A 72,089-nucleotide genomic window follows, 5' to 3' on the forward strand; every position below is an offset into this window, starting at 1 on the left:
CACCAACAGTGTAAACACATTTTTTTCCATATCTATAGATTCTTGACTCTTTGTAATCTTTGAGATTATTGACTAAACTATTCTAAAAGCTCTGCTCATTAAACAAGAGTCCACATTTTGACTTGTGCACTAAATCCCTGATAGAAAAATTGGAGAGTTCAGTTACTCAAGTAGCCACAGAGAGTGTGCTCTAATTATTTTCTGGGAATTATCAGACATGTGCTTTTTAATCCCTTTTTTGAACTACTGCTCATGAGTGTAGCAGCCCATGGAGACATTTGCACACAAAAGGAAAACCACTGAATTGTGATCCTGAGGACATTTGCAAATGCTTAATAAACTTTATTCCCAGAGCTTGAGGGTTTAGAACATTTTCTGTTTTTGTTTTGTTTTGTTTTTGGTATTGGGTATTGAACTCAAGGGCACATGGCTACTGAACCACATATACAGCAAAAGTTTGTATTTTTTTAGTTGTAGTTGGACACAGTACCTTTATTTTATGTATTTATTTTTATGTGGTGCTGAGGATCTAACAAAGTGCCTGACATGTGCTAAGTGAGCACTCTACAGCTGAGATACTGCCCCATCCCCTAATTTTGTATATTATTTATAGACAGAATGTCAGTGAATTGCTCAGCACCTCACTTTTACTGAGGATATCTTTTAACTCATGATCCTCCTTTCTGAGCCTCAGATTTACTGGGATTACAGGCGGGTGCAACTACACTTGGCTTAGAAGAATTTTGAACTTGGGTTCCTCCTCTTAAGCCTTCTTTCTTTATATTTCTAAATATTTTGCTATATGTGAGTCAATTATTTTCTTCCACTGAATGAAACATATTTGCGATGAGACACATAGTAGAGAAAAATTTTTGTTCCAGGGAAAATTGGCAGTTGTGTAATTTTTATGAGGGAGGCTAGAGATTGAACCTCACTGTGCTAAACACCAATAAAGAGTATAATTTGTCCTATATATTTTTATCATTTGTAACTCTGATGCAGGCTATGGAGTACCTCAACTGTCACCAACATTAGTTAGAAGAATACCCTAGCAAATCTTTTTAGGCATATTTCATGCCAGCTGAGCTTTAGCTTATCTCTCCCTATCTGAGGGGTTGAAGCCATGGATGAACTTGCATGAACATAAACAACCATCACTTTTTTGTGTGTACTTGTTACTTATGAATGTGTAGATTTTTCTTCAGCACAGACTAAGATATAATCTATATAAATATTTTTAGAGTTAGGATGATATATATATTTCAATCTTCCTTTTCTCAGGAAGACACTGGTGATTGGGCATTTTTCCCAATTATGTGGCACATTGCCTAATGCTGGAATAAGACCCAAGTCTACCCTAGGGTTTCTTAATCATCTTTTGGCAGGCATTTTCCCAGTTCTGAGTATTATACATATCTCTCAACTCATTATTTTTTACTTTTTCTAAGAAAAATATATCAATATATTCAATACATTGGAGGGATAGTCAAGAGCCTCCTATTTTCCTATATTCCTAATATCACCCTCAGGTAAGATATGCCTTTTATTGTTGTGCTGAGATTTGACCCAGTGCCTTGCAGATTTTATAAACACATTATGCAAGTGAATTGTGCCTCCAAGTCAATTTTCCTTTAGATTTGGCTCTATCATCCATTCACACGAAATGTTGTTTGTGATGTGCTTATTTATGTAGGCCTTTCAATTGCTATGAAAAAGCATAAAATTTTTACATGAATATTAATGCACCTATACATGTACTTTGAGTTATAATTTCTTGGTTTTTATTATTGCAAAATAATTTTATTTTTTTTAATTAATTTTTATTGTAGGTTATTCAAAACATTACATAGTTCTTGATATATCATATTTCACACTTTGATTCAAGTGGGATATGCGCTCCCATTTTTACCCCACATACAGATTGCAGAATCACATCAGTTGCACAACCATTGATTTACATATTGCCATTCTGGTGTCTGTTGTATTCTGCTGCCTTTCCTATCCTCTACTATCCCCCCTCCCCCCTCCCCTCCCCTCTTCTCTCTCTACCCCCTCTACTGTAATTCATTTCTCCCCCTTATATTTTTCCTCCTTTCCCCTCACTTCCTCTTGTATGTAATTTTGTATACCCCTGAGGGTCTCCTTCCATTTACATGCAATTTCCCTTCTCTCTCCCTTTCCCTCCCACCTCTCATCCCTGTTTAATGTTAATCTTCTTCTCATGCTCTTTGTCCCTACTCTGTTCTTAGTTACTCTCCTTATATCAAAGAAGACATTTGGCATTTGTTTTTAAGGGATTGGCTAGCTTCACTTAGCATAATCTGCTCTAATACCATCCATTTCCCTCCAAATTCTATGATTTTGTCATTTCTTAATGCAGAGTAATACTCCATTGTGTATAAATGCCACATTTTTTTTTATCCATTCGTCTATTGAAGGGCATCTAGGTTGGTTCCACAGTCTTGCTATTGTGAATTGTGCTGCTATGAACATGGATGTAGCAGTGTCCCTATAGTGTGCTCTTTTTAGGTCTTTAGGGAATAGACCGAGTAGGGGAATAGCTGGATCAAATGGTGGTTCCATTCCGAGCTTTCCAAGAAATCTCCATACTGCTTTCCAAATTGGCCACACCAATTTGCAGTCCCACCAGCAATGTACAAGAGTACCCTTTTCCCCACATCCTCGCCAGCACTTGTTGCTGTCTGACTTCCTAATTGCTGCCAATCTTACTGGAGTGAGATGGTATCTTAGGGTGGTTTTGATTTGCATTTCTCTGACTGCTAGAGATGGTGAGCATTTTTTCATATACTTGTTGATTGATTGTATGTCCTCCTCTGAGAAATTTCTGTTCAGGTCCTTGGCCCATTTGTTGATTGGGTTATTCATTATCTCATTGTCTAATTTTTTTTAGTTCTTTGTATATTCTGGATATTAGGGCTCTGTCTGAAGTGTGAGGAGTAAAGATTTGTTCCCAGGACGTAGGCTCCCTATTTACCTCTCTTATTGTTTCTTTTGCTGAGAAAAAACTTTTTAGTTTGAGTAAGTCCCATTTGTTGATTCTAGTTATTAACTGTTGTGCTATGGGTGTCCTATTGAGGAATTTGGAGCCTGACCCCACAGTATGTAGATCATAGCCAACTTTTTCTTCTATCAGACGCCATGTCTCTGATTTGATATCAAGTTCCTTGATCCACTTTGAGTTAACTTTTGTGCATGGCGAGAGAAAGGGATTCAGTTTCATTTTGTTGCAAATGGATTTCCAGTTTTCCCAACACCATTTGTTGAAGATGCTATCCTTCTTCCATTGCATGCTTTTAGCCCCTTTATCGAATATAAGATAGTTGTAGTTTTGTGGATTGGTTTCTGTGTCCTCTATTCTGTACCATTGGTCCACCCGCCTGTTTTGGTACCAGTACCATGCTGTTTTTGTTACTATTGCTCTGTAGTATAGTTTGAAGTCTGGTATAGCTATACCGCCTGATTCACACTTCCTGCTTAGCATTGTTTTTGCTATTCTGGGTCTTTTATTTTTCCATATGAATTTCATGATTGCTTTCTCTATTTCTACAAGAAATGCTGTTGGGATTTTGATTGGCATTGCATTAAACCTATAGAGAACTTTTGGTAATATCGCCATTTTGATGATGTTACTTCTACCTATCCATGAACAGGGTATATTTTTCCATCTTCTAAGATCTTCCTCTATTTCTCTCTTTAGGGTTCTGTAGTTTTCATTGTATAAGTCTTTCACCATATGAGTGATATGATTTTTCCCAACCTTTCACCTTCAGTCTATGTATGTCTTTTCCTAACAAATGCGTCTCCTGAAGGCAGCATATTGTTGGGTCTTGTTTTGTGATCCATTCTACTAGCCTGTGTCTCTTAATTGGTGAGTTTAAGCCATTAACATTTAGGTTTATTATTGAGATATGGGTTGTTCTTCCAGCCATATTTGTTTATTTATGTTACTAAACATGGTTTGTTTTCCTCTTTGATTATTCCCCCCCCCTTTACTGTACTACCTCCCGCTGTTGGTTTTCATTGATATTTTCCATTTCCTCTTCCTGTAATATTTTGCCGAGGATGTTTTGAAGAGATGGTTTTCTAGCTGCAAATTCTTTTAACTTTTGTTTATCATGGAAGGTTTTAATTTCATCTTCCATCCTGAAGCTTAATTTCGCGGGATACACGATTCTTGGTTGGAACCCATTTTCTTTCAGTGTTTGAAATATGTTATTCCAGGATCTTCTAGCTTTGAGAGTCTGTGTTGAAAGATCAGCTGTTATCCTGATTGGTTTACCCCTAAATGTAATCTGCTTCCTTTCTCTTGTAGCTTTTAAAATTCTCTCCTTATTCTGTATGTTGGGCATCTTCATTATAATGTGTCTAGGTGTGGATCTCTTATGATTTTGCACATTCGGCGTCCTGTAGGCTTCTAGGATTTGGGATTCTGTCTCATTCTTCAAGTCTGGGAAGTTTTCTCGTATTATTTCGTTGAATAGATTGCTCATTCCTTTGGTTTGGACCTCAGTACCTTCCTGTATCCCAATGACTCTTAAGTTTGGTCTCTTTATGTTATCCCATATTTCTTGAATGTTCTGCTCATGGTTTCTTAACAGCTTTGCTGAGCTGTCTATGTTCTTCTCCAGTTGAAATACTTTGTCTTCATTGTCTGATGTTCTATCTTCTAAGTATTCTACTCTGCTGGTAGTATTCTCAATTGAGTTTTTAAGTTGGTTTATTGTTTCCTGCATTTCCAGGATTTCTGTTTGTTTGTTTTTTATAACCTCTATCTCCCTGTATAATTGATCTTTTGCTTCTTGGATTTGTTTATGTAATTGATTGTCAAAGTGGTCGAAGTGGTCTTTCATTGTCTGATTTTGCTGTCTAATGTCTTCCTTGAGACTCCAGATCATCTGAAGCATGTATATCCTGAATTCTTTATCTGACATTCCATCTGCTGCAGATATTACCTCTTCTAAAGTTGAGTTGACCTGCATTGCTTGTGGTCCTTTCTTTCCTTGTCTTTTCATATTGATCACGTTTCTTTCTGCTTGGTGAAACTGTTGTGTTATTGATTTTTCCCCCTATATATTTATATTGCTCTTGTATAGCTGCAAAGTCTCCCTCGCAGGCTTTGGCGGTGGTTCTGCCCCTCCTCCAATTGAGGCAATGTGTCTATCACGCCGGGAGGCCGCTGTGCCTGTACTTTCGATGGGCCTGTTCTTTCGGTGGTCACATGTCCGCCTATCTTGCAGGCGTGAGCAGCGGCTTTGTCCCTCCGCTGGCCACTAGGCCTGTTCTGTCTGTCGGTTGCAGGTCTGTCTACCTAAAAGGCGCTGGTGGCGGCTCTGCCCCTCCCCCAACCGGGGCGATGTATCTGGCGGGCCACTGGGCCTGTTTTGTCAGTGGTCACGGTTCCGCCTACCTTGCACGTGCGTGGAGCAGCTGTGTCCCTCCGAGAGTTGCTGGGCCTAACCTGCCGGTGGGTGGCAAGTGCGCCTGCCTTGCAGGCCCCTGGGTGGCTCTGTTGCTCTGCGGGTTGCTGGGCCTGATATGCTGGTGAAACGCAGGTTTGCCTACCTTGCAGGCGCCTGGCGGCTCTGCCCCTCCCCCAACCGGGGCGGGCGATGTGTCTGGCCGTCCTCTGAGCCTGTTCTGTTGGTGGTCAGGGTACTGCCTACCTAGCAGGATCGTGGGGCAGCTGTGCCCCTCCGCAGTTTGTTGGGCCTGACCTGCTGGTGTGTGGCAAGTGCGACTACCTTGCAGGCCGGGGGGTGGCTCTGCCGCTCCGCGGTTGCTGGGCCTGATCTGCTGGTGATTCGCAGGTCTGTGTAACTTGCAGGCGCCCGGCGGCTCTGCCCCTCCCCCAATCTGAGCGATGTGTCTGGCAGTCCACTGGGCCTGTTTTGTCGGTGGTCACAGTTCCGCCTACCTTGCACATGCGTGGAGCAGCTGTTTCATTAGTGCCTGGGCACACTCTCCTTGTTTGCCTCCCTCAGGCCCTAAGTTTGTAGAGCTTGGGGCTGAGAACCCCCAGCAAATTTGCTTACCTTCTGGTAGCCACGCCCCCGTATCTGATGCAAGAGACCTCAGTTGTCAGCACTGGTGGGAGCGGTAGCCGTGAGTCCCACGCCAAGGCGAGTCGGTGCAAGAGACCTCAGTTGTCAGCACTGCTGGGAGCGGTAGCTGGGAGTCCCGCGCCGCTCGGTTCCTGCCGGCTCCTGTGCCAGCGCCGCCGCGGCTCCCACCGGCTCCCGCACCGTTGCTGCGACTCCCGCCGGTTCCGGCCGGCTCCCGTTCTGCTGCCCCGGCTGCCGCCGGCTCCCTCACCGCAGCCGCGGCTGCCGCCGGCTCCCGTGCCGCCCTTGGTCTGGCTATTGCGCTCACAGGAGAGCTGGGAGGGGCCCTTAAGTTTTCCCCGCTGATCTATAGCTGAAAGAGCTGTGATCAGTCAAAAAAAAAAAAAAAAAAAAAACAGAGATAATGACGTCAGCTCTCCAAGATGGTGGCCGCTGGCTTCCTCTGTGGTCTGACTGATGTGGAGAACCGAATTGGATGGCTTCCTTCCCCATCTCAAGTCCAGAATTCAGCTCTGAGTACAGTATTTGCACAGCTGGCGGGAGCCTGCAGAATCCGTAGCGCTGTATCTTTGCATTGTTATCTTAGCAGAGCCAGAGGGGAATGGCGGGAGCTGTCTGCCGGCCGGGCGGGGACCCTTCTCGCCAAGCGGGGCCGCCGGGGGCCGCTTGTAAAGCCGGGTGGCTGCAGCCGCGTGGCTAAGAACCAGGCGGGTGGGGTGGCTGTTTGCAATAATTTTATTTTTTTAATTCAAATTTTTAGAGGCTAATTTCAAATATATACATGTAACATTTCAGATAAATTTTAGAATTTTTGCTCTGGCCCCTCTTCAGTTATAACTAAAATATGCTGGTATTTTGAAAAAAAAATAGATATCATGGGAATTTTACAGATTGGTAATAATCAGTTTTATTGTATACATATGATGTGCATAATTGAGTCTTTTATGTTCTTTTGTATATTTTTATTTTCTCAAATTCTAAATATTTATTTTAAAAATATAGATGCATGTAAAATATCACATGTAAATGATTTATACTAAAACTCTGGTGTTTCAGAATATTTTTCCAAATAGATACAGTGTGATGAAAATGGGTTTAGGAAATAATTTTCTCCAGTCTTTACTACTTATGTCTTTCCCAATATACTTTGTTTTATATCCATGCTCTAGGTTTTATCTGTTTGTACAAAAGCTGCCGTATCCTCACATGTTACCATGGTACACATGTGTGATGATTTTATAAGCATATGGTTTTGCTGGGGAATGAGTATTTTTTTTTTTTTTTTGGTATACAAAATTTAACTCAGGGACACTGAACCACTGAGCAACATTCTCTGTCCTATTTTGTATTTTATTTAGAGACAAGGTCTCAGGAGTTGCTTAGTATTTGACTAAATTGTTTAGGCTGGCTTTGAATTCCTGATCCCCCTGTCTCAGCCTCCAGAGCTGTTGGGATTACAGTCATATGTCACTAAGTTCTGCATGATCATGTTTTTTTAATAGCTATTTTATTCAAAGAAATAACAATTTTAACTCCATCTTCAGTTCATAAGAATTTATTTGCTCTATATGTTTCCTAGATACTATTTAATTTTGTCTCACAGGTGCGATTTTATTTTTCCATTTCTCTAATTTCTAACACTATTGAGCTATTTTATAATTAGTGAGCACTTATGTTTCATTTATGAAGTGACTTTTTAAGTACTTTTTTCTCTTTTTGTTTGTTTGTCTTTTGTGTTGATGTTGTTATTATTGTTTTGGTATTTGGTACTGGAGATGAAACCAGAGGCACTTAACCATCACTGAGATAGATATATATATATATATATATATATATATATATATATATAGACAGGGTCTCAGTAACTTGCTTAGGGCCTTGCTAAATTATTTTGGCTTCCTTTGAATTTGTGATTCTACTTTCTCAGCTTCTTGAGTATTGAAAGTATAGGCATATGCTGCCACCCCTGACTCTTGACTTCTCTTTTTTGGAGTCTCTTTTTTTTTAAATTTCATTTTTCATTTACTTCTGTGACATCAGTTTATGTACTCTGGGATGCTTCCAACTGTGCAACATCCTCTGGTCTGTTTACTTTTTAAATTTTGAGACAATGACTCACAAAGCTGCTTATGGCCTGGAAAAGTTGCTAAGATTGGGTTTAAAACTGAGAGCCTCTTGCTTCAGCAAACTTCTTTATTATTATTATTATTATTATTATTATTATTATTATTATTATTTGGTGCTGGGGATTGAATCCAAGGCTTAGTGCATTTGTGGCAAGCACTCTACCAAATAAACAATATCCCAGCTTATATATATATATTTAAAGGCATATATATATGCCTTTAAATATATGTATGTATATATACATTTATTATATGCATCATATATATATATAAATATCTATATAATTATATAGATATGTATAACTAAGAATATATATATTTATATATAAACATATATATGTATGTATATACAGATATTTGTGCATATATGCCATTACTTACCTTGATCTTGCAATTCTGCTTTTTCATTCTAAGTAGCTCATATCAGGAAAATTTATAATGACATATTTGTCACAAAAATACAGTATTGTTCCAATAGATTTTGTGGAAAATATATCAATTTTTGTAATAAATTTCTTTTTTTAAAAAAAGAGAGAGAGAGAGAGGAGAGAGAGAGAGAGAGAGAGAGAGAGAGAGAGAGAGAGAGAGAGAGAATTTTAATATTTATTTTTTATTTTTTGGCGGACAGAACATCTTTGTTTTGTATGTGGTGCTGAGGATCAAACCCGGGCCGCACGCATGCCAGGCAAGTGCACTACCACTTGAGCCACATCCCCAGCCATTGTAATATATTTCAATGCAGTTTTTATATTTCATTGTCCAAATGGCTGTGTGTTTTTTTAAGTATTCTCTCTTTATTTCCAAAGGAGAATTTTTTTATCTCATTAGAGGTCTATACAGATTGCTATAATGTTAAATCTTATAGTTATATATGGCATAATATTTTATATCGGTACTATAATTCATTGCACTGATGGTTACAATATAATCTAGGTATGTAGGGGTTTATGCCATCAAGTAATGTGTCAATAACCTGTATCTTTTGCTAAATAAAAGAATATACTTATGATGCATTTTTCAGAATGTATCCCCATCATTAATTTAGGCATCATTATATATAACCATACATGTTGAATCACAAAATATAAATAGTATGCAATGTTTACTTGTAAAATTTACCAGAACTCTTTCAATTTATTTATTGTCTATATGAAACACCTGTCATTCCTGATACTTTCAATGGTATGTTCATTGTTATTATTTTAAATGTTGCTCATTTTCTGTGTATTTTTTCTCTACTTGCCTTTTTATAATCATTTCCTTTATCAAAATATTGAGACAGATATTTAGTGAATGAATTCTGTTTTCTTTTAAATTTATTATTTATATGTGTGATTTATTTTTAACCTCAACCTAGACACATTACACATTTTTCAGTGTTATTGATATGATTACCAAACATATTTAAGGTTTATGTATTATCTTTTGACATTTGAACACATCCATAACACCAGCTCAATAATCAACATAATTAATATAACCAACATCCCAATGTGTGTTCTGGTATTTTTCTAAATCTTTTCTGCTCTTCCCCACTTACCTTTTATTTAATGAATTCAATATTATTAACCAACTCAAATAATGAACCAGCATAAAAACTATAATGAATTATTAAAAGGTAAAATACAATGGAACTAATATTTATATCAATAAATAGAACATTAATTATGCTACAGATAATACCTACAGGTACTCTTCCTTTCACTATACCATCGGGTCTCACTAAGGCAACACATTAGTTTTGTACAACTAGTTCTTTTAAAGAACTATTATTTTTGAAAATGAAACAAAAAACAAACAAAAAATAATAATTGTGACCATATATTTATTGAATTATACAAAAAAGGTAGCTCATTGTGTAGAAAACCAAATCTGATAATCATACTTGATGCTTTGTTACTACAGAAAATCTAAGGGTGATACAGAAACCAGAATAAAAAGGGGTTGGGGCATTAATAGTGATTTTATGAGAGGTTACCAGAGAATACAATTTGGTGGGATGGGTTGAAGAAAAACAAGAATGGGTAAGCATTACTAAAGACAAGCTCGGGGAGATCAGAGGGAATAGGTCAGGAAGTGGAGCAAGGAGCAACAGCAGATATAAGTTGGATGAGCAGTGGCTGGAGGAAAAAAAATTTAAAAAACTTGAGAGGAAAAAAATTGTGGAATTTCTTGTAGAGCTGTAAGAGCAGGGAGCCAGGTATGTGGCACACTTGTTTGATTGGACCATTAACTCCTGGTTTATAGGAATTTCTAAATATGAGCCCACTGGAATAAGTATTATGCTTTCACAATATTTTCTTTTTTTTTCAACTGAGAGCAACCTATTTATCCCTGCATCTTATACATCTTAAGTAGTTTCTTGTTTCTTCTCAGATCGATTCTCCTTCTTCAGTACTATTTTTTCTTCTGCTCTTTTTAGTTTGCCTATTCTTCCACCTTCTTCTTCTCTGATCCTTGACTCTCAATTATGCTAGTGTTATTTGCTTTTCTTGATATCTGTTGGGATATTATCATGTTCCATAAACATTTTTGACAACAAGTCAAAAAATTCTAGAAGTCACCAGGAGCTAGAATGAATTTTTTCCTAGAACCTCTAGAGAGAGTGTGGCTTTGCTAACCCTTTGAAATTAATCTTGTGTTATAATAATAAAAATATAACATTTTTATTCCTGTCCAAGTAAAAAATATTGTATCTTCCTTGTGTCTTTTGCTATCTTTGTTTTATTCTTTCTTCAAATGAGAAATGCCATAGTTTGCAAACTGGACACTTTCAAGGTCATCCAAAATGAAATGTTCAAAAGTTGGAAAAATGAGAAGAAATGTATAAATTAATAGAGCTTATATTTTGGGCTTGTGATCAGTATGAATAAGGTGGTGACTTTTTCTTGAATTTTTAATGAGTTTTCATATGTGTAGATAAAAAAAATTGAGAGCCAAGACTTAACTTGACTATGTTAACATAGGACTGTTTTCCATCTTCAACTTGTCTGAGAGTTGTCACCAGGGATATTAATGGCTTTCTGCACTTTTTACTGTATAGTGTTCAGTGGCATTAAAACCATCCATGCATTCCCTTTCATGTAACTTTTAATAAGCTGAGAGCAAAATATCAAGTTAAAAAAATGAATTGAGTGCTTCATGCATGCCTAATTCTATTCAGTTTACTTGAAATCAGCATGTTTTAAATTCTGGTTTCCTGTTTGTATTGAATGCATTTTGTTGATGAGCTATAAAGTATTACAAACAACCTGCAAACTAATTCATGATTCAAATGAACATTTTGTGAGTAAGACCAATTAGGCTGTGTTAATCTGAGCTATTCTGAATTCACCAGGATTTTTTCAAGCACATGATCTCTTATTTGACTTTGTTACCCTGTGCCTTGAAGAGAAATAGCTGTCCTCTGTGATCTTTTCACTCTCATTTATATAGCTTCTTCTCCTTCATAAGCCTAATATGAACTTCTCCTTCTTGAGATGGTGAGGTTTAAAAAGATAATAACAGGAAGAATTTAAGACACTTAAGTCTAGGCACCATACCAGTAAACTTCCATATTGTCTGTCTTCTACTGGCTCTAATGTAATAACCAATTTTATTTACATCTTGACAAACAGATTCTGCCTGTTGAAAAAGACAGCTATAAAAAATATTGTCAAGGGCCTTGATGCAGGAAAGGATATGAAACTGGAGATGTTTTTGCATTTCATACCTTTTTATTTTCCTTTTCTTTTAGAACACAATTGTATTCCTATTCTAAATTAATAAAATTGTACAATACCACAGGTACTAAGAGGCTCGTAAGGTTTTGAACTCAGAATCACAATTGCCTGCCTCATTAACTCAAAGATTTTTCTAGGCCAAAGTAACTATGCAACTTTTCTAAGGCTGTTGATTTAGTTCAATTGGTAGAGTGCTTGCCTTGAATTCACAAGACCCTGGGTTCAGTCTCTAACACCACACAACACACACACACACACACACACACACACACACACTGCAACTTTTTTAGGAATTCAGGAACTTCTCTGCTAGAGAAGCAAAAATTTTTTTAGCTTCATATCCCTTACTACATTTTTAGTATTCAAACATTTTCAAGAGAACACTCAAATATTTCATTCTTTATTTTTGTTTTCTTTTGTTTTATTTTCTAAATAGGGAATAATTTGGGTAAACAGATTTGGGCTATGTTTTGAAAATGAAAGTCAAATTATCCATTTTTATTTCTCATCATGAGATAATAGTAAAAATGTGAATAACACACACTATGTCTGCAACTGAGTTCATTCTTTTTCTTTATTCCTTCTAGTTTACTTATGAGTTTTAACATAGATTAAACCTAGACATTGTTCTAATGAAAGAATTTCTTGATATGAAAGCAAGAGAACAAGACAGGTCTACTGAGAAAACATATTTTTTTTCACCAACAGTTTGACTAAACACTTGAGGATACAAGAAAATCATTCTTTTATTTTTTTAACATGGACAAATTTGTTTTTTATAAACCCCCACATGAAAGGCTGAAGTGGACAAATCAACACAGCATACATGGAAACCACACAGAGCTAATGCATTTTCAATTGTGAAACAATGGTTCTTAGTTCTGGCTAAAGTGTACTGTCACTTAAAGTGCTCTTTAATTTTCAAAAACCAAATTGCATTAAAACAATGGAATCCATATCCCTGGATATGAACTCAGTCATCAGTGTTTTTGAAAAATTTGAAAGGAATTATTATTTGTAGCAAAACTAAAAGCTAGTGCTTTAAATTAACATATTTTGTTGAATGAGTTGCAAAGACACATAAGATATATGCTCATGACTTTGGCCTTTCAGACTCACCCAATTTGTCAGTCAGGTTTTTCTAACTATGAAAAATACCTGTGATAATCACATTAAAGAAAAATATTTATTTTGAGTAAAAGTTTTGGAGATTCTTCTTGATAAATGATAAGTGTATTTGGTATTACAGCTTTATGTTTGAGGTGAGTGAGTACATTATGGCAGGAGCACATGGAAACAGAAAACTAAAAAAAAAATACCTTTCAAGTACATACTCTATAATGAACTAAATGATTCCCACTATGCTTTACCTTGTAAAGCTTCCACTAAATACAACACCCTGGGGACCAAGCCTTTAGTACATGAAATTTTATAGGGCAGTTAATTCAAACTAGAGCCCCTGCATTGTATTATTGATGTCCTTTTCAGACATTGATCTATGATAGTCACTTTTGTCCACTCAATACAGTTAAAAATTATTTAGAATACACAAGATACAGGACACAGTTCTAAGTGCCTTGTTCATGAACCATATCAATTTAAAAAAATTTAATTGGAAAATATTATTACAGAAAATGTGTTAAGTAATTTTTTGTGGTTCATGCCAGTATTTCTTGCAATGAAGGAATCTTATAAAGCTGGATTGCAAGTACAATGACAGGATTGGCAACATAGTAAGGTGCCATATCAAAATTTTATATATATATATATATATATATATATATATATATATATATATATATATATCTCAATGGTAAAGTGATATTTAATTCCATCCCCTGTACTCAGAAGAAAAATAAATGAATAAAATATTATATTTTCCAAATTGTTGCTGAATACAACTTCACTACAAAATAAATAAGTAAATACACACACACACACACACACACACACACACACACACATACGACTTCACGTGTTAGAACATGGAGAACTTCAAGTGTTAGAACATGGAGAAATGCCCGAGAATAATAAAATATAAAAATCTAAAGTGAATCAATTTGAAATTTGAATAAAATAAAAAATAGTTGTTAGTATTCTGTGCTAGTATTCTGATATACTGAATAATTTCACAGACATAACTTTAAAAAATTTCCATTGAAGTATTATGCACGTATACAAACACACAAAAATGTATATGAAGATTCAGATATTTTACAAAAGTAAACACATTTTGAATCAGGCTTGCTCAAGACAGACTAAATCATTTTCTTCATCTATGATCCTAAAGAGCAAAGAGGTTCTTAATAACTAGATGAAAATGTTTTATTACATAAATGTAAAATGTATATAAATAAAGTGAATATTATATCTGTTACCCAGAATTAATACCTGCTTATTACATGCCATTTTAAGTTTTTCTATGCTTGTACTTATTTCCTAAATAGACCAGCCCCCCCCTCCTTATATTTTTTTTGTTGTGAAGTCATATGTACTGGTCTTGAATCCATAGATATTAATTATACAGTTTTGAAAAATAGAATGATAAATCTTTCACTGTTTTTAAGCAGAAAATATTTACATCATTCCAAAAAAATATTTTCTTATTCATGCAACTTTGTGTTCCCAGAAGGATGTTACTATAGTGGATATTTAACCATAATTTTATTTTGCCTGACATCATGCAATATAATTTAAATACAACTTCTGATCTGTACAGTACCTGTGAGAGTCAACAAGCATGTGTGCTTAAGTAATGTCTTCATTTGTATTGATGACTGCTCTTGTATTTTATATGTGCACTATATTTTTTTTTATTTCAACATTCAAGAAAATCTGAGTTATTTCTTATTTTTGACCATTAGGAGTAGTGGGTTCATCAATATTTTTAAACAAATAATTATTTGTATTTCAATGACACTGCATTTTATTTTTACTGGTTACTATGAGGATTACAATTTCTATATTATCATTTCAATTAAAATCAGTATTATATGATATTACTAAATACAAAATAAAAATCTTATTATAGACTGTATCCTTTTCTTGTATCCTTTGTGCAACTACTGATTTTCTACCTATTATACATCCCAAAATATACTGTATAATTTTTTGTACAAAATAATCATAGATTGTTATAAAACAAAGATCAAAAGTATTATTCGTAAGATTGCTAATATCTGCCAGCCATGGTGGTACACACCTATAATTCCAGTGACTTTCGAGGATTAAGCAGGATGATCCCAAGGACAAATACTTCCTCTATTACTTAGCAATGCTCTAAGCTACTCAGTAAAACACTTTCTAATAGAAATATTAAAAGGGTGGAGGAACTCAGGATGTGGCTCAGTGTTTAAGTGTACCTAGGTTTAATCAATAGTACAAAAAAAGATTTCTAATATATTATAAAATTAGCAGTGTGGTAAAACTTTGACAATAATATAACTCATACAGAATTTAATAGATAATAGTAGCAAATTATGTAATCTTATCAGTGACATATTTGCTACAATATTAGTGGATATGAAGATTTTTGTTAAATTTTCTTTCCTATGTACCACATAGTCCTAAGTATAAATTTTCAATGTCATTATTTATAGCCTGAAATACCATTTAAACAACAGGATATATTATACTTTATACTGATTGTTTTATGTTTTACAGGTTATTTTGCTCTCAGTTTTTTTTAAGTCACAAAAGTAAATTCAAGAATGGTTTCAAAGTCACTAAACACTATACAATAAGGACCACAGAGATAATTTAATACCCCTGGTCACAACTCTAAGACACATTAAATATGAAAAACAGTTTTATGTGGACATACTAAACATAAGTCTTGACTCTCAAATTTTTATCTACACAATGAGAACTCACTTCAGATAACAGTCAGAAATTCACCACATTATATACATTAATCAGAAGGCCAATTGCAAATGCTTTGTTGGCCTTTCCATTTCATAAAATTTTTCCTATATTTACACACTTCTTTTTTGTGACCTTGAAAATATATACTTTTTAAGTTCTGTTGTTTCTCATTTGGGAAAAGAAAAATATTAAGAAAGCAAGAGACACAAGGAAGAAACTGCATGTACCTTACTTTCACCATATTAAAAACATTATTGGGAATCTCACAAACATACAACTCAGAAACAACAACAAAAAAAAAGACTACAAAACAGACACAAATACATACATCAGCACAAGAAGTAAATGAAACAGGAATCAGCAAATTCCCTGTTCTCAATTAAGTAGAAGACAGAAACAATAAAGAAATCCTCCAATCTTTGAAAATAAAAACACATTTGATGAGGAAATTTGGCAGAATTATCTCTATTTTTTTATTGATTGTTCAAAACGTTACAGAGCTCATGATATATCATCTTTCATACATTTGACTCAATTGGGTTATGAACTCCCATTTATACCCCAAATACAAATTGCAGAATCACATCGGTTACACACTCACATTTTTACATAATGGCATGTTAATGACTGTTGTATTCTGCTACCATTACTATCCCCTACTATCCCCCCTCCCCTCCCCTCTTTTTAGGAAGAATAAAATTACAAACATGTTAATTGTTTGTAATTGTCAAATTCTTTTATTTTTTGCCATGTAAACTTTTAGAGACTTGTGGAAAATTGGTTTGGTACTATCTACATAGGCATACCTTAATTTGTCATCAGTTCTACTCTTTGACACCAAAATATTCTTAATGTTCCAACAGGTGGCTGCCACTTTTGCTTTCACCACCAAAAGAGACTGAATCTGCTATTACCTTCCACTGTCTAGTCCCTCTAAGTTAGGGCCCTGGTAACCAAGTTTCCCATGAAACTATGCCCAGTACCACAAAAATGTCAGAGAAAAGCATAGGGAATGTGGAATGTGGCATAGGTGAGAATCAAGTATCTAAAAGAGAAGACAATGGAAGTAAAGGTAAACTTGACAAAGAAGAAGAAAAATTGGTGAAGGAACAAGAGAATGGATCTCAGGAGAAAGAAAAAAATGGCTAAGGGTGTATTAGATAAGAAAAAGGCTGATCACAAGTGGGAGAAGAGAGAATCTATTGTGGCAGTATAATATGTATGCCAGTGGCCTCATATATGGAAATTCCTAAAAGCCAAAACTTAATGGTGTAATGGTGAAATCAAACAAGTATGCCACACACCTGGCTTCTTGATCTTAGAGTTCTACTGGAGATGTGACACTTTTTTCTCTCAAGACTTGTAATTTCTTCTTCTTCAGGCACTGCTCATTCAACTTCAATATGCTTTTGCTCCACTTCTGTATCTGTGCCATTTGAGATTCCTCAGATTGTCTCTGGTAACTCATACCCAATCTCTTTTTTTTCTTCAACCAATCCAACCAATACTTATACTCTGATAAATTTTTATAATTGAATTCTTAATGTCCCAACCCCTCTATATTCTGACTCCTTGATAACTCTCCAATTTGCTCCACCAACAAAGAATCAAGCATGATTGGCATAAGGTTTGGTTTCCTACACAATTAGCTACATAATCTACACTTTTAAAATAATTAAATGAGTAGATGTTACCAATTCTGTGTTTTGTTTTCTTTTAAAAAATAATAATATTTTTAAGCAATTAGTTGGAAGAAAAAGTGGAAGATACCACTAGGGTGACTGGAGGGTATAGTGAAAGCAAAAAGACATGAAGCTGTTCTATGTACCATCATTAATATTCTATTTCTGAATATAAATAGTAGTTACATAGTTTATTCTCTTTGTAATAATTCACTGATCTGTATAGTTTTGATGCTGTTCAATTATTTGCATTGTTACATAATATCAACTTAATTTCATGAAAGGTGGTGGGGAAGAACTTAAGGGAGAGACTAAAATGATACTAGAAAATACTTTGGGGTAATGGATGAATTAATTGATTATTGAGCTGTTCTTATGGATATGTGTGTGTGTGTGTGTATATATATATATATAGAGAGAGAGTTTATATATAAAAGTATACACCTTAAATATTTATTGTAATTAGAGCAAAGGATATAGCTCAGTTGGTAGAGTACTTTCCTCACAAGCAAGTCCCTGGGTTCAATCACCAGCACCATAATATATATATATATATATATATATATATATATATATATATATATATATATATATAGATAGATATATAGATATATAGATATATAGATATATAGATATAGATAGATATAGATATAGATATAGATAGATAGATAGATAAATAGTAACTATATCAATAAACCTGAAAAATTTGTTTAAGTTGAGGTAAAAAAAGAATTCACACTATTAAGAGTTAAATTCAAAATAAAACTAAGAATTTGTTAGCTACTTATCAGTATCAGTATTTTGGGAAAGGTAATTTTTATAGGAAGAGGCTCAAGAAAAATACTGACAAAGGAGTAATACTTAAACATATTAACAGTGAACATAGCAGAGAAAGTATCAATAATACCAAATGTTGCAATGAGAACACAAAATTAAAAGGGCTATGGTAAATTTTACATGTAAAAATTTTATATTATTTATATATTATATAATTTAACATGTATGGTATGTATAATGATGCTTCATTTAATGATGTGGATACATTCTGGAAAATGCACCATAAGATGATTCTGTTATTTTGTTAATATGATGGGTACTAACACAGTCCTAGTTGGTATAGAGCATTACATACCTACATTATAATTTAGCCATTATACTGTACATGAAGTCCATCATTAATAAAAACAATATGATTTATAATGTTAAATCCATAGAGCCACATATGACTCTAGGATTTAACATTATAACAATCACTGTAGACCTTATAATGAGACAAATAATTAGCCCTGTGAAATTAAAGACAGAAAACTTAAAAAGGCTCTCACCACTTATACAATGATGAAAGACAGATACTTTACTGCCATAAAGGAGAAGAAATGATATCCTTTTCAAAGAAAGCTGCTAAAACAATGGAATATCTGCATAACAAAAAAGTCATTGTATTATTTCCTGGTAAGACATAATAAATCATTCATTGGTAAAAAAAAATACTTTTAGTATAAAAGAAAAATATAAGATATGCAAAAACTTTTACAAGAAAGGGATTTATACAATTTTTATAGTGGTGGGTGACTGTAATACCAGCTACTTGGTAAGAAAAGTAAGAAGAATTGCAAGATAAAGTTCATCTTCAGGGCTGGGGCTGTAACTCAGTTGGTAGAGCACTTGTCTAGCATGTGTAAGGCACTGGGTTTGATCCTCAGCACCACATAAAAATAAATAAATAAAATAAAGTTATTGTGTCTTTCTACAACTAAAAATATTTGTTAAATGCTTAAGCATTATAGTGAGATACTTAAAATAAACTTTAGAAAGGACGCAATTGTACCTGAGTAGTATGGCAAACCTTTCTTTAATCATCCAAAATAAAACAATAATAATCATAATAATAACAATAATAAATACATGAATATGGTTGTTTGTTTTCAAGTTATATAATGTTTCCATAACAAAACAGGGAAATATTAAAATGTAATTTATAGTTATGATACCATTAAACGGTACCAACTGAAGTAACAAATTTGGAAAAACTAATTGCCTCACATATGACAAAATGTATGCCTCACATGTGAAAAATAGAAAAGGAAGCTAGGGCAAGAGAATCCCAAGTTTAAAGGTAGCCTTAGCAATTCATTCAGGCCATAAGCAAATTAGAGACATTGCCTTAAAATTTAAAAATAAATAAAATAAAAAGAGGAGGGGATGTTACACAGTAGTTACGCATTCCTGATTTTAAAACTGGGTAACAAAAAAGTAAATAATAATTTAAAGAATGTCAAAAACTGAGACCCCAAGGAAGAGAACATAAAAGCTATATATACATAGTAGAATATTCCTATAATATTAGCAGCTTGTGATACTCAGGAAGAAGAATTGTGAGTTCAAATACAGTCTCAGAAATGTAGTGAGGACCTAAGCAATTAAATGAGATTGTGAGTAAAATGAAAATATTTAAAGAGATCTAGGATATTTTTCAGGGGTTAAGTGCCTCAGGATTCAATTCCCAGAACCAAAAAAGAAAAGAAACATATTTCAATATACATCTTTCAAAAGGAAACATAAGTGTTAAATAATCATAAGATATCTCAATAGCATTAGAAATTAGGAAAAGACAAATAAAATAATAACTGTGAGACAAAATTAAATAGTATCAGTAAACACATGAAACAAATTTTCATTAACTAAAGAGGAAGTAAAAATTGTTATTTCTTCAAAGAAACTGGCTATTGAAAATACATGTTTATTCCCCAACAGAAGCATATGCTTATAAAAATTACTGCACATCTGAACCATGATAACATATAAAGATATGACAGTATTGGACCAAACAGATAAAACCCAAAACATGAAGAAAAGGCAATGTACATTGAGAAAGATATAAGAATAAAGTGAGGAAAATGATTTCCAGAACCCATTTTATCATAATATATCCAGTTTGACAAATATGTAAACCATCAAATAGTTTTATGTAGATGTAACATATATGTAATATTTTGCTTGCATACATATTTAAAAATATGTAGAGTTTGAGAAAATAAATATATACATATAAATGACTTGATTATACTCACTATTGTGTACATGATAAAACTCATCATTACCAAGATGTAAAATTCCCCCTAAATCTCAAACATCACCTCATTAAAATGTTAACATATTTTACTTTTATGGACGAAGTGACCAGAGCAAAATTCTAAAATTTATCTGGAATGTTATATGTTATACATAAAATTAGCACTCAAATTCTGAATTAAAAGAACTTATTTTTCAATAATAAAAACCAAAGAATCATAATACAAAACAATATCCATAAATGAATGTATATGTCTGTAAAACTCAATGTTTATTTAATAAAAATTGAAAGGCCAACATAAATCTAAACACCTTAAGAAACTCACCACATGTGAAAGGATGACATGGCCAAACCTAAAGGAAAATCAACTACAGGGCAGAATTTACTGGTATAGTTTTTGTATACAATATGCAAGGCACTGGGTTCAAATTGCAGCCCAATAATAAAAGGCATATTTTAAGTGAGGGCAATCTTGGGAATATAAAAGAATAGGAGCTACTGACTCTCTCGCCATCCATGGATACATTGAATGCAAATATTGTTTCAAGTTCCTCTTAGGCAAAGTAAAAAAATGAGTTGAAAGATTTATATAAATTGAATAGCTGGGAAAATACCTGCCACTTGATGATTTTAAAAAGCTAGGGTAAACTTGGGCCTCAGTTCAGCCTTAGGCATTGTACTATGTAATTGGAACAGAATTACCAACAGCCAGTATCTCCCTGAAAAGAGAAAGATTGGGACCATATATATAACACAATACCTCTAAATAATTTTTGTGCTTACAGCTTAATTTTGCTTGTGCTGAAGAAGGATCTTGACATTAATAAGTGCTAAGAACCCAGAAAAAGTGATAGTTATCGATGTCCATGCAAGGGCATCCATGTGCTTAAACCCTGAGATCAGGAGAGAGAAGTTAATCACAAAAGATTTGGTTTATGCATTTGTGTGTGTTCAACACACAAAGAACTCCAATCTCCAGCTTGCCTTTCTAAAAATTCCATGACTGCCAATTTTTCCCAGGAGAAAAACGTTTTCTTCACTGACCATCTAATCTTTTAACATGTTCCACTCAATGGACAAAAAACTATTTTCCTCAAATATAACCAAACACTCTGAAAAAAAAAGTATAAGTCTTAGGCAGGGGGACCACAAATAGAAAGACATTTCAAGCCCTCAAAGTTCTGGGAGTAAAGCTTACTGATCATATGCAAATATCTACTAGATCAAAACCCGAGGTCTTCTATTGGTTTGTAAGCATGTCTATGGGCTGCTAAAATCCCAACCAGTAGTTCAGAGAAGAGGTTAGAAAGCAGAAATCTTTTCTGTTAATTCCCAGAAAAGATTTTCTACACACTCTCTCTGTGGCCACTTGACAGATTGGACTCTACAATCTTCTAACATTAATTTTATGCACTAGTCAAACAGTGGACACTTGTATACTGAACACCACTATTAGAGTAGCTTTTGCCACCAGGCATGGTTGCACATGCCTGTAATCCAAACAGTTTGGGAAGTTGAGGAAGGAGGACCCGCAATTCAAAGCCAGCCTCAAGAAAAGTGAGGCACTAAGCAACTCAGTGAGACCCTGTCTCTAAATAAAATACAAATTAGGGCTGGGAATGTGGCTCAGTGGTTTAGTGCATCTGAGTTCAATCCCCAGTGCCTACACTAAAAAGGAGAACAGTTTTGTCAATAATTTAATAATAAAAATGAGTCAAGAAATTATGGATATAGAAAAAAAGAAATCCTTGTACACTGTTGGTAAAAATGTAAATTTAGAAAACTCATTTGGGAAAATCATGTAGACTCCTTGAACTATTTAAAACAGAGCTAACACATAACATGATTACATTAATTCTGGGTAGAATTTCAAGAAGTTAGAATGAGGAAGTCAAATAAATGACTGCATGTCCATTATCACATAGCAGTATTTTCAATAGTCAAAGAAAAAAAATGATAGACTTAAGTGAAGGGTGTTCCAAGAGATTTCTTTCAGCTCCAGGGCATCCAATTACTCACCAGATAATCTTCACACCATATTTCACACTGCTCGCTTTTGTCAGAAGAGGACACAGAGACACAAATGGGCTATACACTCCAAAATTATGTGGACATGATAGCTATGGATACATCAGAAACCCCTGACCAAGGAGAAAGTATGAGAGTTACATGAGTGACAAGAGGACATATCATATTGTAAAGTCCACAAGAGGGAATCCCGACTCAAAGACAATCAAGTAAGTATCTGTTTCTATAAAAGACAAAGAGAGGAAAAGAATAAGCATTTCATTACAAAGTGTCAGTGACACTTTTTTTTTTCTGTCATATTAAACACAAACTGGAGGATAAAAATTCCATAACGCTGCCACCTAGTGCTTGGGTTGTGGCTCAGAACACTCACCTAGCATGTGTGAGGAACTGGGTTTGATCCTCAGCACAACATAAAAAATGAAATAAAAATATTGTGTCCACTTATATCTAAAAAGTATTAAAAAACAACAATTTCAACTAGTTGTTACCTGAATGTAGGACTATGTTTTCCAGACATTTTATATTCTCCCAAGTTGCCATATGCACTATAGATATTTTAAAGTACTGATTTTAGAGGCTGGTTTGTAGCTCAGAGGTAGAAAACTTGCCTAGCATGTGCAGGGCCTAGTACTGCAGAACAAAAACCAAAAATATTTATTTTCTGCCAATTATTGATGCATTATTTAACTACACTACTGTGCTAGATATTACTCTGAAGTAAAAATAAACCATAGACTCACTGAGTCACTCAAGGCTAAAACCAGTTTTGAATTTCTTAATAAACAACAAATAAACCGATTTCAACTTTTTTTCTCCTTTCTCATATATTGTCAATTTCTTTATTATATCAAAACCACCAATTAATTAAATCATGGGGTTATAAAACAAATACCTAATATGAAAAGAAAAACTTCAGCTTAAAAAAAAATTATAATTGTATATGGACAGAACGCCTTTGTTTGCTTATTTTTATGTGTTGCTAAGGATCAAACCGAGTGCCTTTCAGGTTAGATAACTACTCTGCCACTGAGCTATAGCCCCAGCCCCAAATTTCAGCTTTTTAACTAGAATTTTAATATTCCAATCAGTTGAAGATTTGTGGGTATTTTTTCCTTAACAAAGTCTAAAGTTTTAAAAATATTATCATTAGTTAGATTAGCCTTTTTTACAAGTCTTTGGGAAGGTTTAATTTAACACAATTGTGATGTTTTGGATATCTGATGAAACAGTACAGACTCTCACCCAAAATGTGGTTTGCATATTGAGACTGATAATGCCACACATCCCCATTCAAATAGAATATGAAAAGATTTTCTACTCACATAACAAGATTTTATGGGGAGGGGAGGGCAGGCCTCCATATTGATCTGAAATTGGCCTAAGAAAAGAGACTGCTCATGGGTTTTTAAGGTGGTTAGGAGTGAAGGTGGGGTGAGAGTTCTTGTACACTTGTTACTGACACCAAAGGAGAGAGCTCCTAGATTTTCTTATCAGTTTGACCAGATGTGGGAAAGAAGGGGAATCAGAAGAAGTAAGGTTTAAAAATGTGACAGCAGTTACACATCAAATATGGTTTTATACTCTTTATTACTTGACATTACAACCAATTTAAAAAGCACAAAATACAAGATACTGTACAATATTTACATAATTTCAGAAAATTTTAAACATCTTGATTTAAGTTATATATAATTAATTGAAAATACAAAATATAAGTATGAAATTGTTTTCTGTTGAAGACAGGGAATAAAGTTTTATATGTTCTTCAAAAAAGGTTTAAACAAAAAGCAGGAACACCATTGATAACAACAACTCAATTTTCAGAAAACAGTCTTTCTCATATAATTTTCTTCCATTAAAGATAGAAAACATAAGTGATAAAATTAGAAATTTACTATTTGTTGTATTTAAGAGAAAACAACAGAGATTTAATTCACTGTCAATAATAAAGCCTCTGAAATGATTATTAGAATATTATTCAAATTCTGGAACACTGATGCATAAGTGAAACCCAGTAATTGTAAAAAAAAAAAAATGTTTAGTTGCTATAGTATACCCGAGCACTAATTTTAAACAGTTGCCACTAAAAAGTCTTCTGATGACCTCAGGAATTCTTCTTCTTATGAAAACAACTAAAATACCATTAAGAATGAAATTTGGACTCCAGGAATAAACAGATTTATATTTATAATAAAAAGTAATGGAAGAAGTATCAAATTTTACAGATTAACAAAAGTTCTGCCTGGGTATGCCTTGCAAAATCAAACCAAAATAAATGACTAGCTAATGTTATAAATAAAAAATATTAAATATTTAAATTAATATAATCAAATAATTTCACTATGGTAAACCATTTCATCTCATCACCAAAAAAGGAGTATCTTCAGTTTTTAGTAGTAATGTAAATTTATGCCCTAGATGATTATAAAATATTAAAATCATTCAGAAATTAATAACTAGTTCAAAAAAAAGTAAATTGTGCCGTATTTTGTGAGGAAGATGAAAAACCTTTTAATGAAGAAGAAGGTATTGTTTGATCCTGTTCAAAAGAAAAGGGAAAACTAAAATCATCTTTTCCAGTACCAAATGTATGAGCTGAAGTGTCTTATGAAAAAGAAAATGTAAAGGTGCCTTCTCCTTCTGGTTTCCCAAATAAATTTCCTGAGGAAGACAAATATTACAAGATTATGCTATCCATGTTATATAGAATGCATATATATAACCTAGAGGATTACAATATAATGTATACAATAAATACAGTACCACTGAATTATTTACCTGTTTAACAGATATTTAAATGCACTCTTCTCACATGGGAGGCATTATTCTTGACACTATGGAAGGATAAACAGACTCAAACATAAACCCAACTTGTAAGTAATATGAACTCAAGTAAATAAAGAACTACTATATGTGGTAGAAGGTGTAGTAAAACACTTCAAATGAAGAGACTAGCACAGAGGCCCAGAAATAGGCATAGGAATTATTAGAGTAACAGAAATCAGCTCAACTTGGCAAGATATTGAGAAATAATAATGATATATTAAGCAGGAATTAATGAAGATGAGCTTGGAAAGACAGTTGAATGTCTCACTAGAGAATCAGGACTTTATTTAGTAGACAACAGGAAAACATTAAGCATTATCAAATATAATATGATATTAAATAAATTGTTTTATAAGGATTCTTCAGGAGAGATGTGTAGAAAGGCTGGAACAGAAGTGTCTAGAAGTGGAGAAAACCAAAAGGAAAAAAACTCTATTGTCCAGCAAAGAGATGGTGAAAATTGACCTTACCTATACCATCATAACAATGGAAATGGAGAGAAAAAATGTTAGATCTGAGAGACATTGCATAAGTCAAACTTATCCAACCATTATTTATTGACCGACTACAATATACACTCATAGCATTGTTCAAAAATCAACTTTATGTATAGAATTATTTGGTGTTTGACTCTCTGAATTTCCACTAAAGAAAAATACTGTTTTCATCATTATATTATTTAAAACTATAAATATTAAATTTGTCAACATCTTAAATTTAAAATCAATTATTATTAACTCTACAATAAATGAAAGATTTACCTAAAACAAGTCTTCTAAGGCACCTAATATTTTTTTCCATAGAGAACTGATCAACTAGTACATTAAGCAAAAGAAATTACTTTGTAACACTTTGAAGTTTTCTTATATTTTTTAATATCTCAGTTATTTTACTCTAAATAAGCCAACTAGCAATTAAAATGGCTGACTGACTGGATGGACTGATTACCAGACAGTTGTGTTTTGTTTCTCTCCCTTTCTCATTCTACTGTCTTCAGCACATACCCATAAATCTTAAAAAGAAAATTTAGACATAGATACAGAAAAAACTAAAATCTTGAATCACTTTTTGCATAAATAAATTTGATTTTATTTTTTAATTTCAGAAGATTATATGTGGGCTTCATAAAACTATGTTCACTGTAAATAAATATAGATTGCTATGCAAGGCAGGATTCTAGGTGCTGTGAGGAATTCAGAAGTGAATATAACAGGTCTTTGCCCTTAAAGAAACAAAAATCCAGAGAGTATCTCATTATATATATATATATACACACACAAATAATAAATGATAGGAGGTAGAATATTTAAAAGTATAAAAAAGGGTTTGGGGATATAGCTAAGTTGGTAGAGTGCTTGCCTCACATGCACAGGCCTTGGATTCAATCCCCAGCACTACAAAAGGAGAAGAAGAAGAAGAAGAAGAAGGAGAAGAAGAAGAAGAAGAAGAAGAAGAAGAAGAAGAAGAAGAAGAAGAAGAAGAAGAAGAAGAAGAAATAATATTCACAAAAGTTAAAAAGAGGTCTTTCTGGAATGCAAGGTTGAGGGGAAAATAAAGTTTTTTTGGAAGAGAACTTGAAAGATGGTTAGGGATGGAAGTTGGAGATTACAAGAAGAAAAAAAGCAGATAAGAAAATATAGCTTATCTGACACTATGTTCTTCAGTCTAGCCAAAGCATGAGTAATTCTTACAAGGGAAAGGGCTTGAAAGGTATGTTGGAGCTAGGTTAGAAAAGTAGGAAAATAATTTGAGTTGATGGAGAGCCACCAAAGGCATCTGATTTGTGCAATTACAAAATCAACATTAGGCATGAGGAAGATCATTTAAACTGTGATTTATGGGTAAGCTAAGAAGATGAAAAGACCAATTAAGATATGACTGCAGTAGCACTGTGAATAGTTATTAGAGTTTGAAATATAACAGTTTTGATTAATATAGAAAAAGGAAATAAGTACTTCAGAGGAAGAACTGATAAAACTTGATTAGCTGAATTTAGTCACAGTCACAAGGAGAAGTTAAAATTATTACTGAATTTTGGCCACCACAATAATGGAGATAACATTAGGGACATTAAAAGAACAAATTTGATTTCAGATATGGTGAGTTTTTAATGTTAAAAGATATCTTCGATATAAAAAGATTTTCATTACAACTTCATTCTTACAGTTATTGTTGTCAAGATCTTGGCATCATCCTTGTTTCCTTCTCATCCTTAAAGGTGATAGACAAATTCTTCCAGATCTATCTTCAGAAAAATTGACAACCAAAATGCCATTCCTTCTTACCAATTCTACTGTCATTATCTTAGCCATCACCAATTCTTACTTGTATTATTTTAATAGCTTCCTAATCTGTTTTCACTCATTTCCATTATTTGTTCCCCATATAGCAGACAGTAATCTTTTAAAAGCCGGTTAGATAATTTCAGTCCTTTGCTCAAAACCCTCCAATGGTTTCCCATCTTACTTTCCAAAGATCTGAACAGTCTATAGGTCCCATGATTTGCTTCCTCTCCAACCTCTCTGATTTAATCTTCCTACATAATTGCTCCTTCCTTATTCCATTCCAGTTATACCAATTTACCTGCTGTTCATTGAACATACTGAGTATGTGCCTATCTCAACTTTTCATCCTTCACTTTGAAAGCTTTTCCCAGTAGCTTGTACTGCACCTCCTTCATGTCTTTCCTCAAATGTCACCTCTTAATGATTGCCTTCTCTGACTCTCTCGTAACACAGCAACTGCCTTCTCAATCCAAGTTCTTCTTATTCCCCTTATTCTGCTTTACCTTTATTTATTTTATTAATTACAACCAGTAAGTACAGAGTTAACCTCAAGCCTAGACTGATTCAGACCCACTTGGAAGAATGATCTTGGAGTCTGATTTCTCACAGCACTGTCTCCTTAGAAAATACAGAATTAAGGTAGATATGGAATGCTGAGTCTACAGCATTACTTGTCTACAGTTCTGTGTGAAACTACACCTGAATTATAAGAGTTGTATAGGTCTTGGGCCTCATGACTAGATTTCTTTAAGAGCCTGCTGAAAACTGAGGCTGCAGCTTTTGTGTGTCAAGGCAACCTACATGCAATATAACTTATCCACAGCTGCCTGAAATCTTTCACATGGATGAGGTGGCAGAAGTAAGATTATTACTTGGGTATCTGATGAGCCTCTCAATGAGACAAAAGATATTGTACCTATGTTATTTCTTATTCCTCCTCTTATTAAGCCATTCACATTTCAATAAATTCTTACAGTATTGTCAAACCTTGGCATCATCCTTGTTAGCTATAGAATAAATTAAATACTGAATTAAAAATCACAACATATGATCAGTTGCCATTCAAACCCATAAAAATTGTTGTTTAATGTACCACTTGATATATTCTATATTGACTTGTCTTATCTTCAGTCTCTCCCACTCTAGTGGGACAGAAACCCTATGAGAATTTTGCATGTTTGTCCACTGTTCTATCATCAAAACCAAAGTAGTAATTGATAAAACAATATAATATATACACACACTTATTTATATTTTGAACAGATAAAAGAATAAAAGAAAGAAAATGCAATAAAAAGTAAGCACAGAGAGATAGGAAGAAATCCAAAGAGTCCAGAAAGAAGATGTGAACAGTCAACTATATCATGCTGCAAAGGGACTGAATATGATAAACAATGCCAAATATTCATAATGTTTGAAAATTGAGAAGTTATTAATAATCTTGGAGAAAGCAAGTGTTGTCAATGCAGTGAAAAAAATCAAGCTAAATTGCTAAAAATAAAAGCAGTGAATAGTACAGAAGTCAAGAGTAATTTTTTAAAGAATTAACTTAATGCCTAGAAAAATCTATTAGAAACAAACTAAAATACCAAGGGGGAAAGTTAGCATGTTTTTATAAGTAGTAAATCACTTACCAATTCCTTGTTGTGATGAGGGAGGATTTAGATTTACTTCAGAATAATGTTCATTAAGCTGGAAAATAATTTCCATAAAATATTACTTGTCAAACCAGTAGAAAAACATACACAGCATTTGTATTTGAATCCAAAGCCTGGTACTTCTAATATGCAGCATTAGAGTAAGCATATAGCAATATTCTATACAGCACATTACTGTACTTTTTTTAAAAAAAAAAAGTTGTATTTTTAGGCTGGAGATGTAGCTCAGTGGTACAGTGCTTGCCTAGAATATGTTAGGCCCTGGGTTCAATCTCCAAAACTGAAGAGAGGTGGGGGGAGTGTTCTGTCTTCAAAAGCTGTCATTTACTTATTAAAATAAGGCCTACTAATTTTACTATACTAATAGATAAAGAATTAATAGCCAATATGCATTGCACTAAGGATAATTCCTGCTTCAGGATCTTACTATAACATTAAATTCTAATAAAACTTGCTTGATTCTGAAGGCCTTTAACAAATCAGGGTCTCAGTACTGCTTTTCTGACTATAAAAGTAAAAGGATGCTGACAGCTTCATGTCCATTCAGATCAAATTTTGCTGCCAAAAAAAGTCTATTTTCTCAGTAAGATGGGCTTTTAAAAATGTTTTCATGATGGTTTAGTTTTTTTGTCCTTTTTTTATCTTAATATTACCATATGACCATGTTGCTATTCTTCTGAAACCTCTTTGTGGCAGTATAATATTCCTCCATATAGACATACTGTACTATTCAATTATTCATTTATTTTGAACATTTAGGTTGTTTTGATTTTTCTAATTATAAACACCACACTTAAAACATTTAAGCACAGAATCATATTTCTTTAACAATTAATGAGAAAAACTTTTTTACCATAAATTATGTAATTTAATTTTCTTTTTCAGAGGACTACTCACCAAATGGATTTTGCCCATTTCTATACTGAGGTAGTAATTTAAGTTCTTTTTTAAATTTTTTAAAATTCTTTTAATATTTATTTATTTATTTATTTTTAATTTTTTTTAGGTGTCATTGGACACAATGCCTTTATTTTATTTACTTGTTTTTATGTGGTATTGAGATCGAACCCAGGGCCTCACATGTGCTAGGCGAGCGCTCTACCTCAGAGTTACAACTCCAGCCCATTAATTTAAGTCTTAATATAATAAAGATGTTAATTATTTTTATACTGTTATCATATTGCCTGTCCAATTTTTTAACTTGGAAGTCTGAATGAAATTAACTTAATTGCTTTTTCTTTTGGTTCTTTTTCCACTGCTTTTATGCTTTGGGCATCCATCCTTCTGAGGTCTAGTAAATGTTAACTTATATTTCCTCTGAAGTATATTATGGTTAATATTTTTTCATTTATTTTAATTCATCTGTAAATTTACTGGTATACAGTGTAAGTTGAGTGTCTAATTTATCCCTGTGTGGTCTCACCTTTATCATATTCTAAATTCTTTTGTATCAAGACTATTTATCCCATACCAAATATCATTCTTTCAAACTTTATATCACACCATTTTGATTACTCTAAGTTTATATAGGGATGTTTTAATGTGTAAAAAGTGAAGTTCCCTTCACCCATCTATTTCATAATATATAGGATTTGTAATGATATTCTCTCATGTTTAATAACTATCTTTCCTTCTCTGTCAATCTAGATGGGAATGTATCAATTCTGTCAATTATTTTAAAGTACAATCTTTGGTTTTGTTTATTCTTATTTATTTATTTGTTCTATTTCAGTTATGTCGTCTTCTTTATTTCTTCATTCTACTTTGGATTTGCTTTATTGCTCTTTTTCTAGTTTCTCAATATAGGTCATTAATTTTAAATCTTTCCTCTTTTCTATTAAAGTAATTATTTAAGTTATTAACTAACTAAATTATTTAAAGTTATAGTTTTGCTCTGGCTTTGGCAGCATCCCACAATTTTTGATAAACTGAATTTTCATGATAATTCAGCTCAAAATGTTTTCTGACTTCTCTTATGATTCATGACCTACATATTTAGGATTTTTCTAGATATCTTATTGTTACTGAGTTCTAATTTAACACACTCTAATTCCAATGCTTTTAAATTCTTTTACTCTTATTATAGCCCATAATATAGTTGATCTTGGTGAATGTACTATTAGCACTTGAAAAGAACATGTATGAGGCAGTTGTGGGATACAGTGTTTAAAAATGGTGTAGGGGATTGATGCTGTATTCAGATATTACAGAAGATCTGATTGTGTTGTGTGATTCTATCAATTGCTGATAAAAGGGTATTAAAAACTTCCAACTATGCTTGAGTATTTGACAACTTTGATTTTATGTATACTGGAGCTGTTATTAGGCACAGTTACACATTTGTGATTGTTGTGTCTTCCTTATAAAGTGGACGTTTTACCATTCTGAACCATTTCTATCTTCAGTAATACTCTGAATCTCAAGACTACCAAAAATGGTATCAATATATCCATCAAGACCTTTTTTTTTTTTTTTTAGGGAGGGGAGTACCACGGATTGAACTCAGGGGCATTTGACCACTGAGCCACATTCCCAACCCTATTTTATATTTTATTTAGAGACAGTGTCTCACTTAGTTGCTTAGCACTTCACTGTTGCTAAGGCTGGCTTTGAACTTGAGATTCTCATGCCTCAGCCTCCCAAGCCAGTAGGATTTACATGTGTGTGCCACTGCATCTGGCAGCCCTTTTTATTTTTTATTTTTAAAACAGAATCTCACTTAATTCCCAAGTCTGGCCTTGAACTTTCTATTTTCTTGCCTCAGCCTCCCAAATAGCTGTGATTACAGGAGTGCACCACCACATTCAATTTATTTTTTATGCATTTTTATAGTCTCTATCTTTTAATGGAGTATTTAACCCATTCATATTTAAAAAATCATTTTAAAGTTCATGATTAAGACTAACATATTGCTATTTATGTTTTTTCCCTTGTTTTTTGTCACTCCATGCCTTCTTTTTTGCCTTCTTTTGGATGAAACTTTTTCTTAGAATTCTATTTTAATCTATCACCAATCTTATTTTTGAAAATGTTCTTGCTTATTCTTGAATACATTTCTCCCAGGACACACAGTAATTATTTGGTCAATCTCCTTCCCCAGCTCTACCACCACAAAAACAAAACATAACAAAAACTAAAGACATCTTGCCAGCACTTTAATTAGATCCATAATGGATTACGTTTATAAATTATTTTGAGAGGGAAATTATCTTTAAAATATTTTCTTTCTAAACAAGTACATCATGTAATATATTCAATAATTTTCAGTAGTTTTCTGTTTTCAAAATGTACATGTCCCCTGATGAGGTTATTTATGTACACTTATTTTAACATTCATAGTATTACTGTAAATGAGAATTTAGTAACTCTAATCTATTTTTCTAATGTACTTTTTTAGGGATTACTAATTTTTTGTTGTTGTTTATTGGGGTGCTGGGGATTGAACCCATGACCTTGTACATGTGAGGCAACACTCTACCAACTGAGCTATATCCTCAGCCCCACTAGTTTTTGAAATAAGTATTTAAGTAAAATTGACACCAAAGTTAAAAGAAACAAAATATGAAATGTATACTACTATATCATCAACAAACTTATAATTTCAACAGCTTAATATAGTGCAAGGAACACAGTAATAAAAATTCTAATAAATATAAAAAATGGCTAAATATGACTAATTTAAATAAGTAATAATACTTATATTACATTGATACTTATATGGTATTATTAAGTGATTGAAACTTTTCTAAATGTTTTATGTGCATAAACTCACCTAAATATTTACAAACCTTATGGTAATAATTATTTTCATTTTACAGATAAGGAAACTGACAGTTACCCAAAATCTTACATATAGTATACACTCAAGTAATCAGGCTTCAGAGTCTAGTTTTAACCACAAATTTATATTGTCTCTGCTTTTCAAATAAAGCATGTCTTAATTTGGGGGCTTAATTACTAAATACAGAAATAAGCATTTCCACTGAACAGTAGCAATGTTGATGCAGGAAATTCCTTAGGTCTTTTAAAATGAACCAATGATAATGTTGCCATGTACACACACATAGTTGAAAAGACAAAACATGAAGCCATTGTAAGTTCACTGATAATATGTAAAGTTTGTTTTCAGAATATGTAGTTTGGGGGCTGGGGATGTGGCTCAAGCGGTAGCACGCTCGCCTGGCATGCGTGCGGCCCGGGTTCGATCCTCAGCACCACATACAAACAAAGATGTTGTGCCTGCTGAAAAACTAAGAAATAAATATTAAAAAATTCATTCTCTCTCTCTCTCTCTCTCTCTCTCTCTCTCTCTCTCAAAAAAAAGAATATGTAGTTTGTTTAGTAGGCACGTTAATTAAAAAGACAAATTCATTGCAAATTGCCCTTAACTGAAATTTAAATCATCCCTATCTTGAAATTTAAATAAATAAATACAGTGAATATGGGGCATGCTATACTACAGCTACCCAGAATTTTTTTAAAAATTGCCTTTACTGGCACTCTGTCCCAGGATAGTTTGGTACTAAGGAAATAAAATTACCCCTAAGTTTCAGTGCACAATTTTTAGAAATCAACTTTAGTTTCTCATTTTACCTGATCTGATGAAATTTCTGAATCAAATACAGAAGAATCAAATAAATTCAATCTAGGTGATCTAGAAGTATAACTTGTAAGAAATGAAAATCCAGAGGATTCTTTTTGTGTTTGACCTTCAGGAACTGCATTTCTGTTACAAAGAGATTTTTAAAAATTATCAAAATGTTAAAAATCTATAACTAAACACTGAAGATTGACCACAAGCAATGTCATGGGGGTGTCATGGGGGTAAAAATTAGCATAGAAGGGAAGGTAGGAAGTAGTTATTGAAGCAACCTATAAAGAAAAGATGGTTTGGGAGGAGACTACTATAGAAGATCAACTTTGGGATAATTTTTATGAATATATACTCAATATACTGTCAGGCACTCTTCTAGGTACTTCCATAAGCATAACTTATTCCTCATAATAACTCTATAATACAGATATTATTTCAGTCACTTTAATTTTACAGTAAAATATTTTTAAGCATAGAAAGTATAAATGATTTGCTCAAAAAAATACAGTAAGTTCTAGAGTTGAGAATTGAATTCAGCACTTCAGATTCAAAGTCCAAGCGCTTAACCCCAACATGGTCTTCAAGATCTTGAAAGTCAGTAACAAGCTGTGTCTATTTTGTTTATATATATATTTAGTTTTTGATAGACCTTTACTTTATTTATTTATCTGTGGTGCTGTGAATCGAACCCAGTGCCTCACACATATCAGGCAAGGGCATTACTGCTAAGCCCCAGCCCCAGCCCCAACAAGCTGTGTCTGGATTAGAAGCCAGCCATTACTAAGTGTCTATCAGGGAGTTAAACAGTAAAATGATCCGGAAAAAATAGACAATACAATGTGTAACACATTGGTTAGGAGAATGGATTCTAAAACCAGAACTGCCTGGGTTTAAAATCTCAACTCTAACAATGATTATTTGTATTACCTATAATTATGTTTCCTCATTTATAAAATAATGATAATAATGTATCTAAAATGTATAAGATTGTTGTGAACATCAAATGATCAATATTAAATGGTCAAAAGTGCTTATAACAGTGGCTCACAGATAGTGCTACATAAGTGTTTTCAAAATATAATAGGGGCCAGGGGGATAGCTCAACAGAAGATTAAGTACTTAGTATTCACAAGGCCTTGGAGACAATTCCAAATACCAAAATAGGAAAAAAGTGTGTGTGTGTGTGTGTGTGTGTGTGTGTGTGTGTGTATGAAGTGTAACAATACTTCCATAAACTATCTCTATGACCATGAATGAGTCATTTAACTTTACAGATCATAATTTTCTCATCCATGGAGAGAAATTTTAGCATATAATCTGATATTCCTTAATAATTCTCAGATTTGAAGTTGAATTTCACTTTAAACATGCTGTGCTTGAGTCAATAGCATAGTATTCTTATATAAAACTTATTTTAACAATTTAAAATACAGAAGTAGGATATAGGTGAGATATCCCTGATAAAGTGAAATCTATCTGACATATTTTGGAAAAACCTCAGGGATCAGTATTAAGGAAGAGACTGAACTAAAGACAACATTTAAAGGTAGCACTATTTTCTTGAATGCAAACCATATATCTATAGTTTTCAAAGATAAATATTCATGTTAGAGATATTTATGCCTAACTAGCTTACTAAGCAGAATGGCAATTCTTGCTTCAGACACTATAACATGTGGGAAAATGACTGCTGGAACATTATTCAATGATAAGCCCACAATCTTCCAAATATGGCAGTAGCTCTTTAACATTTTAAATTTCTCTACAAAATTTAACCCTTTGGAAAATTTTAAATCTATATAGTATTGCCCTGGGTAACTACTCAGGATCTACATCATCTTCAGCGAAACGCTGCAGGAAAAATAGAGAGGAAGACCTGTGAAACAAGAACAGCAGAACTTTAATAATTCAAACAGGATGATAGGTACTTGGAAGTTCATTATACTAGTCTCTACTTTGCATGTCTGAAATACTCCACACTAAAAAAAATTTAAAGTTACAGGTATAAGTCATTTTACTATTCCTATCAACTTTATCTGACTTAATGCATAATTTACTTATAATTATCAAATAAAGTCCTACATTTCAAATGAGGGAGCTTTAGGAAACTGTATTTTCTCCAAAGATTCATGTGTCTTCATAGCTTCAGGAGTTTTTAAAAATATAGGAATTTCAGGAGTTGGTGGAAAATTCTCAGGCCTTTCTTCTACTTCATCACTATTATATTCTATTGACTTTCCAAAATGTTCTGCATGTATAGGCTGCAAATTCAAAGTAACAGAAAACTAAAAATGAATGTTGTTGCAGTAATTGAATGACATATATAAAAATGCACAAGACAGAAAATACCATACTAATCTGTAGTCATTTCACAGATAAGTAAAATAAGAATAACTGGAAAAGTGATATTAAAATACACATTCAAACAATAATTATTTTAATGATCATTTTTTTTCTTTTCTTTCCAGCTCCATCTTCCTCATTCCTACTTGAGAAAAGTATAACAACCAGAAAATACTGAACTTGATAAAGAATAATGTTTAGGACTGTAGTATAGATGAAGAACTGTATATACTAACTCCTTGAAAGGAAAGAGTAATTTGGGTCTGACAAAAAAATTTATATGTACTTATTATTTGTATTTCCTTACAGAATAATACTACTATATTGTTTCTCTTATTTAAACCCTTAGTATCTAGGGTAAAGTTTAAAATATATTGTCTACATCTATCATAATTAAAGCTTCCCACTATTCAAAAATAATTTCAAGACATTTTTATGGCAATTACAGGTCTTGGACTGCCACAACAAATCATTTAATCTTACCAAATTGCAATCTCAATATATATCAGCACTTCGTTTTTTAAAATTTTAATTTATCAGCCCTTATTAATGACAATTTTTGCATATTTATGTGTAAACTTTTTGTGGCTTTTGGTTTTCGTCTTGTTCTGTTTTATTTTCTTAGTGGTGCTGGGAATTGAACCCAGTGTTTTAAGCATACTAAGCAAGCACTCTACAACTGAGCTATACCCCCAGTCCTTTTGGCTTTTTTTTTTGTTTTAATTAGTTATAAATGACAGGAGAATGCATTTATGCACTTTGATATATCATATATAGATGGGACATAATTTCTCATTTTTCTGAGTGTATATGTTGTAGAATTATATTGGTCATGCAGATATATATATATTTCATTCTACTATGTTTCCTATTCCCACATCCCCTCCCCTCTCCTCCCTGTTCTTCCCTAAGGTAACGCTATTCTTCTCTCGTGTTTTTGGCCTTGCTTTTGAATCTGAAAAATAGAATCTGTAACTTCCTAGAAACCTGATTAGCAACTAATAAAATCTCACATAAACAATCTTTATTGCACTAAATCCAAAATTAAAATGGACACAAAATTTTAAAATTAGAATGGTCAAATCAAACATTTGACTTACTTGTGAAGTGCATTTTGATTCTCTTAATTGTCTTAATTCTCTTAATTGTCCCTTTTTCTCCACACTCAGCATCTGTTACATGAAAACAAACTGTTTTTCTTTTTGCAATTTTATTATAAAATAAAACACATTAGTTTAACCATATGAAATTGCCAATATTTAACTCTGTTAGTCTACCAAAATGGCAATTTCATGTTTCAATCCAATATATATATATATATATATATATATATATATATATATATATATATATATATATATATTTTCAATCCAATATATAAGAGAATAAAATATAAACAGTTTAACAAACAAAATTATAAAGAGAACACTCATGTAACCACATCAAGTAAAGAAATAAAACATCACAAGCACTCCAAAAGGTCCTATATTCTCCATGTCTTTCTCTTAGAGGTAATCCCTATCCAGACTTTTGTGATAATTTTTTCCTAATTTGTTATATATGATTTTATCATCTCAATAACATATTTTCCTGATTTAAAATGTTATATCATGAAATTAAATATGTCCTATCTCTTGCTTTAGTTTACTTTTTTTTTTTTGAGTTACATAAGCTTGTGAGATTCATCCATTCTGTAGTACATGACATAGTTTTCTTATTGTATAAAGTATTCCATTGCACAAACAGGACATTATGTATCTATACATTCTACTGCAAATGGGTATCTAGGATGTTTCCACATTAAAACTATTACAAATAATAACATTCTTTACTGATACAATTGTATGTATATACTTGTATTTCTTTAAGTATATGCCTAGAGGTGGAATTATGAGGAATAGAGTATGTGCATTTCTCAAGACCAGATGCCAACCTTTTCTAATGTAGTTGTACTAATTTCCACGGTGACAACTAGCCACCTTGGAAATCATTCAATCTCATCAGACAAATTAGCTCTAATTTATTAAAGACAATTTCTACCAATAGTTTGAAAGTTCCTATTGTCCTGTATTCTCAGCAAAACATAATATTGTGAGACATTTTGAATTTTGCTAATTCGGTAAACATGTAACGATAACTCAATGTGGGTTTCGTTTTTTTTTTTTCAGTTCCATGATTTGCTGAGTATCTTTTCATGTTTATCTGCCACAAACGTTTCTTTCTCTTTTTAAAATACCTAGTCATATTTTGCATATATTTCTAATTGGGTTGTCTTTTTCTTCTTTTGTAAAAGTTCTGTATATACTTTCAAATTACTCTTTTTAGAGCTTTCTGTATTGCAAATATATCTTCTGGCTTGATGATGCACTTGATACTCTTTTAGGGTATCTTTTGATAAACAAAAATCTTAATTTTAATGTGGCCAAATTCATCAATTTTTCTTTTATGACTGGGCTTTTTAATTCCTGTTTAAGAGATCTTTCTCTATATTGAAGTCATGACAATATTATTCTATCTGATCTTCTGAAAGCTTTCTTGTTTTTGTCTTCTGAATTTAAATAAAAATTACTATTTTCATTACATATTAATTTCTTCAAATTTTGGGTCTAAAGATTATTGAAATAAATATTTTTATTTCAAGATAATTATATGACTTCTTGTGTATGAACAACAGGTAGAGTTATGCCAGCTATATATTTGCAAATTGAAAGCACACTAGAAATGCTAAGATGCTATATGGATATTTGTATTTGTTGTTGCTCACAGTAGCCTTGGGAAGTAAATTGAAATATCTAAACAATTTTTCTCCCTTTCCCAGATGAGAAAACCAAGAAACAGGGAATTCAGAAAACCCAGCAGATCACACCAGCAAGACTGAGATTGGCATTAGGAGCCAATCAAGTTTCAGTCAAGCTTAGGTGCTCTTATATATCCAGCACTCTACAAAATATAAGAAAACGACCCCTCCACACAAGAATTGAAATTTAATTGGAAAGAAAAGAATACTCTTATTAAGCCCTTTGAGCAAGAGGGCAAGATATTCATTTATAAAGCTCTTCCAATCTTGTATGTTTCTGCAGGTGCTCTAGAACTTTGTCACTACCATCAGAATTAGAGAAGACTGATCATCCAGATGAAATAGCATACCTAAAAGTTGAGAGATTTACATGGTTTCTGATATGAAACTTAAAGTAATTCCAGTAGGACTCAATCTATTCAGCTCCATGGCTCCTAAGTGTTAGTGTGCATAAAGAATCATAAAGGTCCTGGTAACATTCATTAAGAACTGTGGCAAGAGCCATGTCTTGAGCCGCTCTTGACATATACATCACCTCATTTAACATTTATTGTAGATGAGACACTGAAACTTAGAGTTAATTTGCCCAAAGTCACACTGCTAGGAAGTGGTGGTATCAAGATTAGATAGAGGTCAATCGACCCCAGTGCCCATGTTCATAAGTGCAGTGATTCTCTCTACCTGGGCTGTGAGCTTTAAAAACTACTCATTCCAGGCCCCACATCAAACCCAAACAATTTGAATATTTTGGAATAAAGTCAGAGCACAAGTTAGTGTTTTTAAGTCCTGCTAATATGCAACACAGTTATTTAAAACCACAATTATTTCATGCACTCATAGATGTTGGGATGGGATCTGGTATGTTTAAAACAACCAGCCCAAGTGATTCTAATACAGGGGACCACAGTAACATAGGGCAATGGTTCTTAAATTTTAGCATACATCAACATCATCTGGGTGTATGAGGCTGAGGAATCTGCTTTAATATATATATAGCTGTAGAGGGACACAATAGTTTTATTTTATTTATTTTTTTACGTGGCGCTGATAATCAAACCCAGTGCCTCACACATGCCAGGCAAGTGCTCTACCACTGAGCTTTACAACCCCAGCCCCAGAATCTGCTTTTTTTTCCCCCTAACAAGTTCCCAGGTGATGCTGCTGATACTGGTCCAGGGAGAACACAGTCAGATAATTACTTCGATTTTTTTTACATCATAGAGGAAAAATATAGGTTGATAGTCACTTGAGTACCTATATTTATATATTTGTAGGAATTTGTTCATTCTTTTGATAAAATTTGTAAGTTTCTACAGTGTATTTACCATTGTTCTAAACTCTGGGATATAAATATTTCCTGCTCTCAAGGAGCTTATCACCTGGAATCACAGTTATATGCTATGACTAAAGACCATAGGGTACATGAGAATCCAAAGAAGGGAGTGCTCAACTTTGCATGACTTAAAATCTTCTTTCAAAGTGGCAATTTAAGTTACATAGAAGCTGCCTGGATTGTCAGGGTGGGAAAGGGCATTCCAGAGTGCCTTGGAAATGACAAGCTATAATAAGTTTGGTACATGTGGTTCATGGTAGGATGGGTGAGCGCTGTGAGCTAATCATCAGCCGGCAGTCTGGAAGTTTGCTGGGGCCCCTTCGGCTGTGGCTCTCAACATCTCTGGTGATGATTGGCTCACAGCGGGTGAGGGTTTAAAGCTGGGCATACAAGTTACCAGGGAGAATGGATAAAAGAGTTCAGATTTTACCCAGCAGATAATGGATAGTCCTTGTATGGTTTTAAAGTGGGAAGTAACACACTTAGATTTTCATTTTAGAATACCCACTAAAGTAGTGGTGTGGAAAACAAAGAAATGGGGACAAGATCTGAGTCAGGAAACAAGTTAGGAGAGATTCCAGTTAGGAGAAGATCAAGGTGTAAACTAAGTCAGTGCAGTGGTTCTGAAGGAAAAAGGGTGAACATCCTGAGTTTCATGTGGGTAAAATCAACAATAAATATGATATAAGGCTTAGAATGACTCCTAAGTTTCTGGGTTGGGTGACCAGTGGACCATGCAGTCTTCATACAGATAGAAAAGACAAAAAGATATGTGTAATAAGAATTGTAATGCATTCCACTGTCATATATAAATTAAAAAAAAGATAGGAAGAAGAGAGAGTTTGGGAAGAAATAAAGATTTAACATTAAAGAGGTGATTTGTATCAGACATTACTATGTTAAATGTCTTACATGCATTCTTTTTTTAATATTTATTTTTTAGTTTTAGGTGGACACAATATCTTTATTTTATTTTTATGTGGTGCTGAGAATCGAACCTAGTGCCTCACACATGCTAGGCTAGCATGCTACCACTTGAGCCACATCCCCAGGCCCATTCTCGTTTAATCTACAAAAAACCTTATGCAGTAAATATACTTCTCATATTACTGATGAGGAAACCAAACTGAGAGAAATAAAGTAATTCAGACAGGTTATATGGAGAGTAAATGCGGTAGAGCTGAGATTCAAAGCTAGATTCCTGTAGCTACATGCGGGGTCAGCAAACTTTTTCTATTAAGGGTCATACAGTAAATATTTCAGGCTTTGTAGACCATATGATCCCTGTTGTAGCTACTCTTGTCTGCCATTATTGTAAGAAACCTGTAGCCAAACCTAAAAATAACATAATCAAATAAATGGGTCCATGTTAGAATAAAATTTCTAATGAACAACATAGTTTGAATTTCATATAACTTTCAGTTCTCATGAAATATCATTCTTTTCTTGTTTTTTCTAACTGTTTAAAAATGTAAAATTTGAGGCTGGGATTGTGGCTCAGTGGTAGAGCACTTGTATAGCATGTGTGAGGCACTGGTTCAATTCTCAGCACCACATATAAACAAATAAATAAATAAAGGTCCATTAAAAACTAATAAAAATATTTTTAATGTAAAATTCATTTTTAATTTGCAGGCCATACCAAAACAAACAAACAAACAAAAAACAGGCATCAGGCCACATTTGATCTATCAGCCTTAGTTTGCTAACCTCTGAGCTATACAATACTATTTCTGAAAAAGACTGCTTTCCATTTTAGAATACCTATGAAATGTCCTGGTAGAGATATACTGTAAACATTGATCTGGAGTTAGAAAGGTAGATTTGGGCTAGAAACCCAAATTTGGGAAAAATTCGCATAAAAATGGCTAAAAAAAGAAGTTAAAAGATTAAATGAGGAGGAAGAAAATATATAGAGAAAAGAATAGAATGGAGCTATGAGTGACACCAAAATTAAGAAGATTGGAGAGATGGGAAAGTCATGGGGAGAGTAAGAAGAATCTAAGAAATAAGAGAAGAACTAGGAAAAAGTATGGTAATGGAAGCCAAAAAAAAAAAGTCAAAAGGGAAGTAGGATTGGTCACTAAAGGTAATTGCAACTGAGAGGTCAAGCAAGATCTGAAAAACATGAAGATTCCAAAGGATTTGGTTTGGTAATTCGGAGATCAATGGTTGCCTTTGTCATAGCTGTTTCAAAGAAAATTGTAGAATTAAAATTTCACTGCAGTGGGTTCTAAAGCAAGTGTAGGATGAGAAAGGGAGATAATAGGTTTAGTTCCATTTTTTGATAAGCTTGGCTATGAATAAAAAGATATAAATAAGGAGGTAGCTGGACAGGCATTTATCTATGGATATCAGAAAAGAGTACCTTGAAGTCTTTCCTCCTTGTTCATTTTCAAAACTATCTGTCTCTTCTGAGTCATGGGGGCTGATGAGATATTCAGACAACTGTATATATAGGTGTATAAAGCTATGCAGGGTCCCAGTGGAGTGACATGGTATTGGCTTTCCTTCCCTGTGAACTGGACTCAGGGGTGAATACCAGTGAACGTGGAGAACAACTTGGCATCCTGGAGATGACCACCCTCAACCTTGTCTATGGGTATGCTGGTCTTCCTGATATACAAGGCCAGAAGAAGGCAATGAAAGGGCTGTGTCTTCTATGACTTCCATAAAAGTATGAGCAAAGCAAAGAACAGAAGGTCTCTGGCAGGAGGGGCTGGCTGCTGGGCTTAGACCCTTTTTTTTATGCACTTCCTGTAGAATTCCTGTCATTTATGAACACGTCAGCAATCAGGCCTGTTGTGCTTTGGATCTGGAATGTCCCTCAAAGGCCCAGGTGTTGAAGGTTTGGTCCCCAAAGCAGCAGTGTTCAGAAGTGGGACTTTTGAGAATTGGATCACAAGGGCTCTAATCTCATTACTGCATTAATCCAAACTATTGGGAAGTGGCTAAAACTATCAGAGGTGGGTCCTGGGAACATGTTCTTAGAGACTATATCTTGTCTCCAGACCCCCTTCCTTTCTCTCTCTCTCTCTCTCTCTCTCTCTCTCTCTCTCTCTCTCTCCCAACCCCCCACTCTCTCCCTCTCTTCTCCTGCTCAACTGCCATAAAGCAGGAAACTTTCCTTTACCACACCTTCCATCCATGATGCACTGCTTCACCAGAAACAATGGAGCCAGCTGACAATGGACTTAAATCTCTAAAATATGAACTGAAATAAATCTTTCCTCCTTTAAGTTGTTTTTCCCCATGTATTTTGTCACAGCAATAGAACACTGACTAACATAGAGCCTGACCCACAGAGTTATCTCTAGAGAAAAATAGCCCCTTATCTCAGGTGATCTAGCAGCCAGAGAGATGAAACAGGCAGAATGACTAGAATGCAAGCCTAGTGTGATAGCAGTAACTGCTCCTAGAGGAGATTAAACACCTGAATAATTAACAACAAGGGCACTTAAGATGCCATAGTGCAGCACCTTCTGCCTGAGACCAGCTAAAAGGAGGTGAGAAGGAAGGTAGGATAATAAGGTTTTCTACGTGAGGTGGCAAGTTAAAGGAGTATATCCCAAAATGCATGCATACTGATACATCTGCAGAGAGGAGAAAGTGATTCAATGGGATGCATGGAGCGCTGCTGGATAAAATCACACAGTTGAAAGCTCTGACTTCTACAAACATATGTTCTCCAGCCTCACCAGTCTTCATCAGTGTGTGACTTTTACCAGCAGTACTGAGCAGCAAGGGAATAGAGAGAAGGTGAATGTATGTAGAGATTTGCAATGAGAAAAGCTTGGATTTTGTGGTGAGAAATATTTTTTCAAATCCAGTGTCACAACTCATTAGTGGGTCTTAAAATCAATTTAGTTGGCCATGATCTGCACTTTAAAAAAAAAAAAAGTTAAATATAATGGAACAGAAAACAGTGTGAATCACATTTAGTAACTGTTATGGTTTATATATGAGGTGTCAAAAAACTCATATATGTGAGTCAATGCAATAAAATTTAGAGGTGAAATCATCTGGTTATGAGAGTCTTAACCTAATCAGTGTATTAATTCACTTGAATGGATAGTTGGAGCAATGAAGATGGCTGTCTATGCATTGAGACCTCTAAAACTGTGAGCCCCCAATAAACTTACTCTCCTTTAAAAATTTTCTTATCAGATCTTTTGGTCACAGCTATGAAATAACTGACTAAAACAATAATTTTGTCTCAAGTTATATGCATTCATGTTTGTACTGTATGTTGAGTTGTGACAGAAAAGATACTTTTATAACAGGATATGATCCAAACACCTGAAAATTACTGGCCAAGGCTATTCACAAAAGAAAGTTGGCAATTATTCTGGTTACCTCCAAGTTAGTTAGCTTTCTGTTGCTTTAATCAAATACCTGAAATAATTCACTTATGAGTGAATTATTTTGGCTCACAGTTTTGGAGATTCTAGTCCATAACTGGTTGGCCCCATTGTCTTGAGTAGTAAGGCAGCAGCACATCATGGAGGAACTGTGTGACAGAGAACAAAATCACTTATATCATCAGGCAGACACAAAGAAAGAAAGAAAGAGAGAGAGAGAGAGAGAGAGAGAGAGAGAGAGAGAGAGAAGGGAGGGAGGGAGGGAGGGAAAGAGAAGGGTCCCCATAATCCTGGATAAGAGCATACCTCCAGGGACCTACAGACCCCCCACTAGTCTCCACCTCTTAAGGTCCCACTACCTCCCAATAGCACCCCCCTGTGACCAAATCATTAACACATGGAACTTCAAGGAACACTTACCTAAAATAGAGCACCCTGCTTTTATGAACTCCACTGAATAGCATAGAATCTACCCATAATACCAGGTAGGAATAAAGCCTGTGCCTTCTGAAGGGAAGACAAACCAGGCTGTCTCCTGGTAACTTTCCTTCCTAGGATTTAGTTATATAAGTTTGCATCCATTTCTGTGTAGAAAATAAGCATTCCAATATACTGGCACATCTAAGAACTTTAGCCAGTGTCACCAAGACCAACTGGCCTTCTTTCAAAAGTTTCCTCACTTAAAAAAATTTATTCATTAGTTTACCTCTATTAAGTAACTATATAGTGCTGCAGTTACAGCAAGTAACTTACAAACAGTGCCTCTGATTCTTAATGGCACTGTTCTAAGGTGATCTAAGCAGCTTCCAAACTGTTTTGTGTTTCAGTTTGCTGTTCTGTTTACCAGTAACATAATCATATTCACTTCACAGGAAAGATGCAAGACTTAATGTTTACAAAACACTTTGACATCCTTTAATGAAAAATACTATATCTAAGTGACATATAATTAGAGGCTGCTTTGTACCTATGATCATTGAGAGAGGAAAAAAAAGCATATAGAAGTGATAATTGTACCGTTATTATTGTTTCTTATTCAGTCATCAAATTCTTGACAAATATATATCACCATCCTACTGTTCTAGTTAAAAAAGCAAGTCTTTAATGTCTAAAAATAAAACACATGAAATTACCACATTACCTTCTGCTTCCAAAGCAAAGGACACATTTTCTCTTCTACCAAACCAGAAAATCTGGGACTCAGTCCAACTTACTTAAACACAGCAAGAGAAAAAAAATAGACCTGAAGAGGTAAATGAATGACTTGCCCAAGGTCAATCTAAATTTGGATCCAGAAAACTTTTATTCCAATCCTAGGCCTCTAATTTTTCATTTTTAAAATAATAAAAATTGATAAATCAAGTGACACAATAGATTTTTAAGAGGCAGAGGGGTTTGGAGTGGAGTTTGAAATATCAAACTGTTCAAGTAGAAGTTATTCTCTATGCCAATCAGATAACAGATTCTTAAAATATCCTAATTAAATGGCTATGGGGATTAAGAGTTATTAAAAGAGTGGTAGAGTGTTTGCCTAGCATGCATGAGGCCTTGGATTCCATCCCCAGCAAAAAGAAAAAAGGTGGCTATGGGCCAATGACTTCTCTTCCAAAATATTTCAGTTTTGCAAGTAATGTCCTTTCCATATCTGGGAAAGGGCATTTCCAAATACATAGCAGATTTCTCATATTTTCTCTGGAAGCCTTCCCTAAGCTGTTTCATAATAGATGTCTTGCTACTAAAGCCTATGATGGTCCCACAAAGCAAAACTCTCACAACACATTCAGCTTCTTGGCCACAGAGACACGTGAACCAAGATCTGGAACCAAGGAATCATCTTGAAAACCTCCACATTTTTACATTAAAATGCCCAACTTTTGTGCTTTTTCATCAAAAAAGAGCTTTGTGGAAAATAGTTAAGAGAAGTAGATTTTTGCCGCAGTCTGGCTGGGTTCAAATCGGGAGCCACTTGAAGATTCAAGCAGGAAGAAACTTTATTTTTAGAACCCACACCAGCATGCTGCCCACGCTAACTCTCCAGGAACTCCCCTAGAGCTCCATCGGAACTTAATATTTGCATCAAATAAGTTGATGAATATGCTAATTGCTTGATGAATATGCTAATTGCTTGAATATGCTAATTGCAATTATACATGTATTGAGATGCCACAGTGTAACCCATAAATATATACAATTATTATGTGTCAACATTTTTAAATTTTACAAAGAGCTTGTGAGAGGTAAAGTTATTTTTAATCTCATTTGCATATCAAAAAATGTAGAGACTGGGGATGTAACTCAGGAGTCAAATGTTTGTCTAGCATGTGCAAAGCTCCAGATTTGATCCCTAGCATACATACCCGTGCACATGTGCACGCGCGCACACACACACACATACACAGAGACAGAAAAGAAAGGAAGGAAGAAAGAAATGTGGTTTTGCTCTGAAACTATCATGATTTATATACAATAACTACTTAAGTACTGAAAACCATTTTCCTTCAAGATAAATGTCCTGTCCATCCTTACAATAGCACATTTTATAATTCCTATAAGAACACCCTTGAAAAAGTGAATTAAATTTCATTGTAATAGCTTTTAGACTGCAATGTATAAAACTTAAAGGGCCTAAATTTATTTACATATGTCAGTGTGGATAATGTCCTATTATTTAGTTATTTAGTTTTAAATGTATTAGAATCCACCTATTTTATTTTTTTCTAACAGGAAAGTACAATGATTTTTCTTTTGGTATTAGAGAGGGAGACTCTGAATGGAAAAGTTGCTCATTTTTAGAAAAAAAAAATTAAGATATTTCTCTCATGATAATATACAAAATCTGTTTTTACTTCAGTGAAATGAAAATAACATTAATTATAGACATATTTACAAACTTCATTGCTCTATACAGTTTTTTTAAGTCCTGATTAAATGTATAATAACTCTGAAATTTACAATTGGCTCTTTATTGCTTAATCCAGAGGTTGGCAGTACCAACAAAAAAGCAGAATGACAGAAAGGGTACCACAACTTAATAACTTGGTGAGAATCACATGTGGAAAGAAACTCTCATAACAGAAACCAGGTTGGAAATGCTTGTGGCTCTTGGTGTTGCTCTTCCAGAAAAGTTTTCATTACATTAGTTAGTAGTATTTTTTAAAGGAGGGAAAAAAGAAGCAGAGAATAATCTTTCTTTGGGGGCAAGGACACGAAGGGTTAGGAGGAATCCAGGAAGATGGATAATAGATTACACAGATGTGCAGCTTTCCTCCTGGGAACTTCACCAACCTCTGCCTCTCCCTAGAGCCAACGTGGGTTCTATGCATCTATGATAGATTCAAACTCCAGACCAAACCTACCAGCTTTATGACTTTGTCGTGCTACCTTTCCTCTCTCTGCCACAGTGTCCTTATTTGCAAAACAGGTTATTAGGACCTACTTCATAATGTTGATGATTACATAGGTGATATATGAAAAGCACTTAGAATACTGCAGAGCATGCAGCAAAAGTGTCTGCCTATTAGCTATTTGTATTATTGTTAACATTTATATTTAAAATGCATTGATTTTAAAGTAAGTCCAACTAAAGGGTCTTTCCAAATAAAAATCACTGCTTGCATGCCAAATAATTCTTTTTGCTATCATGACTATGCAAATATGACATTGCTTCTCCTTTCCCATCACATCAGCTACACTTCCACCTCTTGGGGGAGGGGTCACTTACATAACATGGACATTTAAGACACAGGCATGAGTAGAATATAAGCCATCTGTGATAGCTACAAGATTGACAGTCATACAAAGTGCTGGGGATGGATAAAAGGGAGAACAATTTTGTCTAGTGAGGGAAATCAAGGAATACTTAAAGAAGAAGAAATATTCTATCTAAGTTTTGTGGTCTTCACACAGATGGTTTTAAAGGAAAAGTGATAGCAAAGAGTCTACTCCAGGATATGAGAACCAATAGCCTCATGTAAAAGAGACAAAGAAGGGAAATGAGAAGAGATGAGCCTAGAGAGTAGGCCCATATTATGGGGAAAAGAGCAAGTGGGATGAGGAGTGATGTCTAATTTCATATCTTAACTTGATTGGGTTAAGGGGTGTCCAGACATTTGGCTAAATGTGATTCTGGGTGTTTGTGAGGGTATTTCTGGATAATAGTAACATTTGATTTGGTAGATTGAATAAAGCATATTGCCCTCCCTAAAGTGGATGGACCTCATCCAGTCTATTGAAGGCTCAAATAGAAAAAAAAATGACCCTCAAGTGAAGAATAGAGAATTCTTCCTGCCTAACTGCCTGTAGGCTGGGACATCATTTTTTCTGCCTATAAATTCAAACTGAAACACAGATTCTTCCTAGGTGTTGAGCATTCAGACTGGAACTACACCATCAGCTCTCTTGGTTCCCCAGCCTATGTCCCACTTGGGACTTCTCAGTGTCCCTAATAACATGAATCATTCCTTATAATAAATTCTTTATATACGTTCACCTTATTCTTCAGTTTCTCTGGACAACTTGACTAATATATGTGGGAACATATTCAAGCATCCCTATTCACAGCTCTCTCCCTCAATTGCCTTCTGAGGACATTCTGTGACATCAAATAGATTCTTAGATGTGTCGCTGGGGTCCATAAGTAACACTACAAATTTAAGAAAAAGAGAAGAGAGCCCAGCGCAGTGGAACATGCCTGTAATCCCAGCAGCTCAGGAGGCTGAAGCAGAAGGATTTTGAGTTCAAATCCAGCCTCAGAAAAAGCTAGGCACTAAGCAACTCGGTGAGAAACCCCGTCTCTAAATAAAATACAAAATAGGGCTGGAGATGTGGCTCAGGGTCAAATTCCCTTTATCCAAAATCTACAGCACCCCCCCACACCATACACACCAAAAAAGAGGAAGAAAAAGAGAAGAGGAAAGATTGATTTCCAAAATTGGTAGCAGTATCAAGCTTCTTTTAAAGAAAAGACTGGACTAAAAGGTACAGGACAAAAGAGAGGTGCACAGAATTTGGAGTAGCAATTAGCAAAAAGAGATGAGGAAGTAAAGATAGCTTAATGTGTGACTGGAGAAAGAAAGCTGTGTAAAAAGGTTTGGAAGATGTTTTGCAGTGAACTGCAATTCTCCCATGCCCAGGGATCTCCTATGAAACCAACACTGCTTTTTGAAGTCAGATTTGTATTTCTTGAGTCACCATGCTGATGGAGGCCTGAAGGGAGGGGCCCAATGGCCCCATTTTATTTGAGTTGTTCAAAATAAGCCTTTCAGAAAAGAGAAAACCACAAGAAACAAAGAAAATAAACTCCTCACTGGAACTCCTTTCAGGAAGAGCATTGTCAGCCAGGATGACATTCAGCTGCATAACAGAAACCCAATAAAAAATGGTATAGTTAAATATGAGATTCTGTTCTCTCTCATAACAATAAGTCCAGAGGTTGATAACTAGGGCAAGAGAAGCAGCAGCTCAAAGCACCCTCAAGGTTGCCCTGCCTTCCACCTGCTCTGCCATTCACCTCCATGGTTACAAGGCAGCTGCTGCCCCAGAAATCACTGTATCTGCCCACATAGGAAGAAGGAGAAAGAGCAAAAGGAAATTGCTAGCTGAGTCTGTCCCTTATATCAGGAAGTCATAGTTTTCACAAAAGCCCTCACTAACCTATCTATATTTCACTGGCTATAAGAAAAGCTTGGGGCTAGGAGCGGTGGCACATGCCTGTAATCCCTGTGAGACCCTGTCTCTAAGTAAAACACAAAATAGGGCTGGGCATGTGGCTCAGTGTTGGAGTGCCCCTGAGTTCAATCCCTGGCATTCCCCGCCTCCAAGAAAAAGAAAACCTTAGGAAAAATAATATTTTTATCTGTTGCTAAGGAATGTTGGTGTCCCTCCAAGTTTCATATGTTAAAATCCTAATACCCCCCAAGGTGATGATGTTAGGAGATGGAATCTCTGGGAGGTGATTAGGTGATTAGCCCTCGGGAATGAAATTAGTACCCTTATAAAAGAGGCTACCAAAAGATCTCCCTTCCACTTTCTGCCATATGAGAATATAGCAAAAAGATACCCATCTGTATTAGCTTTTCATGGCTGTGACCAAAATACCTGATAAAAATAATTTAGAGAAGGATACATTTATCAGGGGCTAGGAAAGCTGTTCAGCTCATGGCAGCCTGACTGTAGAGAGACAGCAAAAAGCCAGGGACAATATATAGTCCCCAACACATGCCCCACCATGACATATTTTCTCCAGTCATTTGCCTACAATCACCACCCAATAATCCATTCAAATTATTAATCCATCAAATGAATTAATCCACTGATGATTTATAGTTCTCATCATTGCTAAAGGTCATACCTCTGAATTTTCCTGCACTGGAGATAATGTTTTTAAGACATGAACTTTTTAGAGGATATTTCTCAATCCAAACCATAACACCATCTAAGAAGTAGGTCCCCACCAGAAATAGAATCTATTGTTGCCTTGATCTTAGACTTCCTGGCCTTCAAGACTGTGAGACATTTCTGTTGCTTTCAGGTCATGAAGCCTGAGATATTTTGTTATAGCAACCCAATTGGACGAAGGCATCTGTTGTAAGGAAAAGAAAGTGAACAAATATTGAATAGTCAAGTGGAAGAATCTGCCACATCCAAAATATTTATTCGAATGGAATTTCATAGTTAGTCAATTCGGAGAGAGACTAAGAATTTGAGTGGATCCAAACAAGGGAAAGAAGTGTCAAACATGAGAAAGAGAATTCTCAATCACAGTGTTACCTTTCTGTCACTGTGACAAAATACCTGAGTTAATCAACTTAAAAGAAGGCAAGGTTTATTTTGGCTCATACTTTCAGAGGTTCCAATCCCCATGGTGGTTTGGCCCACACGCTTTGGGCATGTGGTGGCATAGTATATTATGGCAGAACAGCATGATAGGTATTACTTTTTGTACTCAGGAAAGTTAACAGAACTAATAACATCTGTGCAGCTTTTCCACAGTTGCAATGTGCAATGTTAGGAGCTTTGTGTAGGGCTCAAGGAGGTCCATTGTTTAAAGTTACTGTTAAGGGGGCAGGCTCAGGAGTCATAGAGATGGTGAAATATTGAGGTTGTCTAGCATGAGAATTCCTCTATCCTTGGAAGCTATGTGCCTGAGATCAAGGTCGAATCTGTGAAGACTCTTGCACAGAGTCTCCTCAGGCAGGGCTTTGCCCTTGCACAGAAACTTTCCCAGGCACTAGGCACACCACAGCCATGAGGTCATCAGAGAACCCCAATCTCAGTCTCTGCTTTCCACATATTATGATATCCCACTTTAATTCTCTCTAAACCTTCAGTGATAGGGTATTTCCCCTCTCCCCACACCCTAAGTAAAAACTCACAAATGCTGATGTTCATAGATTTTTTTCCAAATGAAAACCAGAGAAGTTTCAGAGTTCTGCATGGAATATAAAAAGCTTTTGTGGTTATGGGTGCCAGAAACAGAAAGAAGTAAGCCACCCAAAATGAAAAGATCCATGAAAGTGCTTTACTCAACTATACACATGAAGTATATATATATTTTTTTTCATCTATCAACCTTCAGAATTTTTAACATTATACCAGAAACTCACCAAAACTTCAATTCAAAATTTCAACCTATTGCCACAAGTCTGCATTTATTTTCATGGTTTTCTTCAACCCTGAGTCAATCAAGAAATACATTGTTGGCCACCAGCTAAATTCTGTGTGAGTGAGATGTGAAGTTTGAATGCAAACGCTTTTGTTTGCTTAGCTGTATTCTTCCCTGCTGGACGTATAGGTGATACATTAACCCAAATAGCAATTTTCCTGTACTTTTATTCTACCGCTACATCAAATTACTACAAATTTCATTAATTAAAACAACATACATTTATTATCTTGCAGTTTCCACAGGTCAGGAGTCCTGGCACAGTCTGTCTGAATCCTCTGCTCAGGGTTCTACAGGGCAGCATTCTCATCTGGAGGCTCAACTGGGGAAAGAATCCACCTCCAAGCTTTTCAGGTTGTTAGTGAGATGTGAAGTTTGAATACAATCACTTTTGTTGTTCCCTGGGTTCTCTCCATCTGATAAGGTGACCATTTCATATATTTCATACATAATTTCCTTAGGATTGCTTATGATGAACTTGCCTTTTTGTGGGCAATTGGCTGGAGGACTCCCTCAGGATTTAGATGCTGCCTGGAGTTCTTTGCTATGTGAGCTTTCTTAATAGGGCAGTATGTTCATTTAGCAAGAGAGTCTCTAATCCCAGTCTGCTTAAATGTTGTCCTACACAATGTAACATAACCACCCAAGTGATACCCCATCACCTTTACAACATGATATAACCTAATCCAACATGTTTTTATGTGTGTATTGGAAGCAGTCACAATTCTGCCCACACACAAGGGGAAGGAATTACCCAGGGTGTGAACACTAGGAGACAGGAATCATTGGATATCATCTTGGCATCTATCTGACACAATTCATATCATACATACAGATTGCCACCTACATGAAAACTCTTCTATAGCAAGGGCACAGATAAAAAGCCCCAAGCATATATATATATAAACACCATACCCTTACTGTACATCACAGAGCTTAAGAGAACAATGTATGAAGTTAGACACCTGGTGTCTCAAACACCTATCTCTACATGACTATCTGACTACCTCAAAACTTAGTGGCTTAAAACAATCACCATTTTACCTTGCTAATAATCTATGAGTTAGTTTTTGGACAGGGCCCAGCAGGGATATCAGATCTTTATGATATCTGCTGGAGCTGAAATGCTGAAGATGGCATCTTTACTCACACATCTGGAGTTCAGTCAGGATGACTCCAACAGCTGGGAGCTGGCTGAAACAACCCACTGGGTCATACTTGTAGAGTCTTGGCTCTTGAGGGAAGTCCTCAATATCTACAATATCAGGACCTCTCTCTCTCTCTGTGACTTCTTCACATGATCTCTCCCTGGGTTCTCTCGATTGGGGAAGGTGACCATTTCATATAGTGTTTGGACTCTTAGAGGCAGGAAATAGAAATAGTCTGTTTCCTTAAGGTCGGGCTTAGGAGTTCCATAAAGGCAGTTCTGCCACATGCTACTAGTTAAAGCCAGTCTTCATGCCTCCAGTGCCTATTTCCTGTCTTCTAACAATGTCTTGGGTCCTCCAAACCAATGTTAAATACAAGTGGTGATAATGTGCCAGTTCTGATTTTAAAGACACCAGTTCTAATGTTTCCCCATTTAAGATGTTTGTTTTTTGATATTTTTATCAGAATAAAAAAGCTCCCTTCCATCTCTATTTTCTAAATGTTTGTTTTTAATTATAAATGCTTTTGCTGTAAAGTTTGAGATTATTACATTAATTTTTCTCTTTTAATTTATAATTGTGAATTATTTTTTTGAGTTTTCCAATATTAAATCATCCTTGCATATCTGGGATAAATCTAACTGGATTGCTATGTATTGTCTTATTATACAACATTGAATCCCATTTGCTATTTTTAAAGATTATCATATTTATATTCACTAATGAAATTGGCCTATAACTTTTCATTCTCATAATGTATTACTCCTAGGTTTGTTTTGAACATTGGGCAGCATTCTCTCTTTATTACAGTAATTATCACACTTTATCTGTTCTTTAAAATTTTTCTTAGAACTTTTCTACAAAGCCAACAATGTTTTCTCTGTGGGAAGATTTTTTTAATTGACAAAAATTATACATTTCTATTATACTGTACAATATATGTACAATATATGCATACATTGTAGAATGGCTAAATCAAGCTAATATATTTTTTGCCTTACATAGTACTATTTGTGCTATTTGTTACACAATGCATATGTTGAAATTTAAACCTAAGGTAGTGGTATTAAGAAGTGGTGTGTTAGCCAGCTTTCTGTTGCTATAAAAAAACAGCTGAGATGATCAGCTTATAAACAGAAAAGATTCATTTTAGTTCACAGTTTGGGAGGTTTCAGTCCATTATGGGTTTGCTTCATTACTTTTGTGTCTGTGGTGAGGCAGCACATCATGACAGTGGAGGGTGTGGTAGAGCAAACACCTGATGGTTGGGAAGCAAAAAAGAGAGAGAGGAAGAGACCAAGGCCCATAGCCTCCTTTAAAGGGCATGCCTCCAATAGGCAGAAAAACTCCCTTTAGGCCCCATTTCTATTGCCTCCCACTGCAGACCAGCTCTTGCTTAACACTTGTGGGGACATTTCAGACCAAATTATAACAAGTGGAACTTTAGGGGAAGTGATTAAGTCATGAAGAATCCATCCTTATGAATGAGATTAATGTCCTTATAAAAGAGGTTCCAGGGAGCTGCCTGGCCCTTCTATCTCTTGGCATGTGAGAACAGTGATTTCACCTTTTGCTTTTTCTACCATGTAAGGACACAGCAACAAGGCACCATCTTGGGAACAGAAAGAAAACCTCATCAGACACTTGTTTTGTTGGCAGCTTGATCTTGGACTTCTCAACCTCCAGAACTGTGAGAAATAAAGTTTTGTTGTTTATAAATTACTCAATCTATGAGATAGCATCAAGAATGGACTATACCCTCTAACCTATTGAACTTTGTAGTGAGAACACAAAACGTACTCTTTGTACAGTGAGAACACAAAGACGTTTCCAAGTTTATAATAAATTGCTATGTGTAGTCATCATGTTGTACAACAGAGTTCTTGAATGTATTCCTCTGATGTAACTGACGTTTTATATCCCTGCCTTACCCCAGCACCAATCTACTCTCTTTTTCTATGAGTTTGACTTTTTTAGATTCCACATATAAGTGAGATCAGTTATCTCTGATATACTGTTCCTGGCTTATTTCACTTAACATGTCTTTCAGGCTTATTCATGTTGTCACAAATTACTTCCTTCTTTTTTAAGGCTGAATGATATTCCTTTGTGTATGTGTGTGTTTGTGTGTGAGAGTGAGAGAATATGTGTGCTTCTGCACATATCACATTTTCTTTATCCATTCATCCCTTGATGAAAATATAGGTTGATTTCTTACCTAGGCTATTGTGAATAAGGCTACGGTGAACATGGGAGTGTACAAATCTCTTTGACATGCTGATTTCCTTTTCTTCACAGTAGTGGGATTACTATATCATCTAGCAGTTCTATTCTTAATTTTTTTAGGAGCCTCCATACTGTTTGTATACTGGCTATACTGATTTATACCCCCACCAACAATGTATAATTGTTACCTTATCTTCATATCCTCATCAATAGGTATCTTTCATTCTTTTGATAATAGAATAGAAAGCATAAAATGATAGTGTGATTTTAACTTGTATTTCCATGATTCTTAGGAATGTTGACCCTTTTTCCTTATACCTTTTGGTTATTTCTGTCTTTTGAAAAGTTTCTGTTCAGGACTTTTATTAACTTCAAAAAATTTATTTAAGTTTTCTCCTTTCTTAGTTATTGATAGACCTTTATTTTATTTCTATGTGGTGCTGAGAATCAAACCCAGTGCCTCACACATGCTAGGCAAGTGTTCTACCACTGTGCTGTGCTGTAGCTCAGCCCCTTTTGTTGATTTTTAAATATCAGGTTACTTGTTTCTATGGGAAGATTTTATACATTGTTTCAATTATATTAATTATGGCAATAGTTTAAGACTCTTTGAGTTAACTCTTCTAATTATATTTTTCTGAAGTTTTGTTCTTTTCAACATTTACAAAATCATAGGCATTGAGTATTTGATAGGGTTCTCTTAAGAGTGCTTGTTTCTTTCTTCTGTCTTTCCTCTTCTCTATTGTCCCACTCTTTTCTTGGCACTGACAATTTGGTGATTGAACCCAGGGGTACTTTACTACTGAACTATGTTCCCAATTCAGTTTATTTTTATTTTGAGACAGAGTCACACTAAATTACACACTGGTTTCAAACTTGCATTCCTCCTGCCTCAGCCACCTGAGTCGCTGGTATTATAAGTCTTATGTTTTAATCTGTTCTTTGTCTTGGTTAAATTCCCCTTTTATTCAGAGAATTAGTTGTATATTCTTCATTCTCTTGATAAATCTTGTCAGTGGTTTATTTATATTGTTAGTTGTTTTGAAAAACAACTTTTGTCTTTGTTGGTCTCTATAGAATCTTTGTTTTCTATTTCACTTTTAGTCATCTTTCCTTCTATTTTCTTTTGATGTATTGTTCCATTCTTTTGTCAATACCTTAAAATGAGTATTTACCTCATTAATTTTCAAGACTTTGTTAAATTTCCTAAAAGCATTTTTTTTTGCATTTCACAGATTTTTCTGAGGCACCAGTTCTAGGAAGTTTTTGTTATTTGTATTTTTTTTTTAAATTATGAATTATTTTGGTTATAAAATGTTTTTAAAAAGTGTTTTATAGATTTTGAAGTATGCAGAGGGTTAAATTTTTTGTTTCTGTAACCAGCTTCTAACCTACTTGCATTAAGGTCAGACATAATGTTGCATATGATAATTTGTATTTGAAATTTGTTGGGGCTTTCTTTATCTTTTTGTACTGGGGATTGAACTAAGGGGCACTCAACCACTGAGCCACCTCTCCTAGCCTATTTTGTGTGTGTGTGTGTGGTGCTGGGGATCAAACTAAGGGCCTTATTTATTCAAGGCAAGTGCTCTTCCAATTAAGCTGTATCCCCAGCCCCTATTGGGGCTTTCTTAATGGCCTAGTGCATGAATAACTTTTGAAGATATTGGACTAGAGATGTAACATCAGTGGTATAGTCTTGCTAGCATGTTGTGGCTCAGATGTAGAGCTCTTGCTTAACACATGTGAGGCACTGGGTTTGATCCCCAGCACCACAGAAAAAAACCTAAAAAATAAAATAAAGGTATATATATATTTAAAAAGGGGGGATGTAGCTCAGTGGTAAAGCATCTCTGGGTTCAATCCCCAGGATGGAAAAAAAAAAAAAAAACTACTACATTTTTGTCCCATGCCTTTGTGATTTAACATATGTTTTTAATAGTGAATGTATTTAGAATTTCTTTTGGTGTAAAGTATAAATTCATATCAAAATTTAATTTTTACAAATAACCAGCCAATTGTCTTAAAGAAATTCTCTCATTAGTTTATCAAATAAGCAATTTTTTATCCTGTTCCAAAACTCCTTTTTTCATATACTACCTACATAGTTAGGCCAAATTCTCCTGCTCCACTGATCAGTTTCTTCACTAAATAACAGAGTGTTATATTATTTCTTAAATACCTGTTAGGGCTAGTTTCTTTCCTCTATCACCTATTATTCTTGATTTTTTAAATACATAATTTAGCTAGTAACTTTTGTATTTTAATTAGCAACTTATTAAACATCATAGTGTAAGTAATTCTTCTAGTGTCTGTCTCTCTTTATTAGACTATAAGCTCCATGATGTCAAGAACTGAGCCTATTCTGTTCACCATTTCCAGAACCCAGCACAAAGTGCACAGCAAGTACTTAAGAAATATTTGAATGGGGCTGGGGTTGTGGCTCAGTGGTAGAGTGCTAACCTAGCATGAATGAGGCACTGGGTTCGATCCTCAGCACCATATAAAAATGAAATAAAGATATTATACCCACTACCTACAACCAAAAAGTGAATATTAAAAAAGAGAAATATTTGAATGAATTAAATAATTGAAGCCAAAATCACAGTGTCCTGTTTTGTAACTATCTGATCATCTGATGAATCCAAAGGAAAAATTTATTCACAATTAAACTTTTCTGTTTATTCTTATTTCCTCATGCTCACACATGTTGATTCCCAGGGTATTCCTTTCAGTAAACTCCCTGCATACAAATTTTCATCTCAGAGTCTGTTTCCCAGGCATCCTAACCTAAGACATGCAGAGAAAGATGACTTGCGCATCCTCAGGAAATAGCCCATGAACCTTATTTTACCCAACAGATATTTAATAAATATTAGGCATCAGATAATTTCGGATTATATTCCATAACAAGTACCTGAAGTTTTCTTTTGAAAATAAAACTTCCATCTATGTACTTATGAAAACTAGGATCCCTAACAAGTTATCAATCCTTGATAAGATGTATTTCGATGATTACCACTGGATGTTTTCTGAACATGCGTTACAAAAAATGCACTGTGCTGGGTACCACTTACATACAGTATCACATTTCATAGTGGCAAGAGATAGATATTACTTCCATTTTACAGAAAAGAAAATAAGTTGTTGTAGACTGGATGCTTGCATTTCCTAAAATTTGTATGTTGAAACCTAACCCCCAATAAGAGAGTAATTGGAGGTAGGACTTTGGAAGGTGATTGGGTCAGGAGGGTATAACCCTCATGAGTGCACTTAGTGCCCTTTCTTTGGCTAGGCACAGGGGTACCAGGGATTGAACTCAGGGGTACTTGAACACTGAGACAGGGTCTCACTGAGTTGCTAAGTGCCTCACTATTGCTGAGGCTGACTTTGAACTCCCCATCCTCCAGCCTCAGCCTCCCAAATTGCTGGGATTATAGGCGTGCACCACTGTGCCTGGCTAGATTCATGCCTTATTAACAGAAGTTCCAGAGAGTGCCCTTGCCCCTTCTGCCACGTGTGGCACAGCCCACATGTGGCACAGCAAGAAGATGGCAATCTATGAACCAGAGAATGCACCCTATCCAGACACCGAAATCTTCTGGCATCTTGATCTCAGACTTCCCAGTCTGTAGAAGTGTGAGAAATAAATTTCTGTTATTTACAAGCCACCCAGTTTATGACATTTAGTTATAACTACATTTTATAAAGTTTATGATATTTAGTTATAGTTGCCCAAACAAAGACAAGAATGTTCTGAGATCTTATCAGTAATCACGTGGCTAGCCAGTAATAAAACTTGTTTGATTTGCTAAAACCAGATCTATGTGACTCTGAAGACAATGCTTTTTTCCCTGCTGTAAAAAAAAGCAAAAAAAAAAATCAAACATTTGGAGCTGGGGTGTGTGTGGCTCAGAGGTAGAGTGCTCACCTATCATGCTTGAAGCACTGGGTTCGATCCTGAGCACCTCATAAATATACAATAAAGACATTGTGTCTACCTATAACTAAAAAATAAATATTTAAAAAAATCAAATATTTGACATAGTTCTTATCTATTTAGATGGTATTCTAATTACAATTTGTGAGTTTGATCAATTAATGAATGAAAAAGCCTTTAATTGCGAGTTCAAAGCCAGCCTCAGCAAAAAGCGATGCACTAAGCAAAGTAAAACCCTGTCTCTAAATAAAATACAAAATAAGGTTGGGGATGTGACTTAATGGTTGAGTTTGCCCTTGAGTTCAATCCTGGTACAAAAAGAAAAAAAATGCCTTTAAAATTGACACATCAGTAGAGGAATAATTTAGTGTTTTTAATAAAAATGCTACATCAATTAGATAGTGCAGAGAAAAGGCAACTTCAGAGCCACACAAGAAAAGGCTTGAATTGCAGCCACTCTGAGTCTGGCTGAGCACCCTCTGATTCTTTCAGAGCACAAGAGGGCTTGTGAGGTGCTTCTCCAATGTCATCTCCCATTTGCTTCCCTATCTCCTCTGAGAGGCTATCATGAGACAGACAGTTCACTTTTTTCTAGGTTCTGATGATGTCTGAGACTCTCTGCTCTGCCTGCCTCAGAAGAAAGGTGCAGAATATAACATCACTTAGATGCAATTTAGAATTGGCTTCTCCTTAATGGAGTATCCCACAAATTGCATTGCAGTATGTGGTCCCTTTTGTTTTGTTGTGTCCTTTTTGAGGTATGGAATAAAGAACATAGAGTAACTTTTGTTCTTTCCCTGTCTATGTAAGTAATAAACTGACTAAATCTAGAAATAGTTCATTATACCTTTATCACCAAATCAGTCAGGTCATGGCATTAGGGAAAAAAAGGATATCTTGATCGCTGCCTTCCACCATACTTAAAGTCAGTTCACAATGGATTGTAAACCTAAATGTGAATGATAAAATAACAGAGATTCTAATTTCTCAGGACTTCTTTGTGCTGCAGGTGTGGCTCTGTGATAGAGCACTTGCCTAGGGTGTTAGTTAGCCTTTTATCACTGTGACAAATACATGAGAAAAACAACTTGGAGGAAGAAAGGTTTATTCTGGTTCACAGTCACAGAGGTTTCAGTCTTTGGTCAGCCAAGTCTATTTCTCTCGGCCCAAAGTGAAGCAGAACATTGTGGAGAAAGTGGCAGAGGAATGCTTCTCAGCTCATGGCAGCTGAGAACAGATAAAGAAGAGTCAGGAACAAGCTATGAACCCTGAGTGTACACTGCCAGTGACTTATTTCCTCCAACCTTGCCCCAACTGCCTATAGTTTCCACGACCTTCCAGTAGTCCATTCAGCTGCCCATGAATTAATCCATTGATGAGGTCAGAACCCTAATGATTCAAGCACTTTCTGTACTTTCTCAAAGCCCCACCTCTGAACATTGTTGCACTGGGGACCAAGCCTTCAGTACATGAGCTTCTTAGGGACATTTCAGATCCAAACGATTACGCCTAGAATGCACGATGTCCTGGATTCAATTCTTGGAACCACAAAGCAAATGAACAAAAAGTCTACTTTGACCCATGGCTTATTTATCAGTGTGTTGTTTATAAGTGGACACAGTGTCTTTATGTGGTGCTGAGGATCAAACCCAGTGCATCATTAATGCAAGGTGAGTGCTCTACCTCTGAACCACAGCCCCAGCCCTATATTTCTGTTTTTAATCTTTACTTTAACTCTATTGTGGTTGGAGAACATATGAATATACTTTGCATGATTTCTATTCTTTCAGTTTATTCAGGTGTGTTTTATTGTCCAGAATATTGTCTTATCTAGGTGGCTATTTCATGTGAGCTTGAGAAAAATGTACATTCTGGGGACTGGGATTGTGGCTCAGTGGTAGCACGTGCGAGGCCCTGGGTTCAATCCTCAGCACCACATAAAAATAATATAAAGATATTTAAAAATAGAAAAGTACATTCTGTTGTTGTTAGATGAAATATATGTAAACATCAATATCGACCAAGTTGATCGATGCCACTGCTCAGTTCATCTATATCCTTAATGATTTTTTGCCTGCTTTATCTATTAATTATTGAAAGAGACATGTTAAAATATCCAGCTACAATAATGAAGGAAAAACAATCTATAACCCTGTGATTAAGTCTCCGTCTCTTAGTGGGCCCCTGTCATTGGGGCTATGATCCCTTTTTTGCTCTTGAGAGAGGAAAGCAAGAGAAGGTTACAGCTTCCTTCCTGTCAGGTAAGGCTACAGTAGTCCTTTCTATTGCTAAATAGCCCCTAATTATGAAAAAAATGCTGTGGGTGTATTTTATTTTTTTTATTGGTTGTTCAAAACATTACAAAGCTCTTGACATATCATATTTCATACATTTGATTCAAGTGGGTTATGAACTCCCATTTTTACCCCGTATACAGATTGTAGAATCACATCGGGTACACATCCATTTCACATTGAACTACATTGTTGACATCACTTCTTGTATGTATCAAGGGCACCTTAAACTCAAAGTTGACATTCCCAAAACCAAAATCATTATTTCTTTCACTCCTCAAAATGTGGTCCTCCATCATTACCCTAAGTTTATGTATGAAGACCTGAATGCTGTGAATATATTTTGTATACAACCAGAGATATAAAAAACTGTGCTCTATATGTGTAATATAAACTATGCATCCTGCTGTCCTATATAACAAATTAGAATAATAAATAATTTTTTTTAAAAATTTGGTCCTCCTCCAGAAATCTCTGGGTGAATTATACACCATCCATTTGGTTCTACAAGTCAGATACCTATCATGTTTAGCCTCACCTTCTCATTCTACCATATTCAATATTACAAAGTCCTATTCATTTCACCTCCTCCGTATCTCTCAAATCACCTACTCCCCTCTAGATCCACTCCTACTCGCACCCTAACCTACTGTCTCTCACATGTCCATAAGTTGAGCTCCAAACACAACTAAATATACACACTATGTCCCCTTCCAACTGTTCTCTACACTTCAAAGTTGTCATTTCTGAACACAAAATCAATCATATCACACATATATCCTGTTTAAAACCCTGATTTGCCTTTGCTTATGGATCAGGACAAAATCCTTAGGATAGTCTATAATGCTCTTCATGATCTAGTCCCTACCTACCTCTCCAGTCTCAATCCATACCATACTCTTCTTTCTAGGAAGAGTATTGTCCCCATCAGGGCACAATCTCTAAAAGTGACAATTTCCCAACAATTTTATTTTAGGATAATTTGTTGATAAGATAGTCTTATGACTGATGAAATTATGTTGGAGAAAATAATGAAAAAAAGATGAACAGAGAGTATGTACTTGCTCCAACCTTGACACAGCAACCCCTACATGAACTACGCCCACACACGTACACACAAACATAGTTGTTAGTTATATCTCTGCCTTCACTGTCTGCTCCAGCAATGCTCCCTTTCTCCATAGGAGCTTGGGGTGCAGCCAGGATTCAAACCCCATTTGTTCAACTCCTGAGGCAGTGCATTTTCTAACATTTCACCTTGTCTCACAAGAAGTGTTTCTTTATGTGAATAAGGACACTATAATGGCAAATCTTAAATATATTTAAGTCTCAAAATTTTAGAAAATTCTGGAAAATGTACTCTACTTTCTATTCCCTTTTATATGAAAGATTTCAAACACACACACAAATAAAATAGATAATGGACACCACCACCCCATACATGTCATCCACACTCAATTACCAAAATTTTGGTTTGGATTTTTATATCTCTTCCTTTTTTGTTTTTGGATTTTTCTTTCCTGAGGCATTTCTGAATCAAATATAAAACCACATTTAATTTTACCACTACATGCTTCAATAAGCATGTCTGAAAAATTTGGACACTCTTATCATATTTAACAAAATTAATAATAATTATTTGATATCATCTAATACTAATCCAAAATCAGATTTCCTCAATTGTTTTAAAATCTCTTTTTACAGGTGGTGTGTTTGAATCACAATTGAAACAATAAGTACACATTGTATTTAGTTGTTATATTTTTTAGATCCCTTTCTCTTTTTTTCCCTACAGCATTGACTTGCAGAAACCAGGTCAACTGTCCTATAGAATGTCTCATATTCTGGATTTTTCTGATTGCTTACATGAAACATTTTCTAATTTATCCCTCTCTCCTGCTATTTCTTGTAAAATGAAAATCCATTCTGAATCCTTCAGCAGATTGAGATCCAGCTATCTGGGTAAGAACATTTATAGATGGTGCTATGTCCTTTAAGTTGCATCTTATCAAGAAACTCACAGGGTTCATTGCCCCATTTGTAATTATGCTTAATATCCCTTTATTTTTATCATAGTTTGTGAATATTCATAAATGACAGCCAAATACCTATCATAAACCAGGTATAGTTATGTTCTCAGCATAAAGAAGTAAAGAGTAACATCCTACCTTTGCAATTTTTTGCAAATTATCATTTTAATGATTGCTCTACAAACTATTTTTAATGTTAATATTCATTGTTTAATAAAATTTATATTTAAATATATAAAATTTATATTTAAATAAATATAAAACTTTTATATTTACATGTATATGTAAGCATAATTATTTTTCATCTGTTCCTCGTATTTATTCAATATTGACTGATTTGGGGTATCTGCCTAGACCATTACTCAAATCCCCTTCAGTGAGAACATAATTATCTGTATTCAAATTCCTTGACTGCTGGGAAGGTGGATCAGTGATAAAGTACTACTTGCCAAGCATGTGTGAGGCCCTGGCTTTAACCTCAAGCACCACAAAAAAAATATATAAAATTTTAAAAATAAATAAAATCTTTTGGCCATAGCTGCTCAACTGGATATGAACACTCAACCCAAGAGAGCTAAACGTGATCCCTGCATCTGAAAACTCTAAACATAAAGACACTGAAGCAGGTGGAATGACCTAGGTGCTGACAGATTTCCAACTTCTGGTTCTTTCCATTCCTGAGGCCTATTTAATGTTCCATTTCTACTTGGATTTCATAATCTATCCCTGTTTCTTTCTTTCCCTACTTTGTTATTTTCTGTTACTGGAAACCAAAAGAAGTTTGATGAAAACATTGACTATAATCTAGTGTGTAAAAATAGATATTATTAGGGCTGGGATTGTGGCTCAGTGGTAGAGTGCTCGCCTAGTACAGGCAGGACCCGGGTTCGATCCTCAGCACCACATAAAAATAAAGGCATTGTGTTGTGTCCATCTACACCTAAAAAATAAAATATTAAAAAAGAGATATTATATTATTGTCAAATAAAATGAACAGACTTTCTTAATTCCTTTGGACATGAACCTTTTGGCCAGCCCTGGGTGTAAATGAAATAAGTTACAATAGTTAATTGATGCTTATACACTCAAGACCATGCCTTCCAAAATGCTGTACCCTGGCTTGCCAAGATATCTCCCTACCTCCCAAACCATGAATCCCCATTCCTGCAGTTGTATTTTTTGTTTTGTTTGTTTGTTTGTTTGTTGACCCCAGGGACACTTTATCACTGAGCTATCTCCCCAGTCCTTTTTTATTTCTTATTTTGAGACAGGGTCTCACTAAATTACTAAGATTGGCTTCAAGTTTGTGATGTTTCTGCCTCAGACTCCCAAATCACTGGGATTACAGACATGTGCCACCATGCCCATCTTCCTGAAGTCATTTTTAAAGATTTTTTGGGTTTTTTATTAGTTATTTTTAGTTACACATAATGTTACGATTCATTTTGACATAATTATAAAAACATGAAATATTATTTGCTCTAATTCAGTCTCCAGTACTTCCCCATTACCTCCCCTCTTCCCTCCACCTGTTCCCTTTGATCTACTCTACTGATCTGTTTCCTTTTTTAAAAAAAAGTTAGCGTCCAATGGATATACATATACCTAGGAAAGTTAAAGTTAGGTCAGATTCCTTCCACTGTTTTGAAGTCTTTTTTTTTTTTTTGATGGGAAAATAAAGTTGGAAGCATTATCTTTAGATACCAACTATATGTTATCATACAGGAGAAAGGGATCCCAGAATTAGATCTTCCCTTTTCCCTTTCATTTGACATATCAGAAAAATTTGTCATCTTAGCAAAGTGCCATCAGTTTCCTTAAAGATAAGAGAAGGGGCTATGCCAGTAATTATTCCTGAGACGTCAGAGAGCAAAAGGAGGAAGGGGTGTTTTATTATGAAAGAATAAGGTATGAAATTGTCCATATACAATTCAAATTCACCCTTCTTGTTTACTCTCAGGCAAAACAAAAGCTCATTTTTATAGAATTAAAGAAAGAGCATTCAAGAACTTGAACATAAAAACTATCCACTTTTTCCCCCTCTCTGTTTAGTTACACTGCTTTTTTCTCAAGAGGCCGATTTTGTTACCAGATATCATCAGAGCACTAGGTTCTCCCACGCTATTGGGAGATTTGAGACATGAAGAAAAGAGAAGGCAGAAAGAGAGTAAGAAAGTGAAATGGGGTGGGGGGAGACATAACGGGGCAAGAAAAAGGAAAAATAGGTCTTTTCAAAAGATATTTATATTGAAGGGATCAGGCAGATAATACCTGAACCTACCAATCAATCTTATCATCATTAAAAGAGAGTCCTCCCAATATTTTGTGCCTTGCAATGTGATACAACTAGGAAACACATGGTACCACCTAAATATACTAATATTTCCAGCCATACTGTTACTTTAGAGAAAACTAGGAGTATTAAAACAAGTCATTGTATAGCCATTTTACAAGGAAACAATCAGTCAAATCTGGGTTGTGGGACATTATGTGGCATAAAGGATCAAATGTTTTCAGGAGGGCAGAAGACTTATTAAAGAGTGATCTCAGGGAATATATCCAGAAGGGAGTGGGACAAACATGATTGGGCAAAGAGAGAAGTTAAACTGCACCATAGTTGAAACAAAGAACTTTGTCAATCCCCAAGGAAATTGTGGCTTTTCAGAGATAACCTGCATGAAGACCACAAGGCTATGCCTTTGAACACTGACAATGGCCTTGCTCATACATGGTAGGTGAGAAAGAGGGGCCAGTGCACCATAGTGTAGGGCACATTTTGGCTCCCTACTCATGCTGCTTACTTGGGCCCTCTCTCCCATTCACGAGCAATTCCAAAAGCACTGCTCCCAAGTTATATTACACTACTGGGCCCAACCAATCTCATGACTTGGTGGTCTGACAAAATCCAGTTTTTAGATACTCCAACACTACCAGGGCCCAGTAACTTAAGAGGAGTTTTTTTGTGAATGATATATAGTTCTCTGCTACAAAGGTTATGTTCTTAAGTCAGAACCCTAGGAATCTATGTTGTGAGTTTTCTATTGAAGTTTGCCATACATTCCTCATGATATCCTTTGCCACTATTTTGTATCATAGTCTGCAGGTCATATGGCCAAATTTGTACAACTGCTTTCATTACAGTCTAGACTTGCTACAGATCCCTTGCCTTCTCAGGGCCCAATTTAAATCTGGCAACCCGGGCTGGGGATGTGGCTCAAGCAGGTAGCACACTCGTCTGGCATGCATGCTGCCCGGGTTCAATCCTAAAGCAACACAATCAAACAAAGATGTTGTGTCTGCCGAGAACTAAAAAATAAATATTTAAAAATAAATAAATAAATAAATCTGGCAACCCTCCATGTCACTCAGCAAATGGATCAAAATAGTGTATAATACACTGTTCCCAAGCACCCAAAGTGAGCTTCTTTCTTAGTTATAGGAGGGGCAAGTTGCTATCATTTGTCCCTTAGGTTGGAAGGAATGTCTTAGCATATCCACTCCAAGTACTGGGATCTTTAAAATTTCACTGATGTGGTGGATCCTTGGATATTTGTAAGAATTATCTCCCCTCTCTGGAGCACAGATGTCTTAACAAGGTCTCTAAGGAGTTGCCACTTATTGTTCCTTTGGTATAATTAACATGTTATTGATAAAATGTGCTAATATAACATTTTGAAGAATTCCCAGTTGATCTAGGCCATCCAGACTGTATTATGCATTGTGTTGGAGGTTCAAACAAGGAGAGCAACTTTTTCAAACAGGGAGAAAGTTAACAGAGAGAAGTTGACCATTTCTGCTGTCCAAAGAGTTCAGGAGAAACTGATGTCTCATAGTCCTCCACTGCATTGGTCCAGATGTCTCCAACCCTAGTCTCTAGATCACAGTTCTTCCCAGCCAGAGCCTGACTGAAACATCACAAACTTACCAGAGTTGAAAATTCGATCCTCTCTAGAGCTGTGTTACTCTTATATTCAATTCCTTGATCTGATCATTCACTCCTTCTGCTCTCTGGCTGAAGGAGATGAGAAACCCTTTATATGCTACCAAGTAAGCTCTCTAATAATTAAACACCTTCAGACTTTCATGGTCTTTTTCTAATACATCAATAGTCCCCAGCAGAAGCCTTCCAAGTACCCATAGTCTTTATGTTTCCCACTAGCCCCAAGCCTATCAATCACCTGTGAAACATCTCTCCATTGCTCTCCCTTCCACAGTATCCCCAGTTTACTCCCAGTGAAAGTTTTAAAAATTGCACCTCTACACCATACTGGGGCTATCGGTATTCCACCCACTACCAGTGATGACGTTTGTACTGCCAGCTGGCAGGAAGGTCATCCAGCTCCAAAATCCCATTTTAGATTCTGCTTGCTTGAATGACCCTGTCATCAACCAAGGTCAGTTTTCCTAGAAAATAAACTTTATCTCAGAAATTTTGTTCAGTTATTTTACTGGAGAGGAGCTTCAGGACTCTACGTAAAGGGAACATTGGAAACAGGATTGGGAATGGGAGGATACTGAACTGATGCAGTCACAACTAGGTCTCAGGCAATACCACAGGGAGCTCTGGAGCTGGAATGGTCCTTCAGAGTTGTCCCAGACTGAGCAAGAGAACATTTTTACCCTTTAAACCACCTGTCATCAGACACATGCTCTGGCTCATCAGCAGCCCACGCTCCTACAGAAAAGAGTGCTCTGATCATGGAGAAGGAATCTGGGCAGCATACCACAGATCTAATACACCAAATTTCTACTAAAATCAATGGCTAGGGGGAAAAGTTAGAGGGGAATTATTATAAGAGCTTGAAGAGGCCAAATGACCAAAAGTAGTGTGAGCATTTTAACTTTGATCCCAGTCCACACAAACCAGCTATAAAAAGGCATCTTTAAGGTTACTGGAGAAATTTTTATGCAGACTTAGCAAATTAGATGACGTGACAAAATTGTTATGAATTGTGTTTCATGTGATAATGTGGTTATGTAAAAAAACTTTTTGTCCACTTGAAATGCATACTGAAATAAAGGCAGAATTTGCATGACATTATATCAGGAAAATACTGGAGGAGAAGAACAGATATAACAAGATTGTTGATCATTGTTGAAGCTGAGTGATGGGTGATCAATATCAATACTGCCGTAATCTCTACATTTGCTTATAATTTCTACAGTAAAAATATTTAAGGACATGTGATAGGTAATTGTGGTGTGCCACTAACCATTGCTCATAAATACCACATTATCCACTGTTGCCTAGGATCCCTTTCATGTTTTCTACAAATATAGAAACGAGGCCCCAATTTAAAATAGTAGATATGAGTTGTAGGGAGCTTCTCTTTAGAACACAACTGGAACCATCAAAAGCAATTAATGACAGAGAAGTTTTGTGTTCATTAAATTATACTTAGAACCTAGCACACTCAGTAGTGTGCTGGATCTATGAATCCAGTGTAGATAGTGAATAAATGTTTGTGAAAATTAAAATACAAGAACTGCTCCATGGGTTCTCCTTCCTGTCACCATCCACCACGGCCTTAGTTTATGTCTATCCTTTAGATTCTCTGAATTCCATCAGAATCTGTGCCTAATGGATAGAGTCATGAGCTCTTGCTATCTTCTTTTTGGCTTTATATGAACACTAGTGTTTCATATATAACTATTATTGCTAAATAATAACCTCCTTCTCTAAAAAAACACAATCCCCCTTCAAAGTGGGTGTTCCACACAAATGAAATGTTAAAGAAGAGCAGTAATAGGTAAAACATGTTTCAGAGAAAGCAAGACAGCAGGAAGTTGGGGAGGGAAAATCTGAGCTCCACTGCAACTGGGTAGAAAAACAGGGAGGAGGGAAAGAGTGAAATCAGGGCAGATTTAAAAACCCTGAGAACCCGTGGGAAAAAAAGTGTCAGACTTCTGGCCAAGAACTGAAATGTACATCTGCAAAATATGTATAGCCAAGCAACTAACCACTTCAACCTCCCAATATCCTTTCTCTAGGCCCCTTAAGAGCTGTCCTCCCACACCTTCCAGCCCCCACCCCTTTTCCCAGCAAAGTCCAAAATCAGCAATCAGTGTTGACATCAATGCACAAAGGGCTTAGAGCCACAGGTAAAACAAAAGATGCCTGCAAAAAAGGCAAATGAGAAAGGAACTCAAGGAAAGTTTACAATGGAAAAATAAACACAGGCAAAACAAACATCCACAGAGAGGAGAAAGAGGGGAAACCAAAGAGACAAGATCAGCCAGAAAAAATAAGAACAAAAATAATGAGAAAAGCCAAGAACACAGGAAAAAAAGCAGGGGGGTGGGGTGGGGTGGGGGTGGAATGGGCTAAAATAAAATAACAGGCACAATCCTCCACAGAAAAGTAGAAAAACTCAGGGACAGAATTAGCATTTGGGGCACAGGACTAAAAGATTTTTTACATAACATTTTGCCTCACGTATTCTTCACACTCTCCATTTTGCAGAGATGAAAACGGAGGCTTAAGGAGTTATTTTCAAAGGTCACACAGATTAAGAATGGTGGAGCTGAATTTAAACACAGTTCTGCAGACTTCAAAACTCATTCTGTCTTGCAAACTATTATTGGGTTTGAGAAATAGGACTTCTAAATTTGGTTGGTTATATTCATTAATACTAATAACCATATGCTAAACTATTTCCTAAACTTGGATAATTTTGGGTATGTGTGTGGTGCTGAGGATCAAACCCAGGGCTTTGTGCATGGTAAGCACTCTATCACTGAGCTACACACCCAATCCTTGGACAATTTCTTAAAATGAATCCTGAATGTTTTCATTCTTTCAAGAACATAATCCTTCCTACCCCATTCTGAAATCTCTCTCACATGAATAAACCATCTAACAGATCCAAGCAGCTAAGGTAAGAGATAACACTGCCCACTTGCTCAGTTCATTCTAAAGCTACCCAACAAATACTCTGCCAGGGTCAGTCTGAGAAGGGCTAGTTACAGGGATAAGTGGGAAAAGTCTGAGGAAGCATGTGACTGAAACTGTCTCCAATATGAAAACATTTGAACTGATAACAAAATGTAGCTACAATGCATGTGTGGATCTGGTGTGTGTTAGAGGGACTGAATAATATATACCTCATATCCCCATCAGATCACAAGCTGCTAGAAAGAAGATGTCACATACTGTCTTGTCCAAAGCAGGTTCTGTGATACCTTATACTTCAAAGCTACTCAAAACTTATTCAGATAACTGAATGAATACTGGATCTTAGAGCCTTGTGAATTTAGGTTGTATCAAGATATCTTTTCTTGTGCTGGGGATGTAGCTCAATGGTACAGCACTTGCCTAGCATGCCCAAAGCCCTGGTTTGATCCCCAGCACTACAAAAATCAATAAATACATAATCAGGATGACATACATAAGTATCAGAACTAAAGTAGCTCCTTGTTTAACATGAAGGAGAGAAGTGCTGAGTTCTCAGGGGATATCAGAAAGAAGGGCTAACCTGACAGCAATTACAGAGTATTGGTTTTTCTTTATCTCTTAGGTTTCTTCGCAACCAACTTTTCAGTTTTCTCATCCATCAGAGTTCTTATTCCACATTAAGTCATAACAGACACATAAAGAGGATATAGAGTTTGTGCAGAGAAAATGGCTACCAAGTCTGGTCTTCCAGTGGGAATTCTTGAGCCTGCAGAAGTTTGAATCACTTCACAAAGAACTCCTTCTCCAACATGACTTTACAGGCCCCTTGGATTTACTGGTTGGGCTCTGAATACAGTGTTGATTTTCCTGGTTCATAAAGCCAAGCAGAGTTCCTGCTGCCAGACAGGTGTATTTGTTTTTGAATGATAAGGACACTCACTTGCTCTTGATTTAGGCTAATAATAAACACTTCATTCATCATTCTAAGTCTGAACGAGGAAAGAATTAAAAAAAAAAAAAAAAAAAAAAAAAAAAAAAACCTCCAGCAACAAAGTCTGTTAATAGAATCCTATTTCTTCCAGAACATACAGCCATATACTAGAGCTGGGTGCTTG

The sequence above is a fragment of the Callospermophilus lateralis genome, unplaced genomic scaffold (genome assembly GCF_048772815.1).
Source record: "Callospermophilus lateralis isolate mCalLat2 unplaced genomic scaffold, mCalLat2.hap1 Scaffold_130, whole genome shotgun sequence".
Taxonomy (NCBI): domain Eukaryota; kingdom Metazoa; phylum Chordata; class Mammalia; order Rodentia; family Sciuridae; genus Callospermophilus; species Callospermophilus lateralis.